Source organism: Carassius carassius, chromosome 27 (genome assembly GCF_963082965.1).
Source record: "Carassius carassius chromosome 27, fCarCar2.1, whole genome shotgun sequence".
Lineage (NCBI taxonomy): Eukaryota > Metazoa > Chordata > Actinopteri > Cypriniformes > Cyprinidae > Carassius > Carassius carassius.
The window spans coordinates 22,807,350-22,879,438 of NC_081781.1; the positions used below are offsets into that span (position 1 = coordinate 22,807,350).

A 72,089-nucleotide genomic window follows, 5' to 3' on the forward strand; every position below is an offset into this window, starting at 1 on the left:
AAGCAAGTCATCTGCTCCGGGCAGGAATTCTTTCTCATCATGTAGATCAATGCTGCAGATTGCAGCTGGTTGCCATGGATATCTCTGCCGAATAGAGCTGAGTTTGAAAAGCAGCTCCGCTTTGCTCCACATTCATGATAATGTGTTAAAAGTGCTGCCAGTGTTTACGAAATCTGGTTGTTTCTGCTCTGTACCTTTTGGACTTCTTAAGGACTTTCATTATGATTCTTTACATTATGGCTTAACCACATTAAATAAAAAAAAAAATCTGTCAGGTACAGTTACAATAATTATTGAGAGTGGCTGAACATAAAAAGCTGAATGATAGCAACAGTTCTGAAGGTGAAATAAAAGTCACACAGACAGGATTACAGAGGCATCTGATGAATACAACTCCTAGTCCTGACCTAAACTCTCTCTCACACACACACACACACACACACACACACACACACACATACACACATCCTCCATCTTGCTGACTTGCTGCTAGCTGATACCTCCGTCCGTTTTTGTCAAGTGATCAACAATGCAAAGTTGTCTCTTCCTCACTGTCAGATCGATGACATACACAAGCATGCATCTATATGGGTGTCACAGACATTGTTAGATTTTAAACAAAATTAATAACTTTTTAGAACTGAACTTTTACTGAACTTTTAAGTGACTTACACACTACTGTTCAAACGCTTTGAGTTGGTAGGAATAGGCTCTTATACTCATCGGGGCTGTGTTTATTTAATCAAAATAATGTAAAAGCAGTAATATTGTCATACTTTTAAAATTTAAAATACATTTTTTTTTAAATATACAGTATATTTAACATATAATTTATCACTGTGCTAGTAAAGCTAAGTTAACTCTTTAGTTGATTTGTTGCTCTAGAACAACTTATTATTATTATTATTATTATTATTATTTAAACAGTTATGCTACTTATTTTTGTGGAAACAATAATATAAAGTTAATGATTTTTTTAACAACAAAAATAATACTCTTTATAATAATAATAATCATCATTATAATGACCATCAGTAAAGTGTATTTATTATTATTACTGTTATTGTTGCTGTTGTTGTTGTTAAAAACTGTCATTTCAATCGTATAATGCCATTACAATGCTAAAAACTGTAAATGCTAGAAATGACATTTGTTAGCTGAGAAAATGATATATGTATATCTAGTAAACTAATGAGAGCATGAAATGGCACAATAGCCATATATGCAAACGTCTATGTACTAATGCACTCCAGGAATGAATATTTAAGCCACTATAGACCATTTTAACAGATTAGGGTGGTATCCACATCCACATCCTTTACTGGAATTTCACTGGAATTTCACCTGCATTCAGGATTGAACAGATGTATAGCCCAGGCCACAGTTAAAGCAGATTTAATGATTAAAAATCCGATACAAAGGGTCAATGAAAACACAAATCAGACTGTGGTGCGTCCTTGTGCAGCACAGAGCGTAGCATGAGATTTAGACTAATGTGTACTGGATTACTGGCTTCTAAAAATAGACTCGGAGGAAGTACAATACACCCTGACATATGATGGAGTTCAGTGTGAGTGTGTACGTGCGTGTTTTATGCACTGCACTGGTTTTTTGTTAGCCAGATGTTTGCTTTCTGCACAAGGCAGATATCCAAGAGTTGCTTTAATGACAGTGATGACTGCAAGATTGACATTCCCTTTATAACCGAACCATTACATTTGGTTACACATGCTGTAATCCAAGCATCAGCCTCGCTTCCCATTAATAAATACTGGCTGGTTAAATACACAGAGGAGTGTATAGAGAAACAGAGAACATACTTTCCATAGGAGGAGTAATCCTGATTGACTGCAACAGTATCATGTATTAACTCTAAATTTAGTAACAAAGGTCCATGTATGAATGGAGGCTATAGTCACAGGACTGAATGTTTATATTTGACCTTAAAAATTAAATATGTGGATTTGATGGTCTGTTTGGTTCGTACAGAATTGACAGAAAACAATGCAGAAAAGATGGGAAAATGTTGCGTGCCTGATTCGAACTTGCATTGCCAACATGAGCACCATGTTGTTGTTTTTTTTTGTTTGTTTGTTTGTTTTTCTGCATATTTAGTCTTTAATGTATTTATTGTTTTAACATTTAAAACCTGAGAAAACTGAATGCAACCGTGCCACAAATACAGGGGGAAAAAATGCAGAGAAAGTGGCAAGATGTTGCAATCCAGATTTGAACTTGCACTACCCATGTGAGCATTTTTTGTCCTCAATGAATTGATTGCTTTCTTTTGACATATGAAAAACTTTAATGCAACACTGGAAACAATGAAGAGAAAACTGAAAATCACCACCTTGAATGATAAGGTTCTATTGTCAGTGATGACTCCCTGACATCTACATTCTGAGCAGTTTTGAGATATTGAGCTTCAAAGTTTGTTGCGTAGACTTCTGTAGATAGAACCCTTTTTGTTTTTTAAAAAAGGCCCAAAATGTACAAAATAGACATCACATAATGTAAAAAAGAATATGTGACTAACTCCATTTTGACAAAAAAATGATATCATATAACCTCATAATTCCAAGTTGACAAAATGTTGCAAGCCAGATTCAAAGTTGCACTGACCACATGGGTACCATGTTTTTGTTTTGTTTTCCGTTGGGTCTTCAGATTTTTGTCTTCAAGGTTTTTGTTTTATCAGTTGAAACCCAAGATACAACCTTACCACAAACACAGGAAACATTTCAGAGAAAATGTGAAAGTGTTGCAAGCAAGAATCAAACTTGCACTGCCCACTTGAGCACAATGTTTTTGTCTGTCTGTTTGTTTGTTTGAACACATTTTTGATCTTCAGTGTAGTAATTGTTTCATTATTTGAAACCAGGGAATAATATAACCTTGTTAAAAACACATGGAACAGTTCAGAGAAGTAGAAGATGGGACGAAAACTGTAAAATGTACAAGAATTATTTCATCCACAATCATCTGAACAGAACATTTTAACAAACTACACTGAACCTGATAACCTCAATACTGAGCAATCAAACATTGTACACCTTCTCACCTCAGACTGGAAGTCACAACTATAAGCTTGAGCAGCAGTGTGTAACTGATCTGACATCAGTGCACCTTTATGTCACCTTGTGTAGATGTCAGCACTGTTCTGAGGTCAGTGGATGGGTGTTGATGTTAATGCAGCTGAGCTTCGTCATCCACTATGCCATTGCTCGTGTTGAACACCATCATCAGTTTTCATGGAGGCTGAAGCCTTCAATAGATGACTTAGATAATAAAGAGGAAAATAAATTGCTCATCTAAAGATATATTGAATAAAAGTAACAGCCGAGAGTTTTCAGACCCTTATGATTTTTCTTTCAAGTCCATTTCAACCACCTTGGAATTTCAAGGTTCTATCTGCATTCTGAGATATTGAGCTTCAAAGTTATTGCGTTCCATAAATTTCTGTAGATAGAACCCTTTTTGTTTTTTAAAAAAGGCCCAAAATGTTCACATATTACGAAATAGACATCACATAATTTACTGTAAAGTTGTCACAGAACAGGAATATGTGAATAACTCAATTTTGACAAAAATATCAGATAGAAACTTATAATGCCAAGGTGACGAAATACTCCTATGTCTCCTATAGATATACAATGTGATATTTTTCCACAAACTGGTTATGCGCAACCAAAAAAATAAATAAAAATGAACTGCCAAATTGCATATAAAGTGCTTATAAATAGTGTCATGTAAAAGCTTCCTTAGAACTACACTATTAAATGACATAGAGTGCAAAATACTAATAAGTTTCAATACAAGTTGAGGCGACCAGCTTTTATGATCTTTGCATTTTTATGTTCTTCTCTCTCACTCTTCCTCTGTCCTCTCTGAGGGCATCATAGCCTGATCTGGTGTGTGGGCACGCAGGGGAAAGTTATGCTGAAACAGTGGCTGAATGCTGATGCCAACCATCTGCCCAGAGCGATGGATCCATGCCCAGACAAACACAGGACACCAGGAACCCCAGTGCGTCTGTGGTGCTATCAGCCCTCAGCACTGATTTTACAGCAGATCCTATCATAATGTTTTAGCTCAGTGGATGGCTGTGGGCACAACTATGCTCTCATGATTAATAAATGACAAACGCTCTGCAGTGCACTCACTTTTAGACTCTTTTTGGGAATTACAGAATGATGTCTATTCTGATACAGCATGTCTACATTTCTATACTAAGGCCACAAAAGGATAGGATTTTTAGGATAGGAGAAGCAAGGAACAATAAGACACGGGAATTTACAAAAACACATACTTTAAAAGTTTTTTTTTTTTTTTTTAACATGGAACCAGGAAAACATTTCTCTGACTCAACTAAGAAAGAACTCACAGCCTACACTTTAAATACAAGACATAAAGAGGGAGTAAATTAAACGCACCTGAATCAAATCAAACACAGGTGGAAACTTATGAACTCAATGTAATAATCAGGACAGGAAATTAACCCCAAAAAGGGCTAAACCCTGGGACACAGGGAGCACATGGGGAACCAAACAACACAAGCATGACAATAGCACACTATTAAACATGTCTTGAGTCATAACTTCACTGTATTCACCTCACTTTTGTCATATTTCAAATATCTTATAATTATTAAAGACTGATGGATGTTAAACAGAGTTTGGTGTATAATTTAAGTAATTGTTATAGTTATACAGTACATAAATAAAATAATGCTAGTTTAATTACAATAAATACAATATATAAATAAATAATAATTTAAATTCCTGGGTCATGTTTCCTTCTTGAGCAACAGTGAACAATTTTTGTTTTTTGTTTTTGTTTTTGTGATCGAGTCCCTCAGTTGCCCTTGGTATGAAAGATGGATCTGAAAATCATAAAGTCACTGTTGGATAGGGTTCAAATATGCTAAATATGCTGGAAAACCAAATAATTTAGGAGCTATGTATCTGATCAGAATACACAAGACTCATGAACAACTATCAGAATATTTTTATTTTATTTTTTTATATATTTATTATATCCATGTACATGTGTCAGACGGGCAACTTGAACACAGTTGTCCAAAATTTGACAGTTTAGATTGCTAAACAAGTTCTTGTATCATTTTTATTTGTTGGGATGCTAGTTCATGTAGTCATTCATAACTGTATTGGTAAGCAGCAAACACGATTTCACAACAGTAACACTGAGGAAACTATAATAATCGCATACAAACAAAGGTGAGGTATTTGCCCTGTTAAAGCAACATCTTTCTAAATGCATTAAATGGATGTGTCACCTTTTATATCAAGTTCATAAATCTAATCAATTAATTTAACTAGAACAATAAGACACCACAGGGCTGTTACCAGTCAAATCAATCAGTATCAACAAAATCCAGCTTTGCACAGGCGTAGATGCAGCACAGGAACTTCATCTGAAATCACATTTAGATGTGTTTAAACTTTCCATAGATGTGGAATAGAAAATGAGAAATGTAGGAAATAATGAGAGTAATAAGGAAGTGAAATGGTTTTTCAAAAAATATTAAATTAAAGCCACCAGTAGGTGGCCACTCTTAAGGTAAATAATAATTTAATTAAAGTAATTAAATTATTAATTGATTCTATAAATTCAAAACTGCTGATTCAGTTAGGAACAAAGCAAATTACTGACTTCATGAATGCGTCATTAAATCAATGGCTCATCCAATTTGATAAAAAATGCATTCATTTCTACTGCTGCTGCATTAATTGTCTAACTTGTTTTGCATAAAATATCTGCTGAATTAATGAATGTAGCTACTATATTTACTAGTAGCCTATCCCAAATCCCAAAATATACCTCTTGCAGTTTGAAAGTGACAAAGTGAAAAAAGTGACGTGACATTCAGCCAAGTATGGTGACCCATACTCAGAATTCGTGCTCTGCATTTAACCCATCCGAAGTGCACACACACAGAGCAGTGAACACACACACACACACCGTGAACACACACCCGGAGCAGTGGGCAGCCATTTATGCTGGGGGTTCAATGCCTTGCTCAAGGGCACCTAATTCGTGATATTGAGGGTGGAGAGAGCACTGTACATGCACTCCCCCTACCCACAATTCCTGCCGGCCCTGAGACTCAAACTCACAACCTTTCGATTGCAAGTCCAACTCGTTAACCATTAAGTCGTGTTTGATGTACTGATGTGAAGCATGTTTAACTTGAAAATAAATCAACCACCCTGTCACATTCAACTGAAAGAATCCTCGAGGTTCAGCATTGCTCTTGATGAAAACAGCCCCACTGACCTCGCGGCGAAGTGTCTACCTCTCAGTATCTGCACAGCGTCCTGACCATGAACCCATATCCGCGCACACACTTACCTCTCCTTTCATAAATCAGTAGGTGAGGGATTAAGGATGTGATCTTCAAAGGAGCTTAGAACTGCCTGTTATTTACCTAAACTGTCCTCTGCATGACTCCGGTCCCGTACAGCCATGCGCTCACTCCAGTGTTTTAACCCTCACAGGAAATACACAGACGCTAACATCAGAACAGGTACAGGACAGGTACACCAGGGTATTCCTCAGTCCCGAAGAGAGAGAGAGACGTGACAGGTTAGAGACAGTGACCCAGACAGCGTTCTCTCAGAGGACAAACGGGTTGGCAGCACTTGAATTCTGAAGGTTAGCAGAGGTTTGGCTGGGACGGAAGAAGAGAGAACCATATGGTCTTACTGTGAGAGATAACGCACTGGCGAAAGGCCTGTGAGAAATCAACGGATAGAGCATCACACAATCTGCTCTGTCAGCTGTATAGCACTCTTTCCATGACTTTAAAGGGTCCTAAGTGGCACTTCACATTTGAAACAATGACATTAGTTTCATTGATGCTTTCATTGACGAAGTTTTGTAATGAAACTCTAGATGGCGCAGTCCAATAGGTCAAAGTCAATCTCACATAATGACTTCATTATTCACATAGCACAGCTGTATCAGCAACCAATGAACTTCTGCTCAACATTCAAATAGTTGGCTAGTGCGCGCTGTGGCAGTGATAGCAGCAGCGCGCTTCAGAAACCCTCCACCTTCCCCAGCTCCACCTGTATAGATCTGCTACAGGGTTACTCATGTATGAGGGTTATTTCATATTTGTTATACGTGCAGCAGCAGCATGTTGTGGATGTTTTGGCAGAAGCAAGTCGGTACTTGCTCTGCAGCAGCAGCGTTTATAAAAGTTTACATTTAAACTTTTATTTTGAAATTAATGTCTGTTTACACATGTGAAATACATCATTTTTGAGTGATTCAGTTGACATTTTCTTGAAAACTACAGTGTATTAAAACAATATGAATACAAAGAGACTTCTAATATGCACTTTCATCTGCATGTTTTAAAATATATATATATATATATTTGAATAATTATCTTTTAATCATTACAAACATTCTTATATGTCAAACAAATTAACTTATATACTAGCATTTTTAACCCATCCTGTCTGTCTAAGATCATGGCTACATCAGTTAACTGAAGTGAATCAGCTCACGTCTAATGACTGCTTTGCTGGCGCCATCAGTTCATTAAGACTTTAAATCACTCTAAATCAATTATAGAACTTACACAAGTATTTCTTAATACTAATATAATATTTCTTTCTAGTACATCCGTTGCAGATTATTTGCTGCAAGTTCCAACCTGTTAGATCTGTTAGGACTGATTCCATGTAGATACAAACTGGAGATTATTAGGATCAAGATGCATACGTGCATGTCCGACTCTACTGCACAAGTCCATTCAAATCTCACTGCTGTACGTCTCTCCTGAATGAGATTGCAGGTGGGTCGGACATCCCCTCAGAGAGGTTGAGAACTCATCTAGTGTTGCCAGGACCTGATGGGCTTCTGACACAGATAGAGAGAGAAACAAACAAACAAACACTCTCCTGTCCCACTTCTTCCGTTAACTAGCATCTGGCCTAAATCTCTCAATATCTCTGTCTCCTGCTTTTCTACTCTCTGTTTTCTTATGAGGAACAAATTGAATTTGATCAGCCCCCCCCTCCGTACACAGCATTTGTCTGGAACAGAGAGAACGCTGGGTAAGAATGATGATGTTTGTGTGCCGGGTGTATGATCTCTCTATTCACTAATCGCTTTTTCTAGGTCTTCATTTTCACCAGTGATGAATAGGCTATAGTTTTCATCAGCAGGTGGAATTATGGGTACATGGGCTGTTTATTGTGTTTAAACCGTACTTAAATAATTGTTTTGAAGGGTATTTATGATGACAATGAACAGTGCTATTTTGTTCTCCATCTAAGACCCTTCACTTTCATTCCTATAATACTCAAAGGCATTATTTAAATCCTGAATTCACATTAAAATTCCTTATTCTTGAAGACCATTTAAAGGGATAGATTTTTTTATTACCATTCTGTGTTTATATCTAAATTCAGGTTTTAAATTGCAATTCTGACTTTTTATCTCACAATTAAAATGTTTTATTGCAATTCTGAGTTTTTATCTCACAATTCATACTTTTTATTACAATTCTGAGTTTATACCTCAATTCAGACTTTTTATATCAAAATTAAACTTTTTTATTGCAATTCTGACTTTTTTATCACAATTGTGTTTAAAATAAAGTATCAGAATTGTGAGATAACAATTAAGTCACAAATACCTTTTAATAAATAAATAAATTAATTAATTCATTCATTCATTCCTTAATATAAGCAAACAAACAAACAAAGCAAATTAATAAATAAATATTTAGTGTTCCACAAAAACAAAGTAGTAATACAGTTTTGAAGCAACTTGAGGCCAAGTAAATAATGGCAGACTTTACCAGTCCAGTACCATAATATCTATGGGGTCAGCCGTCACTTTAAGGAAAATCAGAAAAACAGTCTGTGTATTACGAGCTCTCTGCTGTAGGCCTACACAATTACAGAGCGCTATGCACTTTTCCAAGGTCTTTCGAAGGTCAGTTCTCATTCAAAATCCCTTAAAGGTCATTCGGTGGTGATTTGAAGATCCGGTACAACGTTAAAACTCAAGGAAAGATCCTTTTCGTGTCAATACACAATGTCAGAAAGACACGAGCCGCACCTCTGGTTTTTACAGCTCCTCGCCCTCCTGGAAACATGACTCCCGGGTCAGTGTCACACCCGCGAGGCAGATCGACGATGCTAAATCATAGCGATTGATGACTGTAATGCTTTTCAGAGGGGCAGATTATGGTATCATCTATAGCACATCAGATTATGAAATTAGAGAGAATGAATCCGCGCAGTGTCATGCAGTCAGTGAGTCTTGACCTTCATTCGGTCTCAGTACAGGAGGCTGCATGCAACAAGCTGACCCTCTAGTGCTGTACACTGCCTCAACACCTTCACCTAAATGCTACATCAGTTAACAAGAAATATGTGTATGAGCACATATGGGTTTTCTAGAAATATGACTAAAACAACAAATCAGGATGCATCCGACTTGCAAATATACACACTTCAGAATTATTTTTTTTTTTTTTTACATTTGTTATGTCCCCCTTTTACTTTGCTGCACTGAAAACCTTAAATTATTTCTTTATTTGGTTATTGATAGAGGATTTTCTGCAGGATGTTGAACTGTTTGTATTCGAGCGCCATCTAGTGGACAGAAGGTTCAAAGACAGCCCCCACGGATATATCATGCAACAATACACATTTCACTACAAGTAGGTCCCCTGTCATTTATTGCTCAAATGATGGGGGTTTACACATTTAACGTGTACAGGAGCACAGACAAAGACAGATACAATTCTCTGTTACACATATATATAATGAAATCTAAACTGGACATAAAAGCAATAGGCTATAAAACGCAGGCCAAGGAGACAACATAAGGACATGAGCAGAAATCAGGATGCATCACACATGCCAACACCAAACAGGGAGTCCGACTCCATGCGGAAAACACCCTCTGGCCTCTTAATGGCACGCAGCTCCTGCTACTGCTGATCACAATCACACAAACAAAGCTGACTGTTATCACATTACACAGAATCAGCAGACGAAGACTGCACTGACAGCGTTATTCACACACAGATCACATTCAAATAAACACTGTGTTCACAATGAAATAAAACAGCTTGTAGCATCTTTAAGGAACTTAATCTAAAAAGCAGATAAAAGCAGCTTCCAGAACTAAAGATCAGAGGACCATACAGACGAGTATCTCTGTGTGTTATATCAAATGAAGTAATATACCACTGTTAACTTAACCATTATCATGTGGGCAATTATAATCTATATGATCCTATTATTTTAAGAGTTCAAAATAAATAATTACTATATTGTTAATGGAAAAGAAATGGTGCTTCCAATAAGCTGAAGTGCTAAACCTACAGAAAGGAGCAGCCACCTGCTGCTATATTAAACTGTGCTCACTGTAGAAAGGGCAGAATAAACAGATCTGCAAATCAGTCACTGCTTAAAATGCTCAATGGCTTGCAAATGCATTAAGAAAAACAAAATACATAAATATGAGTCCAGTCTGCAGGTGAAGAGGAAGCTGAACAAAGTGCCTCGGACTCAAAAACAGCATTTGAATTGGATGAGAAGTTACATTTGAAGATTTTCCAGCGACCAGACGATTAGGAGCTTCTTTTTAATTAAACTGTGTTTACAGGGCTTCAGGACCACCTCTAAATCTGCTTCAGAGCCAGCTGTGGGAATAAAGAAAATGTGATGCTTTAGTTTCATTAAATATAATTAAGTGAAATGGTCACTAGTTATACACAATGCTGTTGTTTCCCCTCCAGAACCCAGCCATAACTTCTCCTGACTACACATTTTAAATAGTATATTATTTATTACACTGATTGACAGTGACAGTAAGACTTTTGCATTGTTAGAAAAAAGAAGAGGTTTTATTTCAAATGAATTCTGCTCTTTTAAACCTAAAAAAAAATAATTAATAATAATAACTGTATCAGGTTTTCCACAAAAATATTAAGCAGCACAGCTGTTTTCAACATTGATAATATGAAGAAATGTTTCCTGAGCAGCAGTTAAGCATATTCCAATGATTAGACTGGAGTAATGGCTTCTGAATATTCAAGCTTTGCCATCACAGGGATAAGTTACATTTTAAAATACATTAAAATAGAAAAAAAAAAAGTTTTTACTGTTTTTACTGCATATTGATCAAATAAATGCAGCCTTGGGTAGCATAACATTTAAAACATAAACAACAGTGATTATATTATATTATATTATATTACTGTTCTGATAACATTTTAATAATTTAAATAATTAATATTTGAATGCGTTTTACTAAATTTTCTAATTCTATATTTAAAAGATAAATGTGTGTGCGTGTATATAATGCTGTCAAACGATTACTTGCGATTAATCACATCCAAAATATACGTTTTTGTTTACATAATATATGTGATTTCTGTGTATATTTATTATGTTTATATAAATACACACAATGCATGTATATATTTTGAAAATTTTGAAATCCATTTACATGTCTATATTAAAATTCATATTTTATATTAGAAATATATATATTTAATATATAAACAACATATTTTTCTGAAATATATACATGCATGTGTATGTATTTATATATACATAATCAGTGTTGGGAAGGTTACTTTGGAAATGTAATAGGTTACAGATTACAAGTTACCCTGTTTAAAATGTAATAGTAGTGTAACTTTTTCAATTACTTTATTAAAGTAATGTAACTAATTACTTTTGAGTACTTTTTGATTACTTTTCTAAATTTGTGAAAATTAAAGAATAATAAATAAAAGCATATACATCAACTTAAATACAGTTATCTAATAAGCATGTGACGTATTCTGTGTAATAAAATCCTGAAACATTGGTGTTTTTTTGAAACTGCTGTCTCTGTATATGATGATAGTTTTCTCAAAATAAGTAAAATGCACATGAAGTGACACAGAGCAGTTCTAGAAATTATGTTTATGTGCTTGTGTACTCCTATATTGAGGCAGCAGAGGTTGAAAACACTGCGAGCTTCAGTAGGCCTATGTGTAGTAAATGAAACCATGTCTTTGCCATTAATTTACAGGAGGGGCGGACTGGGAAAAAAATTCAGACTGGAAAATTCAAACTCATACAAACAAATTCATGGACAAAACTATTTTTTGTATGGACCTGACATAAAAAAGGTTTGAATCTTTAATTTGGGGACATGCAAAATAATTAAAAGTTCTCTCCTGAACTGCACCTTCACTTCCATTTTTCTCTTCAAGTCTCTTTATTATGTCCTGTTATCCATTTCTCTCATGACCTTAATACTCAAGATTGAACAAAACTATACTTTACAATACAATACTCTACAATACTACAATATCTTTATAGAAAAATCCTAATACTGTACATGAGTCATGTTTTTCCCTTACAAAAAATTACCATGCTTTTATTAGCCTATATAAAAGTAAAATAACCTTGTTTTTTTTTTTTTTTTTTTTGCAAATTGATTTGTATTTATTTTTAAATAAATACATTTGTAAAATAATTTAGCATTTTTGGTTATCACAGTTAAACAATAGTAACCATTTTCCCTGGGTTTATAGTTAAATATTAAAATGTTAATTTTCGTAAGGGTTGTGTTGTTGTCTGTCGTAGCTCCCCCTAAACCTATTAAAAAAAATCGGATTTTTTTTTCAGCTAAATTCCTACTGTAACATTACAACTGATAATAATGATGTCCTTTATATAGTATTTTGAGTGATGACTGATGAGCAACGTGCTGCTGCTTGATTAAATAAATAAATAAATAAACTAAGACAAAAAAGCATCTTTACAGATGAAACTGACCTGAAACCCTGAACAGTATAGTTCTGGCTCTCTGCTCCAGCAGTCCGTCCTCTCTCTCCCCCTCTCTCTCTCTCTCTCTGAGTCTGATCCAAACCGTTTTGCGGAGGCGCGGAGAGCGCGCGAGTCATGACTTATTAGAGATTTAATTATCAAATGGCGGATTCGCAAATGATCGCTTTAGTACATTCGGCAGGCAATTATACAATAATGATATTAAAATAGCGGGCAAAATCGGCTGCCAGGCCCCGGGAATTGTCCCGGTTCTCCCGGTGTCCAGTCCGCGCCTGATTTCCACAGACACGCAGAATGTGCAAGTCATATATTGCATTTTTGGGGCCTTATATTCACAGACACTAGTCGATGTCATGTTTTGATTCAAGTGTACTGACCTACTTTTGATTTAGTCATCCAAAATGTGGCATAGCCTATTCCGTCCGCGTTAGGCATTTCGTTTTTATGACTGGATTCTACGAAGCAGACTGTATTTCCGCATCCCGGAAATTATTAGGGCGGTATGTCTCAGAATAGTCAGTGCAATTTGGGAAAGAAATCAGTTAAATCTGTATGTGGATGTGTGTAAATATTCAAATGTAATCCCCTTTGTAATCGTTAAAAATTTCATAAGTAACTGTAATTTAATTACTCATTTTTCCTTAGTAACTGTAACTAATTACAGTTACAATAATTTTGTAATTAAATTACGTAACGCCGTTACATGTAATTAGTTACTCCCCAACACTGTACATAATAAATATACACAGAAAACACATATATTATGTAAACAAAAACGTATATTTTGGATGTAATTAATCGCAATTAATCGTTTGACAGCACTAGTACATTATTTATATATATATATATATATATATATATATATATATATATAACACACACACACACACACACACACACACTGGTGGACAAAATGATTAGAACACTAGTATTTTCACCAACTAAAAAATGGTCAGTTATTTCTATCTTTAGTTGTATTGTGTCAGTAGGAAATATCAGTTTCCATGTCCAAACATTCATTTTGCTATTTAATGTAATAATCCAGTGAGGTTTTTGTTTGCACAAGGAGTCAGTGCTCCACACAGAGATCTGATCTCATCATCATCAGTCTGTCTGGAATAACATGAAGAAACAGAGCAAACTGAGACGGACTCAGTCCAGAAGAACTGTTCCAACGTCTCCGAGACACTTCAAGAAACCGTTGAAGCTACACTGCTGTTAAAAGTTTTAGGTACTTGTGTAAAAATGATGTAAAATGATGTAAAATGGATACTGTCAAAAATAATATCATAAATAGATTTTCTTTATCCTTTAACTTCTATTAACTAAATTAGATCAACATTGGTGTGGGCATCTTTTGTGTTTAAAGCAGCTTTTGGTGCACATATTTTTTCCGTTAGTTCTGCAGGTTGGTTTCTGGAAGCATCTTGGAGATGCTGGAACAGTTCTTCTGGACTGAGTCCGTCTCAGTTTGCTCTGTTTCTTCATGTCTTTCCAGAGAGACTGATGATGATCAGGTCAGATCTCTGTGTGGAGCACTGCTGCTGTCAGACAAAAACCTCAATGGATTATTACAATTAATGGCAAAATATATGTCTGGAAATGGAAACTGACATTTTACACACACACACACACACACTCACTCACATATACAGTATAGAAACATGTATCTTTACATCTGTTTCATTGCCTGGTTGTTCATGACAGTTCAATTTGGAGTAAATCAGAGTAGCTCACCTTCTGCAGAGTTTCTGCAAACTCTCTGGCCCCGTGCAGCGAGCGGCTGGTTTCATCGCCGGCCCTCATCAGACGCTCCCCGCGTTCACTCAGAACCTGACTGGCCCTCCGCATCACGTTCCCCATCTTCCTCACCGTCGGAGGAGACGGGCTGCTCCTGCTCCTGGATGCTTCAACAGCTGCTGCTGTGGAAATATCCCGAAACACACATGAGCATCATGTCCAGTTCCAAACATTCATTTATTTAACACATTTACTGTGTAGGTCACTAAATAGATTTGATTTTAAATAGACTCATGTTTAATGCAGTATATAGCGGAAGAGAAACTTCCACTGCTGTCTGCTGCTGCTCTGGAATAAAGCTGCTGGTCCCATTTCAGTTGAATGCTTTCCTATTAGTGCGATGGAAAACAAATAGTCCTGATCAGCGACTGAAAGCATGGCTTTAGGATGTGTTTTTGTGTCTCTGTTTCTGATCTTTTGATCTTATGTGAAATAGGCTTACTTTATGTACTAATGAACATGAAAGGGGACAACAGAAAATGACAACTGCAGCTATCATACACTCATTAATTGTGTGAAACAGACATGGCAGTCTGTGAGTAGGGCTGAGGTGTGTGGACTGGTGGCTCCAGGGCAGCTTGGCACCTCTCCCATTTATTACACACCATTCATCCATGATCCGCTGGGAAGGCTGGTGCCACTTCACTCATCTCCGCTCCTCTCCCCCTCCTCAACGCCTGTCTTTGTGTTCCCGCGCATGCCTTCATCAGAACAAAGTGGCCTCTGAACTAATCGGGTGCTCTTTGCAATGGAACCATTCTCTGGCGCTGCTGGGGGATCTGTCAGAGGAGCACTATAAACAACCTCCCGCCGACAAAGAGCCCTCTCTTCCTGCCTGGACCCTGACTGATCCGACCCACACAACCACACAGACAGAGCAGGATGGAAATGAACCGAAAAGATGCATTTCTAATAGACTGTCCAGGGGTCAATGACATTATGGTTCTTTCTTTTTATAGTAATTTATTAAAAAAAAATGACTATTAATATTTTGGATACACCTCTTCAATGAGGAGCATGTTGTTGTTGTTGTTTTTTATTCTTAATTTGTTTTATATATATTAGTGCTGTCAAACGATTAATCGCATACAAAATAAACGTTTTTGTTTGCATAATATATGTGTGTGTGTACTGTGTATATTTATTATATTTATATAAAGATACACACATGCATGTATATATTTCAGAAAAATATTTTGTTTATATATTAAGTATATTTATTTATAATTTCAATTATATGTATATAAATACAGACATGTAAACATTAATTTTTTTTCAAAATATATACTGTATGTATGTGTATTTATCTATACATTAAAATGTACACAGAATACACATAACTTATGCGTTTTTAATCATTAATCGCAATAAAAAAAATTGACAGCATTAATATATATATATATATATATATATATATATATATATATATATATATTAATAATTACATTAAGTACGAATAATAATTATTATTGTTATTATTACTATTATTATTATTAGGAAAACAATATAAAAACATTATTGAAAACAAAAGATGATAATTAGAAGTAAACATTGTTGAAAATAAATATTAAAAAGTATAAATAATAAAGGTGATATTATTATTATTATTATTAAAATGCAGTGATATAAAAATGTTATTATTCCTGAAAACAAATCCTTAGTTAATATTATTAAAATAAATAATAATAATAATAATAATAATAACGTTTTATCTACCAAGTTGCACCAACATGCACAAAATTGTGTGATATTTATATATACTTAATAAATATACAATACACACATATATTATGTAAACAAAAACTTTTATTTTGGATGCAAGTAATAATTTGACAACACTAGTTAAAATGTTTTATAAAATTATTATTTTTATTACTTTATTTAAAAAAAACTGAATTATTGGTTAAAAGGCATACTTTTTATTTGTATTTATTTATTTATTACATGTTTTCAAGGTATACAAAAAAAATCTGTTTTCTTAATGGTTAAACCATCATTCAATTTAAACATTTGTTTAAAAATGGTATAAATGTTTTTCAAAACCATATGTGACCCTGGACCAAAAAAAACAGTCTTAAGTCACTGGGGTATATTTGTAGCAATACCCAAAAATACATTGTATGGGTCAGAATTATAGATTATTCTTTTATGCAAAAAATCATTAGAATATTAAGTAAATATCATGTTCCATGAAGATATTTAGTAAATTTCCAAATATTGTCCTATACCAATAAACCATACATAAATGGAAAGCTTATTTATTCAATTTCGAATAAAATTAACACTTAAGACTGCTTTTGTGGTCCAGGGTCACATATGACACCAATTTGATCACAACGGAAAACAAACACACACACACATTCCTACTTACCTTCACGCTGAGGACGGCCCTGGTTTGCTGTCATACTGTTCTTCATTCTGTTCAAAAAAATCTTGCAGCGGTAGATAACCATATAAACAGAACAAGCATCTGAAATATGGATAAGAAAGAAAGAAGGAAAGAAAGAAAGACAGGGCTTTGTTTTGTTCTAGTTCTCAGGTTCAGGTTCAGAGGTCAATACAGTGACTGTCTTTCTCAGCCTGCTCACCTCCCATTAGCTTCTGCTGACAGTTGACAAAGCTAGTTTGGCTTGGAGCTCCAGGGCTCTTCTTGTTCTCCGTTGCTCCCGGGGTCTTCTGGTCTGCAGGGGATGCTGGGCTGGCTTGGGCAAGCTTGGCCTCCCAGTAGTTTTGACAAGAGTGGTACAGAACCTGCACAAACATGCATTTCTCTGCAGCTGAGCTGGCCGTCCATTGATCAGTGGTGCGGTCGAACACTAGGTCGAACTCAGGAGTGTCCTGAAAATATGCACTCAGTCAAAGTAACACACTATCCTGAAAAATAAAATCTGCAGTAAGAAGGATGGTCACCTTATCGGGGTTGATGCCATTGACCTGCCGCAGCTGCTCCACGGACCATTGAGACCTTTTAGCAAGCTGTCTTGTGCCTCGAGACCTCTTAACTTTAGTAATGAGGACTTGAGCTGGTCTGCTGTTAGTAACTACATGGAAACAAGGACGTCTCTATCAAACATCAAGAACATCTGACTGTTTGACAATGATTAAACTAGTAACTAGATACTTTGAGTTTCTGAAGACGTTACCTGACAGGCAGAGGTAGGTTAAGTAGTCCCGCTTGCGACCTGCATTGAGGAAGGACAGTCCTTTCCTCTTCATCCTCCTCCTCACCTCGATGGCTACCAGTAACTTTTCATCTCTTGGGACAAAGATCTCACGGCTGATGGCTGACTGAATGCTCATCTTCAATATGCCTTTCAGAAATGTTTCCAAAAACATGAACAAAACATATTTTGTGCTCAATGGCAAACACATAGTTTGAACCAAATACCATTACAAAACATAAATTAATTAAACAGATTAATATTTCTCTGTCAGTTCAACAGTTTACTATTTACATTTCTGCTGTTTCATATTATATATATAGCTGAAATTTTGAACTTTGAGAAAGCAAAAAGATTAATGAAAATTTCACCATTTCCACAAAAAATTAAGCAGCACAACACTTTCAGCACTGATAATAATAACAAATGTTAGCATGCAGAATTTGAGTCGATTGCCATTATAAAACATAATAAATAATTTTAACTGATTAAGATTTATTGGTCATTTAATATTTACATTTCTGCGGTTTCATTAACTGTTTTTTGACTTATTACACAAATTATTGCAATAATATGTAGGCCTATATATATATATATATATATATATATATATATATATATATATATATAATAAACTTTTAAATTCTTGTTTTGCATTAAATACTTTTAGAACAAAACTACTGCTGTAATTTTACTTTATTTTTTATTTATTTTTAAGTATCATGAAAAAAGTATCAGTTTTCACAAAAATATTAAGCAGCACACCGTTTTCATCTCTGATAATAATAATAAATGTTTCTTGAGCAGCAAATCAGCATCAGAATGATTTCTGAAAGATCATGTGGCACTGAAGCTGGAGGAATGATGCTGAAAACTCATCACAGGAATAAATTACATTTTAAAATATATTAAAATTGAAAACTTTTTTCCCCTAACAAAAATAAAATTTTTCTAAGATTTAAAAATAATTAAACAGTATAAATATATTTATATAAAATATATTTTATATATATAGTTTAGTCAAGTTTAAGTTATATATCTATATTGAGATATATTGAGGCTATTCACAAGTGACAACGTGAATCGATATTGAATTAATATTACGTTTTAAAACAACCGACGTTTGAATGTTAAATGTATTTATTAAAAAGTTAACACATTTCAAATCTAAATGACACGTTGGTTCACCTGTTGCACTTTAATTTTCCGAACACATAACAACTTTGTGAATTGCTAAAACCACACAAATCTTTGAATAAACAGATGAATCAACACACCTTCTCCTTCCTGAAGCTTTCTTCTCCCTCGAGCCTTGTCTGTGTCTGCGCCTCAAGCCATCTTTATCCCGCATCTCATCTCACGAGAGGCAAGCCCCGCAGAAAACCCGCAGGCTGTGTGCTATACTTGAGTGAGCTGACTCCTGAGAGAGCACTTTAGGGATCATAGACGCGTCTGAGTCAGTTGAGCTCAAACAAGCTGTCTAGTTTAGCGGCTTGTAGGCACACACACACACACACACACACACACACACACACACACACACACACACACACTGGAAACTAGCGGTGATGATCACGTGCAGCCCGGTTGGTGGTTGGAGGGCAGATTGGGAGACTTGAGACTGATTTTATCAACAGCTGAATAAATTGATATCAAATGTGTCTTCATTTAAGAGCTGAAAACACAGAGGTTTATAAGGGACTACTAATATATATATATATATATATATATATATATATATATATATATATATATATATATATATATATATATATATATATATATATATATATATATATATATATATTTCACTATAAATAATTCCTTAGCATATCATCTTAACTGAAATTCATAAATTGTCAATTAGTGCTGCCAAAAGATGAATCGAGATTAATCACATACAAAATGAAAGTTTTATTTGTTTTGTTTACATTATATATGTTTACTGCATAAATGTATTATATATATATATAAATACACAATACAGTATGTATTAAAAAAACATATTTACAGGTAGTTATATGTTTATATTTATATTCATATAATTTATGTTATAAATACATTTATTTAATATATAAACATAACATATTCTCTCTCTCTCTCTCTCTCTATATATATATATATATATATATATATATATATATATACACAGTGTACACACATATATTATGTAGACAAACACTTTTATTTTGGATGCGATTAATGTATTGACAGCACTAGAATAAATAAATAATTCAATAAATGAACAAACAAACTAATATGAATAAATTGATAAGTATGTTTTTGTGCCATTTGGTATAATGAAATAATAAAATATAATAGAATATGTACACAGTATCTTATTCTCAACAAGGCTGCATTTCTTTGATCAAAAATACAGTAGAACATTAATATTGTAAATAGTGTAAGGTTTTTAATATATTTTAAAATGTGGAGGCAAAACTATGTTCACCAGCCATTACTCCAGTCTTCATTGTGAGGTTATTATATAACTGAAACTAAAACTGAAAAATATAACATGCAAAATATAATAGTAATGGCACAATTCCAGTGAACTGATGCTTAGTACTCGGTCCCCCCACAAATAAAGTAAAATAAAATAAAATAATAACTTAAAATATTTAAAAAGTAGACTACTATCTCATTGATACCAAATATGACTGCTTCAGTGTCGCAGTGCTGATTTGTTGCTCAAGAAAACATTTCTTATTTTCATTGTTGAAAACAGTTTGTGGAAACCATTCTTTCCGGGTTATCTAATTATTGGATAGAAAGTTCAAAATAATAATATTTATATGAAATATAAATCTTTTGTAATATTATAAATATCTTATAAAAATATAATAATAATGAACAAAAAAAGTGTCCCCAAACAAGCAAGTGCAATTTACAGCTTAACACACATAACAAGAACTGCCTCAAATGTTGTATCAGTATACTGGACATATTATCAACCGACAGGTGAATTTACACAAAAATACTGTTTATTTTGAGAATATGCAAATTTGACAATAACAGCAAAATGTATGGAACAATTTTCCCCTTCCATTTTAAAAATGTATAGTATTGCTGATTTGTTTATTGGGTCACACCCCCATTTGAGAACAACAGCTCCAGTGTCTCTTTTTGATGACTCATTATTGATGGTTATTGCTAAATCACCCCTCAGGGATTAATAAAGTTGCATTGTTTTCCATTTATTCTGTTCAAGGCCCACAGCAATCCGCTTGTGGCTGATACCTCCCTATAAAGTCAGAATTTAAAAGCAATTAACAGAATGAGACAGAGCAGGCGGTCAATATCAGTTTTAATGAAAAACACGAGGTTCATAAAAGAGGAACAGCTCTGTGTTCACTGAAGCTAAACATGAACAGACACGCTGGAGTCCAGTTCTGATATATATATATATATATATATATATATATATATATATATATATGCACACAATTCAGACGTTTCCCTCTGACACCTGATGCAGATCGCACTCTTCAGTGTATTGGCACATTCAAGGGTGAGGTAAGGAGCCAATGTTAAGTGCTTTTCGCTTGTCATCGTAAAGGCATGGGGGTGTCATTTTTCAGGGTTACTGTAAACGAATCATACAAAATTAATACAGAAAACATGGACGTTACAAAAACAATGGTTTGAATTTAAAAATGAAATGTCTTTGTTACTGTACGGTTCATTGGTGCTATAAACAACATGACAAGTAACAAGTTTGATATGACGTCTCCAGAGAATGCCACGTATGAAAAATGTCAAGTGTGTCATCTTGGACAGAACCAAGAGGAGATCCAGTTGTAAGGGGTTCAGTGGAAAACATCCAGACTTTGTCTTTCATGCATGTTAAAGGATAAACTCTAATTCAGTGGTGATCATAGCAAAGAGTGCATTCAAATTCGCATATTTCAGTGCCTATCATGCGAGTGCAGAGGAGAAACTAATGCCTCAAATGTATTGGAAATAGAAGAAGGAAAAGGAATGGAAATGTCTGGAATAGTTCACAAATTCTGTGACCCTCCACCATATTGTTCCAAACCAGTATGACCTCCGTGGAAGACAAAAGGAGAAATTCTGAAGGATGTTCGGGGCTTCGTTTCCCCAAAAGCATCACAAGCCTGATCACAAGTTGATCCATTGTCATCAATGGAGCTACGATCAACATTGGCTTACGTCGCCCTCCTCGATCTTTCCAGTTACAACAAATGGGAACTGAGGCTTTCAAGATGTAAAAGGAATCCATACAACTATGTTCCAAGTCTTCTGAAGCTAGAAAATAATTTCGGGAACAAACTGAAAGGTCGGTGGTTATTCACTGGTAACCGAATCAAAGATTCAGTTAGTTGAGCTCGGTTGATTGAATCATTCAGACAGTTTTTTTGTCAACTACATCACTTAAGATCTAAATAAAATAAAGATTCATTCATGATTCAGGCACTGCTACTCCACTCATGACTGTGGAAAGGAGAGCTAGGTCAGATATTACCATTTTTAGAGAATGAGAGAGTTCTTCACATTAAATTCAGAGGAATTGAAATATTTTCACTTTTCTGAAACTTTTTTTAAGCTCACAAACTTCAATTCGCACCCCTAAAAAAGTGGGGGGAATAAATAAATAAAAACTCAAAATATGAATAAAATCTGTAATAGAATATCAAAGATACTAAAATAACACTGATCTCCATTCAATGCAACTGCATGTAAAAAAAAAAGCAACTAGTACAATTCTTCAGAATATCTCTTTTTGTTCCACTTAAGAAAATTACACAAATTTGGAACAACATTAGGGTGAGCAAATAATGACAGAATTGATATTTTGAATTGAACCATACGTTTACTAATGGTTATTCTCTTTGAATTAATCTATGTGCACTGCTTCCGTCAACTATCAACTCAACATTTGGCCACTTTTAGGAGTGATGCAGATTGTGTTTCATCATCTAAATAACAAACACATCTTATGTACTTCTAATAAAAACACTTCTGATTGTGAACCTTCAATTCAGCAGATTTTTCTCAGTCCTACTATACAACCACGACTTCAATACACAATCAGTCAATATGAAGATTCTGCTGCTTTGGGAATTATCAAGATGTGAATAGTCTGAATCTCCAAGCATTAACCTCCATCATCTCACGGAGGTTAAGAACAATCCTAGTCTGGGGATGTAGTGGAGAGAGCAAGTCTCCATGGGTGTGCTTCTGAATTAAGGGAAAACAAGGCAAGGACAGGATCTCTGATGCACAGTGAACAAGGTCTGCTAAACTAAATTAAGGGAGTGATCGAGGGTGGTGCTGTGTCAGAGTTCATATGTGTGTTTGTTATGACTCAGGGTTGTCCTCTGGCATGTCATTCGCTTCATTTGGCCTGTACATGAATGTTAGCAGAAACAGAGCCACATCGTGGGAGCACCAATAGGCTGTGTGTGACGTCACCGCCGACCAATAGCGGCTCTCCACCAGGCCCTCCCTCAGCTCAAAGTCGATGCGGTTCTCAAGCTCAACTGCAAAACAAGAAGAATATCATTGTCACGCGTTTTGAAGGTCTGGAGGTTCGACGTTCTACTTAAACTTTGACTTTGTTTTTCATAACTGCAACATCATATCTCTCACTGTGACTTCATATCTAGTGATGCGACTATAGCCTTTAATTATCGTTCTGTATTAATGAGCTGCTTACTAACACACACACATATCGGAAATCGTGCAGCTCACACATCCAGGAGAAAATAAACTTGTCAACGCTGCCCCACGACTTTTATTAAGTACAGTTTAAATACTGAATCGCTACATTATATTTTCCAGCGACGAGAGGATACAATCGCTGTTTTAAGTAAACTCACTCTAAAAGATAAACGCATAGATGCTAATATACACAATTTCCCTTTCTCTCTCTCTCTCTCTCTTTCTCTCTCGAATAGGCAATATTTGAGAAAATGGTTTAGTGATTTCTAATTATTGGGGGGATTAGTCTACGGCAGTTATCGCCCTGATCAGACATATGCTGTGGCACTATCGTGCAGTCTGTAATGATATGACGTTAGCAAATATTAGCGATTTTTTGCAAACATTTCTTTGAGTAACCGTTAATATGAACTCACAATTGAATGTAACATAAAACAAATAATTACTTTTTGTTAAAATCTTTATTTATGCCAGAAAAGCTTACATTAATGTGTCTTTTTGTTCGCTGTAGCTACCATGTTGCCGAGATAATTCATACCCCTTCGTTTGAAGTTTGGTCCCGAAAAATCTTAATTTGAAGGGCTATCTGGCCCTTCCCCTTACCCCTACCCCTCCAACCAAAAGAGAATCGAGACACCCCTACCCCTTCAAGTTAACGCGTGAAACTGAGGGGTAGGGGAAAGGGGAAGGGCTAAGGGGTGGAATTGGGATTGGGCCTATATCTCACAATTGTGACTTTGTTTCTTACAGTTGCGATTTTATTTTTGACTTTATATCTTCAAATTGTTAGTTTATAACTTAGGACATTTCTATATGTCTAAAATGTGACGTTATATCTTGCAACTGTGATTTTGCATCTCACTATTTTTTTTAATATCTTGCAATTCGACTTTTATGTTTGGTGATTGCAACTTTATATCTCACAATGTGACATAATTTCTTACTTTAAAGCTTATCTTACAACCTTAAAATTTGTTACTCAGATGTGGAAACATGTTTCCATTATAATAAAGGATAAAGTTATCAGTAAAAACAACTGTTTTCAGAAATACTAGCGGCACCAAAACGAAACTGCAAATATATAGTTTGTTACCAAACAGGTTTTCTAAACCAAAAATACTGAAATCATGAAATTATGAGTACTGAGATAATTATCAAACTACACAATGACTTCTTTGTGTAGATGGTGCTTACAGGATGAGTTATCCATAATGGCAGAGGCTGATTGTGACATGCTGGTGTCTCCTGTCTTCTCCTCGATCTTCTCCTCTGTCTTTTCCTCAACTATATCGTCTAACTCCACAAGCCGTCCATCTTCCCCTTTCTCACAAGCCCCTCCTTCAGAGTCTGATGGCTCCTCCTCCACACTACCCACCTGTCCACTAGAGCGGGAAAATCTGGAGAACAGGATACCACCAATGCCTTTACCTATACTTGCCGCTCCTGCAGAAAAAAATCAAGTATGCACAGATAACGTTACATTTTAACAGTCGTGAAACCTTTTAATTTCAGAAATCAGGATTGCTTTGGCACATGCAATATTTGTATAAAAAAGGTATATATATATATATATATATATATATATATATATATAAATTAAGGCTGTCAGTTTAATGACTTAATTCATTACTGAGATTTAAATATTTTAATGCAGTTAACGCACTGGCCACGCCCTCAGATCTGTAAGTCATCTTACATTTCATACAGTTGACTGTTGACAAATATGATGCAGGGCAACAACTCCATAAATGCAGTTATGCCCTAATATTCAAGAAATTGGGGCAAAAATGCTCCATGAGTTTTTGTCTCATATTTATATCGAATGCTAAGTGATATCACACAAGCAGCGAGAGCAATATCACATGAGTGCTGTTTGTCCCGAATATAATGAGAGCTAATGTGATTTTATATAACAGTTCAGTAAATAAGAAGTTAATATTTTCTTATATTTTAAACACAATATTGTCTGTTTTTGCTCAGTTTTGGCAACAAAAATATTACCTATAAAGCCACAGCAGGACTGTTGTGCATCTCCGAGCAACACGAAGTTGGTGCATCAATGACTCAAAGGCCCATTCATAAAGAGAGCTGTTTAAATTCTTGAATGAATCAGCCGTTTGAACTAATCGAATGAATAAATGACTCAAAGACATTTATGCCACTGGCAGTTTTAGTTACATAAAACATAAAATAAGGTATTTTGAATGGTTACCAATGACTCCCTTTGCATGATAAAAAAACAAAAATCTTCTTTAATGTTGCATAATCTATGTAAGGCCGTTATAGCACTTACACTTATGTGTAATAAATGCTATGTTGAATCAAATCAAATATTTATTTCTAAAGCTACTATTTGTAAAGTCTACTTAATGCATTCTCATTAAACACAAAAATAGCTTTAAATAATCTTTTGGGGGTATTTTCACAGCCAAATCTAATTTGCAATTATTTAAAACAAATCATGCAGTTAATTAGATTTAAAAAATGTAATCGACTGACAGCTCTAATATATCCACATCGACACTTCCTAATTGCTTCCTATTGATCTAATGCTTTGCTGAGCTGTTTCTATTTATCGCTTTGCACACTAAAATCAAGCGCTATAAACTGCAGATATGCAGTAATTGAAGGCAGACTGCCATTATCCCAGTATTTGGGAAGCATAATCCTACTCCTACACTGCACACTATACATTCTGCTCACCCCTGCAAGTGTTTTACTATTCCAGATGCCTTTAATGACCTCTCTCTTTCCATCTCACCCATGATGCTGGCCTTGCCCAGGCTGGTGATAGACTCGCCGTAGTGTCTGCGGGGCTGTGGAGGGGAGGTGCAGGGGCTCGGAAGGCTCTCTGTATCAGACACGGAAGCACTTTCCTTTGACGGATTCAGTAGAGTGGGACGGATCTGGTCATACGGTGTGGGGCTGGTGGTGTTGTACCTAAAAAGAAAATCAATGGTTACATCAATGTACAAAAATATATGCAGTCACAGAGTGCATTGAACATTATAGAAACAGTACTTTATTTGATTGCAATATTTATTTTTTCCAATTTAACACTTTAATTTAATTTTTACATTTATTTAGCAAAGGCATTATTTTACTCACCAGTGAATTTGGACCGGTGCTATATTACTATAATGTTTCAGGATGAGAGGTTCCAACCTGTATGCCTAAAAGGAAACCATTTGTTTTTATTTGATTGTTATTTATATTTCCTGACTGATATACAGATATTCTATATCTTCAATTACAATAACAGGAACTATATTGAAAAAAAGAAAATATTTTTACTCAGAAATTGCTAGTAAATTTTACATTTAATTACAAATAAATGGTAAACCTATTTAAAAAAATGCATTTGAATGAATTAGAATTTAGGGACAATTTCAACAGATTAGAGCTAACTATTAACATGAATACAGTATTTTAAAGGGATACTCCACCCCAAAATTAAGATTTTGCCATTAATCACTTAGCCCCATTTCATTCCAAACCCGTAAAACCTGTACTTTTTGTATGTGAATAAAACAAAAATATAAACTTTATTCAAAAATTTGTCTCCACAGAAAAGCGTATGCTGCCTACGTTCTGCACATAATCTCCAAAATGGCGCTACAGTGATGTGGAGAGACACAGAGGAGACAAATTGTTGAATAAAGTCGTTATTTTTGTTTTATTAATGTAAGAGAAAAGTATTGTCGTCGTTTCATAACGTTATGGTTGAACCACTGATGGCAGATGAACTATTCTGATGATGCTTTTCATATTTTCCTGGACCTTGACAGTGTTATTTACTTGGCAGTCTATGGGACAGTCACAAGCCTCCCGTTATTCGTCCAAAATATCTTAAATTGTGTTCTGAAGATGAACAAAGCTTTTGTGGGTTTGGAATGACATGGGGGTAAGTGATTAATGACCAAATTTTCAGTTTGGGGTTGAGTATCCTTTTAATGCTATAATTCAATATTTTATTTCCAGACTAGTTTTTGTTTCCCAACTGGCTCATAATATGGACCAGTAAAAAAAGAAATCTGACCCTGAGCTATATTTACTCTGCAATCTAATCACACTCACTACAGGATCAGTGGGATGGAAGATGTTGAAAAGCCTCTGGCAGATGGATTTGGGTAAGATGTTGTCTTGTGTTCCGTTGGTTCCAGGACGGACACCTCGCAAAGCCAAGAACACAGCCAGAGGAGATCCCATACAGAAGAAGTTCTCCACCTACAACCCCAAATCACAAGGTGTATTGATTAAGACAAACACAAACCGGAGGTGAGAAGGAGAGAGGAAGGGTACGGTTATACTAACGTACCTTGAATTTCAGGGCTGGAGAGGGTCTTGAGGATGAGGTTTGGCAACGCCAGAGCTTATCCTCCAAATCCCTCATTCTGCAAATGAAATATAAAATACATTTTTGGAGAGGAACATCCCATAAACAAGATTAACAGAGGGATTGTCCTTGTGAAGTAGAGTGCAGACCAAACTAAAACCTTTTAATGATTCATGATTGTTATATGCATCAGAAACAATGGAAGAGCACTAAAATCAGTTTATAGTGACAAATAAACAAATGGATAATAAGAACTAGTAGAAATAATAAAAAAGGAAGATTTTTCTAAATCTTAATGCAACAGAAATCACAGTTAAAATAACAACTATATTTTTACATAATCTTATGAAAACGAGTGGTTCTAGCCATGTAAAGCTGACAGCCAGGACGTTAGTGGCTAAGATGTTGTGAATGTTTACTAGCAACGTTTCTGTTTGGTTGTTAAAGTGCCCCAAGTGGACTTTTGCATGTTGTAGTAGTGACTTCTAGTAGTGGTTGTTAGTGTGTTGCAGGAGTGGTCTGTGTGGTTGTTAGCATGTTGTTACAGTAGTTAAGGTTGTTAGCATGTTGTTACAGTAGTTAAGGTTGTTAGCATGTTGTTACAGTAGTTTAGGTTGTTAGCATGTTGTTACAGTAGTTAAGGTTGTTAGCATGTTGATATGCAGTGTCTTGTGTTCTGAATAGTTGTCAGCATGTTACTAGAGTGTTCTGTGTGGTTAGCATGTTGTTACAATGGTTAAGCTTGCTAACATGCCAAATCTTGCTGCAGTGGTTAAGGTTGTTAGCATATTGCTATGCAGTTTCTAGTGTTCTGAATGGTTGTTAGTGTGTTGCTAGAGTGTTCTGAAAATTGCTAGGGTATTTGATTGTTGTGGCATGTTCAGAGAGGTTATTAGAGCGTTCTGGGTGGATGTTAGCATGTTGCTGTGCTGCTACATTGTTCGTGTCTTTCTATTGTGTTTTAGATGGTTGAGAGTGCTTTGAGAGGTTATTTGTGTATTAATAGAGCATTCTATGTAGTTGTTAGCATGCTGCTATGCTACAGTTTTCTGAAAGGTATTTAGTGTCTTACTTTTGTGTTCAAGGTGGTTGTTAATATGTTGTTAGTGTGTTTTAAATATGTTATGTTAAATATAAATATCTGTTAGCATGTTGCTAGAGTACTTATTGTTAGCATGTTGCTATGTGATTGCTCAACTGTTTTGAGAGGATTATATTGTCTTACTAGTGTGTTCTTGGTGGATGTTAGCATACTGCCATGCAATAACTAGATTAATCTGAGTGGTTGTTAGCATGTTGCTATGCAGTTGCTACAATTAAGGTAGTTTCAGCCTCAGATGTCACGCCCACAGACTGTTGGCTTAACGTCTGATGCATATGGGACTCAAAAGTGGAAACACTTCAGGAGTGTGGAAATTGTCATCTGATTGGTTGAATTCTACAGGATTTCCGCGAGATTTATGTGTCGCATTCTTTAACATTCTGCCTGCAAACAAAGATACCATTGCGCCAAACCTCTTCATGAAAGAAGAAAGCCACCGTGTTTACAACTGTGATGACGAGCGCTTATTGGGATCATTTTCAAAAGTATGTGAAATTTTTGCGGCATAAAATCTTTAAAATACGTCTGAGAGTTTTACACACCGGTATGTTATTGTGCCGACATTTCCACCCCTCGGAAAGTGACGATGAATGAAACAAACTGTGATTGATTGTTTGAAATGTCGGTCAAACTGCCTCATTGGGCCTTGGCCAATTAAAGCTGCCATAAATTCCAGAACTCTGAAGGTCTGGCTATGCAAGACTACAGTTAAGGTGGCCATCCATCTGGTTTCAGGTTGGACACTCTGGTTTTGAAATACTATGTCCATCTGAGCAGACACTCATTTGCCCTCCTTTTAAGATCACTATTTTATACTTTATATAATGGTATATAATAAATAATTAGTTTAACATTAAGTGATATACTTTTAAGACATTATTGTCAGTATTGACTGTTTTGCCGATATTGTATTTCTATTTTTCTTTCTCCGATCAACACGGTAGTGTTTCGTTCCTGAGTGATTCAGCATTTCTGAACGAATCGGGTGAGTGATTCAATAAGACATTCATTAAGACAGTTGTTATATATCTGCAACTACATACTAGTATACTACTTTTAATATTTTTGCATATCATTTCAGGTACAAATTGCAAGAGTAGTACACTAGTATGCGGAAATGAAATCAGTAAGTATCTTTCTTTATTCCTGACTGTATCAGCCATTTTGAAGTAAACTGTTATTTTCTTTTATATTCAACACATAATTTGTTAACTGTATAAACGCATTCATTGTATAAATGCATTCTGGCATCTTTGAGCTGCATTAAACAGTCTGCAGAAATACATTTAAATGGACCTTGAGATTAAGCTTTTCAAGATTTTTTAATATAGATTTAATTTGATTTGGTAATTGCATCTATTGAATAAATATACACATTTAAATGAATGAAGATGCATACATTAAATAAGGTTAGAAGGTTAAATATTAGTGCTGTTAAACTATTAATCATGATTAACTGCGATTAATCGCATTTAAAATAAAAGTTTTTGTTTAGATAATATGTGTGTGTACGTGTACAGTATATTTATTATGTATATAAATGACACTCACATACCGTTTATATTTTGAAAATGTTTACATGTATTTACATTATGTATAACAATATCATTTAAATGATATATAAATATATTTAATATATAAACAGGGCTTGCAAAATTGCTACCTTGACGTCGCGGGGCTATAATGTTTTCCATTCGGGCTACCAAAATGTATCACCATGATTCCCGACAGGCTATCTTGAACAGTGATATAAAATTCCTTCCTTGATTTGCGTCGTTCACTAGCTTGTAGGGGCAAAACAGATCATAGTTTCTAAGACCTGCCATTTCTAAGACATTCAGTTTTAAACCATTTAAACCATGTGCACTCATTCAGAGAGCTGCATTTCAGACAATGCACGAACAAAAAAATTATTTTTCTTTCACATATCCTTGCATCTGAATGAACAAATACACACAAAATCATCTCAAAATAACTTTCTCTATAAGTATTTTTGTAAACACAGTCGGTTATGTCTTAAGAGAAGTAAACAGTGTCGAAAGAAATCTCAAGTTCATCATAATATTGCATCTGTGCATTTGGTCTTAAAGGGACAGCAGCCTATAAATACTTGCTGTTCCTTAAGTGCCACCTGCTGTCAGAGAGTGACATTTGCGTCTCATTCACCAAGCTAAAATCAGACCATTCTGTTTTTGCTTCAGATTTCGAAATTATACAATCAATCATGTATTTAGCATCTTTGTTTGGACCAGGATTAGAATGCAGTGGTTGCCCCTGTTTTTAAATGAAAAAAGCACATTCAAAGCCTTAGTTTGTTTATATGAAGATATTTATTTTATTTTATTATTTAATTATTTGATTTGGGATTTGTTTAAAAATTTTAAGATTTTTATTTTGCAGAAAAAAAATTGCAGTTTTTTTTTGACAACTTTTTCATTTACAATTTCTCTTAAATCTTATTTTGTAAAAAAAAATTATAATAAATAAATTTAAGAAAATTGTGTTTTGAAATTGTGAATTGTATCGCATCGCATCTCATTGTGAGTTGAGTGAATTGTTTCATCCCTATATGCTAAGTTTTTTCTGTGGTATCAAAAAAGTATTCTGTTATTTAAGTAATAAAGCACCATATTTTTTTCCTCATCTGCAAAATGATTCGATTTGTTACTTAAAATCTGATATGATAATGCAATATGATTTTGTGATCCGTTGCTCCCCAACTCTCTCTTCACTTGTTATTTGAAGAAATAAAGCAATCATTTAAGTTTTTTATTCATGCCGATTTGTCCGCAGTTAAGTTCAGACGATGTTTTGTTATTTATTTATTTTATTCATGCTACTTAAATTCATTTTGGTCTATCAAAATCTGAAGAATGTCTGCCCGAAGGGCTACCAGTGATTTTGAGCAACTGCTACATTGATACCAGTTGCCAGAAGGCAGGCGTCCCAGGGTTCCCCGGTTGCGTGGAACATTCAACTATGATCTGGGAGCAGATTCAGACAGCCAAGCGGGAAAAACAAGATCTGCACGTAGTTTGGTTGGATCTGGAGAATGCCTATGGTTCCATTCCCCATCAGTTAATCACTTTTGCCCTGGAATTCTTTCACATACCACCCAGCATTCGGAACCTCATCTCCAATTACTTCGGCAGCTTCACATTTTGTTATGCAACACAGGAGGCAACGGCAGGATGGCACCACCTAGAGAAAGGCATCGCAATGGGTTGCTCAGTCTCTCCCATCCTCTTCACAGCAGCCTTGGAAATCATTCTCATCGGTGGGAGACAGATGGTTCAAGGGGTGAAAGGACCGTCAGGCCAACGGCTGCCAGCCCTGTGGAGTTACTTGGATGATGTAACCATCCTCCTTCAAACAGCAGCCTGTACCAACCGGGTAATGAAGAGGTTTGAAGAACTCCTTAGTTGGGCCAGGATGAGGATAAAACCTGCTAAGTCCCGGAGTCTCTCCATACGTAAAGGAGTCAGAAATGATCACATCTCTTTCACAGTGAACAGTGAGAAGTTTCCAATACTAGCAGAACAACCTGTCCAGAGTCTTGGGAAACTTTATACAGCTGAGTTGTCAGATAAGCATATGGCTAATACAGTAATGTTACAACTCACCGAAGGTCTGACGCGGATCGACAAGAGCCATCTTCCGGGCAAATTTAAGATCTGGTGCTACCAATTCACCTTATATAGGCGGCTAATGTGGCCTCTCAAGATGTGCGAGATAACTACAAGGAAGGAGAGGAAAGAGCTAGCGATTTCTGAGGTGGTCAGGACAGAGGAGGAGAGCTATCAGATCAAAGCTCTAAGCCAACACCAGCAAGGACGCTGGATGACCTGGGAAGGAGTAATAAGTAGGACCGTAGGTTGGGCCGACATGTGGAAGATCCCCCAAGCCAGGCTGAGTTTCCTCATAAGGTCCACCTACGACACCCTCCCAAGCCCCAGCAACCTCTGTCTGTGGTATGGTTTAGAGGAGAGCTGCCAACTTTGCAATGCCCCAAATCCGAGCCTTTGATGCTAGCACATCCTGTCAAGCTGTAAAACAGCATTGACCCAGGGTCGGTATAGGTGGCGCCATGACCGAGTCCTGCGGAAGCTGGCGGAGAACCTGGAGGTACGCAGGGTGGAATTAGCCAGGGAGCGCCTACCACCGACATCAAGGCGGATGATCCACTTCGTCAGAGAGGGAGGAGGGGCCCCTAACATCATGCAGCCGCAGAGATCAGTCCTGGCAGGCAGTTGCGAGTGGAATCTGAGAGTGGACCTCGACCGGCAGCTCAGGTTTCCAACTGAGATCACCACAACCAACCTTCGTCCGGACATCCTTCTCTGGTCTGGCACAGCCCGGGCAGTAATTTTGGCAGAGCTCACAGTCCCGTGGGAAGGAGGAATGGAGGCAGCGTTTGATAGGACAAAAGATCGGTACCTCGACCTCATACCCGAATGCAGAGAGGTGGGGTGGTCAGCTGTCAGCTATCCGGTGGAAGTCGGCTGCAGGGGTTTCGTGGGAGCAGCTACCCAGCGCTTCCTTAAAAGCATGGGAGTTACCGGCCCCAAACTAAGAAAGGCTCTGAAAGACCTGACTGAGGAGGCAGAGCAGGGAAGCCTTTGGCTTTGGTTAAGAAGGAAGGACCAGGCGTGGGGAAAGCATGGTTCCTAGGGCTAGCTGCAGGGGGCCGCAGGGAGACGTCCCTGTCGTTGCTCCACCACCGTGAGATGTTCCGGGATTAATGGAGCGAAACATCAATGAAGGGTGGCTCCCGGTTAATGACCCTGCAGCTACCCGCAATGGCACCGTCGGAGGTGCAACAAGCAAAAATGCTTACCAGGCAGTCACTTGCCTGTGCTACTATCTGAAATTTTGCATTCCCTGAAACATTTTTCTTAAATATATACATGCATGTGTATTTATATATACATAATAAATATACACAGTACACACATTACATATATTATGTAAACAAAAACCTTTATTCTGTATGCGATTAATCGCGATTAATCATTTGTCAAGCGCTAGTAAATATATAAAGAGAAAAAATAAAGGGTATAAGGCTTATAAAGGGTAAAAAAAATCCATGGAAAGCAATTTATTTAAAATTTGTTTTTTGTCACTTGTTTAAGAATATTTTTCAGTTTTTATTCTTTATTCTGGAATCATGCCTTGGAGTGTCTTACTTTTTGTATTCACAGAAATGGCCACCATAAAGCAGCATTTTAGGTTTTAAACTCTGTTAAAACTCAAAAATAAAAAAAAAGTTCTAGAATGTTCATTGTAATGTTCATTGTCATTGTGCTGCTTATTATTATTAGATTTACTAATATAATGGGGGTGTTGTTATAATTAGTTATAAACCTTAAGCATGTGTTACGAAGATCCTCCTGTAGCTGACGTTCTTGTCTGCTAACATCAGCCTCCATGGCATCTGGCACCTCTTCATGAACAAAGCGCACAGGGTCCCACCCTGTCATGATGTCAAAGGTGATGACGCACCCAAGTGAGTGGGAGACGATGGACACCTTTCCTTTCTCTGCAAATTCTGGGTTGCGCTCACAAAAGAGCGTGTAGAGTCGGTTCAACTCTTTGGTCAGACCCCGGGTGATCTAAGGATGCAAGTGCAGTGAGCATGAAATGAACAATTGTGACACTTTATTAGTGTACTACGAAATAGTAGGACAGAATGTGCTTCAGTGTGGGACATTTAGTCAAACTTTACATGAAAGAGACTGAGAATAGCTATGTTACAAAACCTAGTCAGCTGCCATGCTGTATGCTGCCTACATAGACTGCCTTCCAAATTAGCATGCATTCAAAATTTAACCTAATAAGTGAAAGCCTTGTAACACTGAACATAGGTCCTAAATAAAAAATAACATGTGAAGTGCATGGGAAATTCTGTAACTGATTTCAACTGAATGTTGCTAAGCTAAAATACTCTAATAATACTCTAATAAATACATAGTACACACACATATTGGTTAAACAATATATTTTAAATAATATTGACCTTTATTTATTTATACTTTTTGAATACTCAACATTTCTGGTCCACAAATTACACTTAGAGACACTTAGAAAATATTAATTAAATAAAAGGCCAATTAAGCATAATCAAACAGAGAAAACCTTCAAGATTATATTTCTTAACACACTTAAGCACACTATTAAAAATTGCAATTCGTAATAATGTCAAATTAACAGTTTTACTTTAAAGTACATTTTACTCTTTTGTTGTGCTTTAAATAGGTACAATTATTTTGATGTATCAACTAAAATATATGTTGTATGTGATTATAATTTTACTCTGTTATTCAGTATTACATAGAAAATTAAAATATTTAACATACACTAAATTGCAAATTCATGAAAATGTGAAAAATTCATAAAAATAATGAATGAAAGAATGGAGGATTGTGGCTGTATGTCACCTCATCCCTGTACAAAGGGCTTGTGTAGTACATAATGTCCATGGCACTGCTGTTCAGCATGTCTCTTAGACCTCGCACTTTGTCTGGAGTAATGGAGTCCACAGTGTCTGAAAAAGTACACTTCATCTTAAATAGACTATCTATCATTGACAATAGTTTTTAAACATAATGCACTTTGTTTTTTATTATTGTCCATAGTCAATACCTCCATCAAGGGTGAGTTTAGATCGCCATTCCACAGGAAGGAACTCAACGTGTTCATTTATTCGGTCAGAAAAGTGCTTCTCCTCCATCTTGCGGGCAGCATCACGCATCCTGCCCATCAGTGAAGTGCATCAGTTAGTTTCAGGTTTAGATGACTGGCTTTGTGCAGATTCAGCTGTGTGATCAGAGGACTCACATGCTTGTATTTCTAATGATACGCCCCTGGTCCATCTTCTGGCCAATCCCATGTACCACAAAGACTATGTGTGTTGTTTCAGGGGGCGTGTCCTCTAGAGCTGCCTCCTCTACATAACCTCGATGGAGACGGGTCCCACTGCTGGACGCTAACCAGAAATGAAGGAAGAACCTCTGCTACTTTGTAACATTGATAATCACTTCATATTATCTTTAGTTTTAATAATGGCTCTGCTTGTGGAAAGAGCTGAAAAGGTATTAAATGTACACTTGTACTTGAAATTTTAGAAGAATGGTTAAATTGTACTTGCAGATAATATAATATGAATGAAATAAAAGACATATAAGAGTACTTAAAGGTATAGTTCACCCTAAATGAGCTTCTTTCTTCTATTGAACATAAAAGATTAAAAAAGTGCACTTTGTGATGTCAAATAAAGGTTTTTACTTTTAAGTTCATTATGTTTTAATAAAATTTTGTCAACTAAACTAAACTAACTATACTAAAGCATATGTAAATTACTTGTATAATTCATAATTTTAACTCTAGTGTATCACTTAATGTTACATTTAAATATATTGTGAATGTGGACTCACATGCTTGTGTATTATAAATGTGTAACTGCAAGTATAATTAAATATATGATATACAGGTTTCAATAGAAATGACATTAAAGCATAATTTAGTATAACATCAATGCTTGTCAGCATATCTGGCAGTGCACTTTAACCATATTTTTAAAAAAAATATGAAGTAATAATGAAATTACATATAAAGCTGTACTTAGATATACTTCTTGGGTCAAAAGATCAGATCAGCTAATTGCATTTAATAAATTTAAAATAAAATATATTTTCAATTCATTTAAATTAGCATGCAATTAATAAGTGTCCGAAAACATTAAATATAGTTTGATCTTAAGTATATTCTTTCAAAGTATATTTCTCAATAATAGTTAACTTTTTTTCCACAACGATGACAATATTCAACAATCTTCTCCACGTCACACTGGCAGAACCGTACGTGGATACATTGTTTACATTGTGTATGCTTTGATCTGAACATAAACAACGCATCTGCATACATACGTTGCATACTAGTGATACTCTCCAAAATTGCACCAGGGTGATGTGGAGGAGACGAATAGTTGAATAAAGTTGTTATTTTTGTTTTCTTTGCACACAAAAATTCTCGTAGCTTCGTAAAATTGCGGTTGACCCACTGATGTCACATGGACTATTTTACGGATGTCCTTACTATGTTTCTGAGCCTTGTTCATCATAGTATCCTTGCTGTCTATGAGAGGTTCAGAGAGCTCTCGGATTTCATCAAATATAACTTCATTTGTGTTCCGTAGATGAGTGAAGGTCTTACAGGTTTGAAACGACATGAGGCTGAGTAATTAATCACAGAATGTTTTTGTTGGGGTGAACTATCCCTTTAAGACAGAATACTGCACTCATCAAGTGTTTTTTGAATGAGCAACACCATTGAGAAGGTACTTACTAATCAAGATTGTTACAGACCTTTGGAGAATCCCAGTTTCTGAGTAACAGTCCGTGCGATCTTTGAAGTAGTAGCATCGCTGTAAAGGTACACTTCATCCACACTGTGCCAGTCCACGTGGCTCCGGCTCAGTTTCAGACTGTGAATGGCTGAGTGAATTAAGGGCAGGAGTCAAACACGTCTGTTTCAAATTACCTGACTGTTAACTAATGCCTAACCAGCTCAGTTAATTTCAATTAAAGGTCTTTTTTGACTATTTGCAAACACAAGTGACAGTCAATAGCCCTTCTGTAGTATACATGTCAACATTGATTGAGTTACTTCAAATGTGTGTCACACGCGACAAACAGGATGTCTGGGTTGGTTTGTGGTTCATTCATGAGCGTGTCTCTAGATCAGCTGAACTAAGCATCAATGTTAAGTCAGCCTTTTTTGTGTGCTTGACCTTTATAACAAAGCTTCCCTAACCCTGAGTCCTATTCCTAACATGGTTTATTACCATCTTTGCTGTCCACCGTTGTGGCCACCGCTTCCATGTCAAAAGTGTCTTTCATCTGCCGGCCTCGGAAACGGTCCAGGTGCTCCAGTTCAATGAGGTCACTGTCCTCCTCCTCCAGGGGCAGCCAGGTCCCGTCCGTGAACCACTGGCCTCTCATGACTGGGATGTGGTCCTGTTCTGTAAATACAAGCAGTAGAAATTGTTATCCGTTTCTGGAGAAACACTTCACCTGACTACGATTTTGGCCCTTTCTGAGATCCCAAAGGATTTCTGTTATCGTAGAGTAAAATCGCAAGACTTCGAATGCCTAGTGTGACAAATGAATGGTCTTTTTCAATGAATTAAATGACATTATATTTGTTATTAATGTACAAAATGACTCTTATGCAGTCCTGTCAAACCATTTATAGCATCCAAAATAAAAGCTTTTGTTTACATGATACATGTGTGTGTACTGTGTATATTTATGCATAAATAAATAAACACACATATAGCATATATTTAGAAAATATGCACATGCACATTTACATTTAGACATTTACCAGATGCTTTTATCCAAAGCAACTTACAATTGAGGACAACGGAGGCAGTCAAAATCAACAAAAGAGCAATGAAACGCAAGTGCTATAACAAGTCTCAGCTAGCTTAACTCAGTACATGTAGCAATAGTTTAGTTATATATTAAATGTTTAGTTATATAATATGTAAAAGAAAACAGAATAAACAAGAAAAGAGAAGCTAGTGTTAGTGATTATTTTCTATTCTTTTTTAAGAAATCAAGCAGTTAGTAAATGAATAGAGTGCAAGTCTTAAAGGGGCAAGTTATTTTAAGATTTTTTTTTTAATATAGACTTGGACAGATATATATTATAAATATATATTTACACGTATATATATATATATATATATATATATATATATATATATATATATATATATATATATATATATATATATATATTCGAAACATATATATTATAAATATATTTAGTCTTAAATATTTTTCCTAAATATACACATGCATGTGCATGGATTTATATATACATAATAAACAGACATAGTACACGCACATATATATCATGTAAACGAAAACTTTTATTTTGGATGCGATTAATCATTTGACAGCACAATTGACCTTGTTTTGTAGCTTAAATAAAGGCTATGTTTAATGCACAGAAAATCAATATATAGATTTCTCTTTTTCGCTAAGTTAGCACTGTTTTCGCTAACATTTATTGATGCCACTTTGTTCATTCTTGAAGTGAACTTTTGTCTGTGTGGTGGTTAGTTTCACTGTTTTGGACTGTGAACACTAAGCTTGAATGCAAGCACAGAACGATGGCACTGGTATGCAACTGATTTCAATGCTGAAGTGTGTCTAGGTGTCTTGGCTACCATTTATCATACAAATGAAAGACTGTAGGTTGTAGTGTATAGACGTCTGAAAGGGATAGTTTACTCAGGAATCAAAATCCTGTCATCATTTACTCACCCACACGTTGTTTCAAACCTGTATGAATTTCGTTCTTCTGTTGAACGCAATGTTTCGTAATCAAACTGTTGCTGGAAGGGATTTTCTCTTACTATGAAAGTCATTGGCTACCAGAAACTGTTTGGTTACCAGCATTCTTCAGGAGATCGTCTTTAGTGTTCGACTAAAGAACAACTTCAGAGTGAGTAAATAATGACAGAACTTTTATTTTTAGAAAAATCTCACCCTAGTTTAGTGTCAATAGCTCACAAAGAACTTAATCACCCTTTACATTTTCACCTCAATATGAAATATCTGATTCCTATTGATTGATTGCACTGAAATCTGTCTGCACCTCAGAATGAAAAGTTTAAAATAGAAGTTCTGCTATTGTTACATATGTTATTACAAACACAAAAGGAGATGATACACTATAATGCTTCATTAGTAAGGACTAGTGCTATCCATTTGAGGAACAGAGCTCCGGGTTTCCTTTTTTTGGCAAATAATGATTTTTATCTAACACAAGATCATTTGAAATATACTCGGACTACTTTTAGGATACTTTCATGGTGCTTGTAGAGCTTGACAGCCTCAAGTAATATCGTTGTGTATAAGAGCTGTATGGACATTCTGCAAAACATCTATTTTTGTTTCCCAAATTCTTGTCGTTTTCTTGAACGTACGCTTGTAAACTACTCACGGTTCCAGTAAACGGGATAACAGTCTTTCTTGTGGATGTCCACCTCGTACAGTCCTCCACGGACACACACCGCGTCCACCTCGATGCTCTCTGAATCCAGCTCGGTCTCTTCCGGGGAGCCTCCAGCCTCCGCGCGCTCGGGGACCGACTGTCTCCGGACCTCCGGTGCTTCGCCTCCTGACGGTGCCTCGAATAAATCCTCCGCTTCTTCGCCCGCATCCCTCCGTCTGACCTCGTTAGGATTAAGTTCGCAGTATTTGCGATAAGCCAACTCGATTTTCAAAGAATCGTGTCCGACAAACGGTTTCCAGGTCCGCTTGTCCTCTTTGTAGAACCAGCGCACCTCCTCGGGTCCGAGCTCCGTGACGACTTCCCCGCGGTGCCGCGAGCTGTTGGAGCGGTTGCGCTTCTTCGTGGCGACGTTCCCGTCACTTTCGCTGTAGTTGAGGTCTCCGGTGATGTCGAGATAATCGGAGTCCGGGTCGGAGCCGAGACGGCCGTGATAGCCGGCGAACCCCTCCTCCACCAGGCCTAGCATCAGCTGGGGTTGGCCTCGGGGCAGCGGCACATGTCCGTCTGTGCCCGGCTGCGCCGCGTCCATCTCGGCGCGTATCGCGTCGCCCGTGGGTTCGTCGAAGCAGGACGCGCACGATTCCTCCATCCTTCCCCATTCATCGCCGCTGACATTTTCTCTGCTTTGCGAACAACTTAAAGACGTTTCGTCCTGACAAGCGCTCATCGCTGTCACCGCTTTCTAGAAAACAGCACACGGAGGATTCCAGCACCGGTCAGCTGATTATAGTAACAACAAATCTAACGATGTCAGAACCTCTCCTTCCCCCGGCGCGACCGGAGCCGCCAGCATCTGTACGGACGCGTCAATCACAAACGCTGGACTTCAGACTCCATTCAATAAAGGCGAGTTCAGTCGCACAGTCCTCCGCTTACATGGCGGACACACCGAGCTGTTCACTTTCATTAATATGCCGACTGTATGTCTCTCTGTGGAGCCCCTCTTTCTCTTAAGCGGCGTCCGTCCGACTCGTGAACGAATCTTTCTGTTGAGTCGGAACTTTTCAATGAATTGGTTCAACCGGTTCACAGAGTCAGTCTGAACCACTGAATCTGTCCGGTTCTCGAGTCCTCAGCTCTTTTCAACATTAATAATAATAATAATAATAATAATAATAATAATAATAATAATAATAATAATAAATGTTTTTTTTGTAGAAAATAAGATTATTAAAAGGATTTCTGAAGGATTGTGTGACTGGAGTAATGATGCAAAAAAATTAGTTTGAAAGTCAGCTTTGATTGTTCCTAATAAACTGTTTAACTGCACTCCCAAGTGGATATTAAATTATGTTGTGGGATAATTAAATATATTCTAAATAAACTACAAACATAAAATTATATAGATTTATTTTGTCCTCACATTCTTTCTTGTAACTCCTCCCCTCTCAGTGACACAGCTGACTGAGTGGCTCGTTATGCATTTCATTATGCAGCTCATTATGCAGGCCTTTGTCTTCTCAGGTGTAAATCACAATGATATTCATGATAGTTGACGCCTACTCGCATATGACTTTTACCAACAAAAAGTGTCTTAGAAAATAAAAATCAATATTTTGTTTTGTGTAAGTGAGTAAACATGATTTTCACATAATTTAAAAAAGAAAAATTCTAGGCTACAAGCTCCAGTTCTCAAAAATCCCGGGAACCATTGTTCTGTATGTGTTTTATGGCCTTATTCAAGTGATTTAACATTTTAAATTTTTCACTAACCACGCATAATATTTTTTTTCTCCAAAACACAATCATGTACATACATGCATTTCACATATTATTACAGCCCAGTTTGTGCTGATTACAGTGAGATTAGACTTTAGCCATTTAGATGTGTATAAGAAACTGAAAAAGCACAAATGTCAGGGCATGTCAAAACTTCTCCAGGCCTCAAAAATACCCTTAGACTCCAGACGGTTAAACTGGGCGAAAACCGTTGCTGTTTTAGAAATATCACATATTATTTCTTCCGTATAGCGGACTGGAATATGCCTTAGGCTGTTAGTCTATCTTTATGCGGCTTAAGTTATAAAAGTTGGAAGCTATATAGCTTTGTTTTAATAAGCTTGGCTAAAAATGCAGTAAACAACCGTATTAATAAACTAAAATGTAATATAAAACGTAATGCACTGTAAAAAATATAAACAGTAATTTCTGTGAAAACTATATGAATCAACTTGGCATTTATTTTAGCATTTTACTCATTGAGAGATTCAGAATAAAGATTTTTTTTCCGGATGAAAATATTTAGGGTTCACTTTTACTGAGGATGAAAACTGTATTTAACTGATTTATTCCACTATATGCTGATGATGCTCAGCTATGTATCTCAACGAGACCAGATGAAACTTCTAAATTATCTAAGCTAACAGAGTGTGTTAAAAATGTAAAAGATTGGATGACCCAAAATTTTCTCCTATTAAATTTGGAAAGAGGGGCTCTCTGTGGAGCCCCTCTTTCTCTGAAGCGGCGTCCGTCCGACTCGTGAACTCGAGTCACAATATTTTGATTGCTAAACTTAGTAGATACGGAGTGGAGGATGTTGCCTTGAGATGGTTTAGAAACTACTTAGCTAACAGAGAGCAATATGTATACCTGGAAGGCTATACCTCCATGAAGTCACAAATTATGATTGGGGTCCCTCAAGGATCAATTTTGGGGCCTCTTCTATTTTTAATTTATATTAATGATATGGCCACGATTTGTACCAAACTCCTCCCAATATTATTTGCAGATGATACAAATCGTGTAGCTTCTCACCAAGACTTTAATATTTTAATCAAAACGGTCAATGAGGAACTATCTTCCATTGTAAAATGGTTTCAATGGAATAAACTTACTCTCAATATAAAAAAATGCAACTTTATGATTTTTTGTAATACTAACAAACATTACCCTATAGAATTATCTAAAATCCTTATTAATAACACTCAAATCGAATTGGTTCAGCATACCAAATTTTTGGGAGTCATTATAGATAGTGGTCTTAAATGGTCTAACCATATCAACTTCGTATCTAAGAGATCAGCTAAAATGTTGGGTATATTGAGGAGGGTTTGTCCTTTAGTTCATTCTTCAGCTTTTTTAACCTTATATTATAGCTTTTTGTTTCCATTCATTAATTATTGCAATATTGTCTGGGCAGCTACCTATCCTACCTATCTGAAGAAATTAATAGTCATACAGAAGAAATATCTTAGATTTATTTCTCATTCAAATAGATATGCACCATCGGCACCCCTTTACAATAAATTCAAAGTTCTCCCTATTGATAAGGTAAATATTTATCAAACATGTCTATTTATGCATACGTTTATATATAGGAAACAAGATCTACCAGACTCCTTTCAGAGTTTGTTTATCCCTAGCTCACATGTACACTCATTTCAAACTAGACATAGCAATAATACTTTTGTCTTACCTTACACACGAACTACAAGACATCAATTTAATATTTCTTTTAGAGGTCCTAAGCTCTGGAGTGATTTAAGCCCATCGTTGCGATCAATGTCCTCTTATTCTGCTTTCAAAAAGCATTTGAAGAGACTACTATTGCTAGCCTGACGCATTTATGTAGTCCTTTCTAGGTATTGCTTGCTCTTTTTGCATTTTCATCTAGATTGATCATCTTTTATGTTATTGAACTGTTGTTTTGTATTGTTTTTTGTTGTTGTTTTTTTTTCTGCTTATGCTCTTGTTTTGTTTCGCCTGTCTTTTGTTTTTTTATTTTGTTTTTTTGAGTGTTTAGTCTGCATGTCTCATGAGTTAATATGAGCAGGAGTGGAACTCTGTACAAGCCTAGAGTGGCTTCGTTCCCTCCTTGCATAGTTTTGTACTTGTACTAAACGTGCTAAACAAATAAACTAAACTAAACTAAACTAAATAAGACAAAGATATTAATTATTGGAAACCATATTTCCCATGTTACAAAGACTGCATTCTTCCATCTTAGAAACATTGCCAAGCTACGAAACATGTTACCTGTTTCTGATGCAGAAAAGCTAGTTCATGCATTCATGACCTCTAGACTGGACTATTGTAACGCACTTCTAGGTGGTTGTCCTCCTTCTTCAATAAACAACCTACAGGTAGTCCAAAATGCAGCAGCTAGAGTCCTTACCAGGTCAAGAAAATATGATCATATTACCCCAATTTTACAGTCTCTGCACTGGCTACCTATTAAGTTCCGTATCAGTTACAAATTATCGTTACTTACCTATAAGGCCCTAAATGGTTTAGCTCCTGTGTACCTAACTAGCCTTCAACCACGCTACACTCCATCACGCACCCTAAGGTCACAAAACGCTGGACTTTTGGTAGTTCCTAGGATAGCAAAGTCCACTAAAGGAGGTAGAGCTTTTTCACATTTGGCTCCCAGACTCTGGAATAGCCTTCCTGATAATGTTCAGGGTTCAGACACACTCTCTCTGTTTAAATCTAGATTAAAAACGCATTTCTTTCGCCAAGCATTCGAATAATGTATCTCTTAAATTGTGACTGCAGTTGTATCTGATCAAATGTGCATTATTATTCTTTAGCTTGGGTTAAACTAATTAATTTTACTTTGTTGGCTCAGCAGCTATGCTAATGATGTCTCTATTTGTTTCTATGTTTTGCCACAGGATTTACATCCCGTGGTAACTTTTACACAAGCTCCAGTCTGGATCCAGAACACCTGAGAAGAGATGATGCTGACCCTCAGAGGACCCCAGATGATGCTAACCCTGAATCAACAAACAGAACTATCAAATATTTCTACAATTAAGTGTGATTGCATTATATAATAATTGCTGTTAATAATGTTCATAGTCTGGTTGACTACGTCTTGTATTAATTTTTCTGAAAATTTCTGTCATATGCACATAAACTGACAGTCATCACTTATAAGCTAGCTACTACTAAATATTGTAGAAACGTAATTTTTTAGTAAAGTTGCTTTGTAATAATTTGTATTGTAAAAAGCACTATAGAAATAAACTTGAATTGAATTGAATTTACTCGTATGTGACCCTGGAGCACAAAACCTGTCAGAAGTAGCACAGGTATGTCTGTAGCAATAGCCAACATTACATTATGGCTCGCAATTATAGATTTTTCTTTTATGCCAAAAATCATAAGGACATTAAAGAAAGATCAAGTTCCATGAATATATTTTGTACCATAAATATATCAACACATTTTGATTAGTAATATGCATTGCTAAGGACTTCATTTGCACAACTTTTTCCTCAATATTTAGATTTTTTGTATCCTCAGATTTCATATTTTCAAATAGGCCTAGTTGTATGTCGACCAATTATTGTCCAATCATAACAAACCATACATCAATGGAAAGTTTATTTATTCAGCTTGTGGATGCTGTAGGCCTATATCTAAAAAAAAAAAAAAAGGCCTTTATGACTGGTTCTCCATGGTCACATATTTGTGAGTAAATGTATTATTCATAGAAGCAAGTTTACAAATTTAAAACATATATTTATGGTTTTATTAATCGTGAGTTATTGTTATTATTTGTATGTATTTGATATATGTAATAAATTATTGCTCTGCTTTAGTTCTGCAAGCATTATTGTATAATTTTCGATATTTGCGATTGAACCACAGACTTTAAAAAAAAAAGTAAAAGAGGAAGAAGGTTTGAACGACGGTGCAATTTTACATCAAACAACGCTGCGTTACGTGATGACGTATCCAAAACTGATTCATTTTTGAAACGGTTCATTGAAGTGATTTGTTTGAAAGAGCCGATTCGCGGACTGCATCGGACTTCCCTCCACTATCTTGCTGCTCCTCCCTAAGCGTGATGGTATTAGAGTCATGTGCGGATTTGGACCTCTGGTCCACCGTAGCGGCTGTCACAACCGGAAGTTTACGTTGGTCTCACAGAGTCTCGCAGGGTGACAGCCCACAGCCCTGCACAGGATACAAGACTAGACAAGTATTTATTTTATCGGAGACTACCGCACTTTAAAGTATTTATTTTATCGGACATACCGACATTTATGCGCATCGTATTAATGTAACATTTTAATAATGGCCGCAGAATTTTTAGTGATGTTGTATGAGTACTCTCCTCTCTTTAACATTATAGTCATTTCATTGTGTTTCATGATCACTGTAGCTGTTGTGTTGGGCTGGTAAGTTCATATTTATCTGGATAAACTACATTTCAGTCCAGTGTTAGATGGTTTGGGTTATGTAAGGACTTCTTTAATGTGTGTGAAGTTGGGTTTAATATAGCATCTCTGGTTATCTGGTTTCTTTTTAAAAGCAGAAGTTGGTGGTCACATCCTTAATCTGTGTCTAACTGACTTTGGTTTCGTCTGTCAAGGTTTAGATTTGATGTCCCGGACATTTTGCGCCGTTCAGATGAGGCTGAATCTCTGACAGCTGTCCCCGAGAGGAAGATGGTGCAGGTGACCAACCCCTTCGCTCTGGAGATGGACTCGACTGCTGGGACAGTCACTGGTGAGAAACTAGCAATAACCATGTTGAATCAATATGAAACGAGTCAAACGTGCTCAGTAGGTGTATGTTTTCTCCTTGTGTCAGAGGGTGTGAGTTTGCAGCTGTATTGTCTTGAAGACTGCGTCCTCAGCTGTTTCTGGGGGTGTGGTGTCCGGGCTCTCCAGACGGCCCTTCAGAGTCACCAGCATGGGCCCGGGCCCCGGCTCCTCACACCTGAGCTGTGTCAAGAGGCTCTGGAGTTCAGCTACCTTCACCACCAAAGCTTCAAGTATCCTCTTCATGTGTCTGAAAAATAGACAACTCGCTCTCCATTCAAGGTAAACTATAGCATGTCATCATGATGAGTAAAAAAAAAAAAGCTATAAATAAACCATTCACCATGTCGACATGATGATTGCATCACAAATAAAATTGTACATAAATGTATACCATATACTGTACATAAATGGAAAAACAATAACTACTATAATTAATGAATCTGTAATTTTTTCTTATAATAGCAAAGCTAGATTGATGAATAGAACGTTCAGTTAGAAATAGAAATATTGCATTACGTTTTATTAGAATATTAGATTATATAGATTATCATATATATATAATTTAATAATAATTTATGCATTTAGCAGACGCTTTTATCCAAAGCGACTTAGTGCATTAAGGCTAACATTTTTTACCTAACGTGTTTCCTGGGAATCGAACCCACAACCTTGTGCTGCTGAGCCACATATATATATATATCCAAATCTAAACTGTTTTGTAAACATATACAAGCACATTCACATTTTTATTAACCAACCAGAAAAAAAAGTGTAATATTCATTTCTCAATTTTTGTATTAGTTTTTATATAACCTACGTTTAAATCTGTACTGCATCTGACTTCCTAAATATACAGTGTTTACGCCTTTACATGTCTCCCCTATGTGACGAATAAAACATTTTTAAATTAATATGATAGAACACGATTTCATGCTTTGTCCTTAACATAGCGTTAGTATACATAAAGAAGAAAAAGGAGAATACTTCACTCAGATGCCTCCAGATCTCGGAGTAACCGATTTTGGGTTGCTCCCCCGGGATCGATACCCGTTGGTTGCTGTGCTGACTCTGGCCACTCCGGAAACCAGAGACAACTACAATATTGTGAGCAGCAGTCTTTTCTTCATCTTGGGACAATGATCGGATGAGATGAAGTCCATTGTTCTGTTGTCTCTCTAGGTGGCCAGTGTGACAGTCCTCCACGTTCCTGATGACAAATACAGACTCTCTGCTAGGATCCTGTTTCAGTATCTCCTCACAGCGCAAGGGAATCTGTACGATCTAAAGGTATGAAAACACGTCCACAACATTGGCTTTTTTTTTTTTTTTTTACTGTTCTGGTATCAGTTTTTGTATGTTCATTTTGATCACACTTAATCTTCATCACCCAGTGTCCCTAAAGCAAAATGGGGCAGGTTTTAATTATATACTGTTAATTAAGTGCCTTGTCTAGAGCGGGATCTTTTCGTTTCCACAGCCTCTCTTCATGTCAGCAGACAACAGCAACTTGTCTGGAACCACAGAGCCTTCGATTAACACGCAAGGGGCGGAGCCACAGCCAGGTGAGCAGGGGGAGGAGTCTGATTCAGAAGGGGAGTGGCCTGACACCCGAGGCAGGGACTGTGTGGTGTGTCAGAATGCACCGATTAACAGAGTGCTGTTGCCGTGCAGACATGCATGCGTATGCGACGGCTGCGTGTGCCACTTCCAGCACTGTCCGATCTGCCGGGCGTTCGTCCTCCAGTCTTTTGCTCTGGCTAACCAACCAGCTCGTGATGAGGAGGACTTAACAGAAGACTAAACCTGTGTAAACCCAGGATGAAAAGCAAGGCTTTGCTGGAAAGGCAAAGTTCGTAAAGGAAACGTGAAGAGATGCAGGCAGCTGACCTTTAACCCCAAGAATGAACTCTTCCAGAATGATGTCAGTTTTAGGCTTTTGAAGTTCAATGTGCTTGTAAAGAGGCTTAATATAGAGATTAATTTAAATAGAATATTTATTTTTATTTTCAATATATTGGTTAAACTAACAAATACACACTTCAGAAGGAATCGTCAAGTTTTTGTTTTTTTCTCTCCACCAAAGGATATTGAGAGATACGGTGCAAACAACATGGGAGTTTATTTTATTTCATTAATCGTTGACTTCAATAATGTGGAAAAGCAGGCCAGGCACACAGTTTATATAACTGATCACACAGATTTATAAAGAGTCTATACTTGGCCAACAGGTAAATATTACTTTGATCAAATTGGGGTAAACAATGCATTAACTGAACAGCTGAAGTCACTTGATGGTAATAACTGAAATGGAACATCAGAATGCTTTCAAATGTTGAAAAAAAAAACAAAAAAACGAAGTGTCCATTGAGAGTATACTGTTTACTGACTGAAAAACCCCTCACATTTATACTTTGCACAAACAAATGTGGTTTTATACAGGCTTGTAGTCCAGTTTGGACTCCAGCTTCTTAGAGTCTGCCACCTTCCTCACAGCTTTCATGAAATCCTCCTGAGTCACGTACTCATGGTCGGCACGAATGGCAAACATACCTGTTGGATAACAAGTAGAAGAGGTCATACAGTGGGAATTCTAGAGGCTCAAAGGTTCAAGGTTTGGCTTGTTAGCGTCATGCTATTAGACCCAAACCATTTCCACTAACAACTATTTTTTTAAAAGTTGTAAATGCTGACAAAATTTGTTTTTCAAAAATGTTTCATCATATTTAGGGCTGCAACAACTAACTGATAAAGTAAATAAATCAATGAACATGATTACTGAATTTGGATGAATCGCAGTCACTTCACATGGCAGAAAAAGGGCACGACCCAAGTTGAACATAGGCTTCATATTCAGTGCTTCAGACTAATAAGAATCTAAGAAGGCTTGCACTGTCTGGGTGCATGTCTAACATTTGACAGTTTGTGTGTAAATGTTAGAAAGTCGCATGAGTGAATCTCCATTAAACTAAGAATGAGCACCAAACATACAGATCGCAATAGAAAGTGAACACTACAACTCAAATGTAACAATTGCTAGATGTTAAATGTACATTTAAAACTCTACATGAAGAAAGTAATTCTATTTTAATGAGAGCAGTAACTGTAAGGAGACTATTGTAATGGAGTATAAATGTAATTATGTTCGATGAGTGACTGTGTGTTTAGTCACTGCTTTTGTTGTTCTTGATTTTCTTAGTTATTTTGCACATGAAGTTTATTCTACATAAATACTGTATTTGTCAATTTTCATGTTGTATGGGGGGCAACATTGGACAGGATGCAGAATAACTTCTTAAAATAAAATACTGAAAATAAATTTATCTGATTAATCCAAGGCAATCTACAGATTATTCGAATAGCAAGAGTTGCAGCCCTAATTATATTAGCATTGTGCACAATTTATAGTTTTTACTAGACTATTCTGACAGTGATTTTCATACTTTTATGGCCCTTGACAGTAACTTTGTTCACAGTTTTCCTGTGGCTCAGTAGTAGAGCATTAAGTTAGCAAATGGTTTTGGGTTCGATTCCCAGGGAACACACATACTTGTAAAAAAAAAAAAAAAAAAAAAACCTATAGCCTGAATGCACTGCAAGTCTATTTATCTTTGGATAAAAGTGTCTGCTAAATGTACATTTACTTGGACAGCCTCAAGCCTCCTGGTTTTCATCCAAAATATCTTAAATTGTGCTCTGAAGATCAACAAAGCTTTTACGGGTTTGGAATGACATGTATCCCTTTAAATCAACCTATGAACTATCCCTTTAATGCCTTTTTAGGACTCCTTGATTTGCACATTGCAATGCATATGGATCTTTCTTACCAGCTTCAGTGCACACATTCCTCAAATCAGCTCCATTGAAACCGTCTGAGAGCTTGACGATGGCTTCATAATCTGGAGATGAAAGGAAATGTGAGGAGAGAGGAAAAAGAAGTACTTGAAGTAGCAGCTGTAAAAACCAAAGCAGAAAACCTGAAGCGCACCTATCTCTCCATGCTTGGTGATGGGTCCGGAGTGGATCTTCAGGATGTCCAGACGAGCCTGTTCATTGGGCAACTCAATGTCTGGACATTAGAAAAATAAAAATTAGCTCAAGTTTCCTTACCACAGTCTCTGAACGATAGTGAAAGAGTCAGACTCACGGATCTTTCTGTCCAGTCGGCCAGGACGCAGCAGGGCGGGGTCTAAAGTGTCCGGCCGGTTGGTGGCCATGATCATCTTGACTCGATGCAGAGTGTCAAATCCATCCATCTGATTCAACAGCTGACAGACAGAAATATTTGCTCTAATTGTTTTGCTTGTACATTAATATAAAGGAATATTTACATTCAAATAATTAAGCATTAATTGACAAGAAAAAGAGTTTATTCATTTTTGTTAGACTTAATTTAATAAGCTTCATTCACAAGTGAATTTACAAACCACCTCCATACCTCCATCAGTGTCCTCTGGATCTCTCGATCCGCTGAAGTTCCTTCGGAAAACCGACGTCCACCTTCAAAGAGAAAGTGTGGGTTAAATCAGTCAAGAACAACTGAAGTTTCATTACACATTATAAGAATGGCTTGGACTGCAGTGAGCTGAAGAGCAATACCAATAGCATCAATCTCATCCATGAAGATAATGCAGGGCTGATGGTCTCTGGCGTAGTTGAACATCTCTCTGATGAGTCTGGCACTCTCACCAATGTACTTGTCAACAATAGAGCTGGACACCACCTGACAAACAACACTGTTTATTTAACACTGTGACCTTGCAGCATAACCACTGCCCTGTCTCAGGTGTGCCAGTGCGACCCGAGCCAAACCGTTTATAGCATCAATATCAACATACCTTAAGAAAATTGCAGTCCAGCTGACTGGCCACAGCTCTGGCAAGAAGGGTCTTTCCAGTGCCTTAAATGAAGCACTTTGTGTGAAAATGTACCATTTCACATAAATATCAGTAATTGCCCAACAGAGTATAACAGAATGACTGACCTGGCGGTCCGTACAGCAGGCAGCCCTTGGGAGGAATAATGCCCACCCTCTGGAATAGCTCAGGATTGGTCAGAGGCAGCTCAATTACCTACAAAAGACAATCGTTCATTCGTAATCGCGATATTTCAATGAGTTCAGTAAAGTTCAAGCTGCATTCACACTGCAAGGTGTAATGCACAGATCCAGACTTTAAACACATTCTGTCGGTTTACATTCAGACACGCTTTAAACGTTTAAAATATTGACATGATCAGCTCTATCATGCAACATGTCCGTGGACACTGCATACTAGCGGTTTGCATGTGTACTGCATGTCGATGTGGACAACGACACAGAAGTACAAGTATAAATCAGGCTTTAATAAGAGAGTCATTTGAACCAAACCATTTAAACGGATGATTTATTCAGGAACGAAACAGCATTGTGGTTGTGTTTGGAATTATTTAGACTTTTAGACTGAATCATGCAGTGAAAGAACACACTCTAAATGTGTTCCCGCACTCTGTAGGAGTGTTTTGAATGTTTTTTGCAAAATACTCAATGTCAAATCACATATTGTTAAAACAAAAATTAAGATATTATCACAGACCACATATACATATGTAGTTAGAGTGAATATTAAATGACATGATACTACAAAAGAAGTTGGACATATATCATGTGACTGAGTATCTGAATTAGTGTTGTCACGGTACCAAAGTTTCAGTATTCGGTACCGATACCAGTGAAAATCCTCGGAAAATTTCGGTACCAAAGCAAAACACAAAAATATGCTAATTAAAATGAAAACTTTTTATCACTAAAAATAAAGTAATATAATTATGAAAAACCGTAAACAAATTTCACCCAAATTTAATTTGTCAATGAAATTTAAACATTAATTTTTTTGGTAAATAAAGGGGATTTGTTATTAAAATTAAAACATGGAAGAAATATTGTGATTTATTTATTTAAAAAAATAAAAGTTTTATTAATTTTTTCAACAGTAGTAGCAGTATCACATACATTCTACTAAATAATAGTAATACTTCTAGCACAATGCCTTTATTTAAAAATGAACTTATTTTGACAGGCTTCTTTTAATTTGACACTGGTTTTACTCCGGTGAAATGGTAAAATGCTTGTGAAGTGAAGAGTTCTGGTGATGTTATGTATTTATGTCCTCATTGAGATGGCAGATGCTGAAATTACTGCAAGCGTCATACACTTCAGTCTATGTAGTAAACAAACCCACACGTCTCTGCCATTCATTCATTCATTCATTCACAAAGAGACGCGCAGAACATGCAGGATTCATATTTCAACCAACATTTACAGATACTGGTCCATATGGAGATTTGATTTGATTAATTTATGCTAACTTGGACAAATTCTGTGACTGTCCGTATTAAAATGTAAGTTTCATTTTCTTGACTGGATTTTGAGATTCTGTCCGCGTTTACTGCTTCGTGGAAATCATAGCGCTGTATGCGTCAAGAACCAGGTTGACCGTGTACCACCAGTACTTAAAGAAACCTGGTACCGTCACATTTTCATTTTTTTAATACCGACTTGGTACCAAAGTACCGGGTCTTTTGACAACACTAATCTGATATGTATCATATGAAAATAATTGGGGGGAAAAAAAGTGATTTGACGTGTTCTTCCAGTTGAAACAGAAGTTACATGAGATCATTTGCACACAATATAAGCAAAAAAACATCAACAATTGATTGGCAATATAAAGGTTTGGGATGAGTAAGATTTTTTTCATCAGCTGATAATGATATTATGCTATTGTCTTTCTGACCTCTCTCAGCTCACGGATCTGCTCAGACAATCCACCGATCTCCGAGTAAGAAACGCTGCCAGGATCTTCATGAGACATGTTGTACACTAGAGGATCCACTTCACGAGGCAAATACCTTTAATAAAAAAAGGGGTTCTCATAAAACAACTGAATATTAAAAGGCCCTTTCAGAGACGCAATCATACCTAGACTGTCAGGCAAGAGCACAAGCAGAACTAAACATGCTTGTTGAGACTGAACCTCTTCGCACTTACCTCATGATCGTGAGAGTTGTCATGTCCAGAGCCACACGAGTGCCTGGTTTAAGCTTGGTTTTATCCAGCTGAAACAACAACACAAGGCCAGGTAAGACAAACTGACTTGGCAGTCACACAATCATATGATTTATAATGTACAATCAACATGCTCACCTGTCTGCGACATCCAACCACATAACGTGGGCCATTAGTTGCTTTGACAATAACTATAACAGAAATAGAACTTCAGGAACAGAGCAGCATTAGACTAGACCATCAAATACAGCTGATTGGGACTTACATTTCTCCTCGGTTAGTTGTTTCAGCACCTCACCGACAATCTGAAATGATCCGATCATAAGAAATACCGATATCTAGCTCATCTGTCGCGGTAGTAATCAAATACTCGAGTGTATTTGGCTGAGATCTTACCTGTCCCACACTCTGTAGAGCTTTCAGATCATTCTCAGACTTCTCGTACTGTTTCGTGAGCTCCTTCAGCTGCTCTCTCACTGCAACAGAGGTTTCAGCACATTATGAAGCGATAAAGTGTTTATTCACAGGTAAGTTACAAACGTGGTAAAGGTTTCATCTGCTTCATGTATCAGAGATGCTAAAAGGTTCATTGTGAGCGTTTCCTCGTAGAGAATAAATGAGAATGGCTGTTTTTAATGCTATATGTTGTAATTAAGTACAACTACAACACAAAGAAGCATGTTGTGTTCCTTTATTTAATCATTTAATAGGGGTCCCCTGTTAATATTTGCTGTTACCATTAGCGGCTAATTGATTTCAGCTCTGCATGACAAAGCGACTTACAGCACAGACGGCCGAAATAAAGCAAATAACAGCCAGAGAAGCTACTAAACTGCTGGATATCAGTCTGACGTGAACAGAAATGTGTCACTCTTACACTCTTTGAGGCGTCCGTCAATCTCTTTATGCTCCAGTAATTTCTTTCTATAGTCTTGTAAACCTTTCTCCCTGGTGTCCGCCATGTTCACGGCCGCTTCGCTCTCTCTTCTTCTTCGTGTTGTTAATGATAGAGGCTGACAAAACCATCAGACGGCGCATTAGTGCCACCCACTGGACGAGCGAGGATGTACGACCAAGCGCTTTTGGTTGGTTAGAAATTGTGTGTGTGTGTGTGCAAAGCAATTTTATTTTTTATACTGATTTTCACAGTGCACACGGTTTAAAAACAGCTTCACAGGAATTTGTACTAATAATGTTTATAAAAACATGCTCCACATTAGGTCTGGACAATAATTCAATATCAATATGTATCGTGATATAATTTTTTCAATAACGGTGATATGATTTTTAAACACATTTCCGATATTTCGATATGCACTGTTTTCCATACATTGATTCATTTGTGGCGTTTGTCTTCGTTGAATAAACATGAGCACTGCACGTTTCAAAATCAAAACGCTGCACGAAATAAAACGCTTATGGAACATTATACATTATTCCATTCCAAAGCTTGCAGTCACTATGATTTCTTTCTCTCTTTTGGAAAGAAATTATAAAAATGAATACTTTTATTTAGCAAGGATTCTTTCAATTGATCAAAAGCGATGACAAAGACATCTATTAATTTAAATAAAAGTCTCAAAAACAATCTCAAGTGATACAAAGTTGGCACATTAGCTTAATTCTGAGTTCTAATAATGGAGTGTCCATGGAAAATTGATTTAAAAAAAAGTTGTCAATCAAATAGAGGAGTATTTATAATTTCAGTTGTTAACAGTGAGTATAGTTTTTAAAAAAGGTTAACATCACAGGTGGAAACACTGAAAATACAGAAATCTGTAAGTGAAACAAAAACATACATGTTAAACTTACTTTGTGTGATGACCACTGCCCACAGACTTCCTCTTGAAAATAGTCCATAGATTCTCTCTGGGGTTCAGGCCTGGTGAGTTTGCTGGCCAGTCAAGCACACCAACACCATGGTCATTCAACCAACTTTTGGGGCTTTTGGCAGTGTGGGGAGGTGCCAAATCCTGCTGGAAAATGAAATCAGTATCTACAAAGAGCTGATCAGCAGAAGGAAGCATGAAATGCTCAAATTTATTGGTAAATGGATGCAGTGACTTTGGTTTTCAAAAAAAAACTAAATGGACCAACACCAGCAGATGACATTGCACCCCAAATCATCACAGATTGTGGAAACTTAACACTGGACTTCAAGCAACTTGGGCTATGAGCTTCTCCACCCTTCCTCCAGACTCTACGACCTTGGTTTCCCAAATTAAATCCAAAACCTGCTCTCATCTGAAAAGAGGACTTTGGACCACTGGGCAACAGTCCAGTTCTTCTTCTCTTAGCCTAGGTAATACGCCTCTGACGTTCTCTGTGGTTCAGCAAATTCCTTGACATGTCTCTGTGTGTGTGGTGGCTCTTGATGCCTTGACCCCAGCCTCAGTCCATTCCTTGTAAAGTTCAACCAAATTCTTCAGTCCAGTTTGTTTGACAATTCTCATAAGGCTGTGGTTCTCTTGGTTGGTTGTGCATCTTTTTCTTCCACACTTTTCTTTCTACTCAACTCTCTGTTAACATGCTTGGATACAGCACTCTGTGAACAGCCAGCTTCTTTGGCAATGAATGTTTGTGTCTTACCCTCCTTGTGAAGGGTGTCAATGATTGTCTTCTGGACAACTGTCAGATCAGCAGTCTTCCCCATGATTGTGTAGCCTAGTGAACCAAACTGAGAGACCATTTTGAAGGCTCAGGAAACATTTGCAGGTGTTTTTATTTGATTAGCTGATTGGCATGTCACCATATTCTAATTTGTTGAGAGTGAATTGTTGGGTTTTTGTTAAATGTGAGCCAAATCATCACAATTAAAAGAACCAAAGACTTAAACTACTTCAGTCTGTGTGCATTTAATGTATTTAATACACAAGTATCAAAATTTGAGTTAAATTACTGAAATAAATGAACTTTTCATTGACATAATAATTTATTGAGAAGCTCCTGTATATATCTGTGACCAGAACATGATTTGTGTGTTGTATCTGAAGTTCTTTCAGCATTAAAGCAGCTTATTAAAGAATGATAGAACTTAAAGCACTGGTAGTGATCACTGAAGTGGTACTTGGTGAAAGACCTCATTTCTTTGCACTGCAAAATGTAATTTTTTTTTTGTTTGACACTTGTCTCATGAAATTTGTCAATGCAATAAAATCAAGAATCTGTGATTTGTTCATTCTATTTCTTTTTTATTTAACGGACAAAAGTACAAAGAAAAGATTTTTACTGACCAACGTAAATGTATTTTGTAAATATGAACACATTTTGATGGCTGCAACAAATTCTAAAAAAGGGACCGAGACAAAATAAAAGTGAAAAAGTTATAGGATATCCAGCTTAAACTGTTTTGAAACTGTTCACAGTAAGCAGGTGAATTAGTTATAGGTCAAGGAATCATGTTTGGGTATAAAGAGCATCTCAGTCTTTGCAAGCAATGCTGGATCATGGCTTATTTTTTTTTGTGCCAAATTTTCCCTTAAACGAAGTGTCAAACAAATAAAAAATCACATTTAGCAATGCAAAATTGCAAATAATTTAGGTCTTTCATCAAGTTCCATACCTACTATTGTGAAAAGATTCAGGGACTCCAGAGAAGAAATCACAGTACATGGCCAAAAGTTCTGGCAGTGACCCATTTTGTGTTTTGCAGAGTTTGCTGCTTCAGTATTAGTAGATTATTCTTCCATGTTCCATGTTTCTTGTCTTATTAGTTCTCTGAGTTGATCACAATTTGTGGGCCTCTGCTTGTCCACTCGCTTTTTGAGGAATGACCACAGCTTCTCTATAGGATTGAGATCCAGGGTGCTGCCTGGCCACAGATCCAAAATTTCAATGTAATGATCTTCGAGCCAGTTCTTTATTACTCTGGCTTTGTGACATGGTGCTCCATCATGCTGGAAAATGCACGGATCATCACCAAATTGCTCATGTATTGTTGAAAGAAGCTGCTCTTGCAGGACGTTTTGAGAACATTTTTTATTCATGGCAGTGTTTTGGGCAGAATTATGAGAGTGCCCACTTCTTTGGTTGTAAAGCAACCCCACACATGGATGGTCTCAAGATGCTTCACTGTTGGCACAACACAACTCATGGTAGCATTCAACTTTTCTTCTCCGAACATCATTTTTCCAGATGTCCAAAACAATCTAAAGAGAGAGCTTCATCAGAGAAAATCCAATCCTTGTACTTCCTGCAGAACTTCAGTCTGTCCTTGATGTTTTCCTTGGAGAGAAGTGGCTTCTTTGTTGCCCTTCTTTACACCAGGCCGCTGTCCAATAGTTTTGGCCTCACTGTGCATGCAGATGCTCTCACACCAACCTGCTGTCATTCCTGTGCAAGCTCTGCACTGTTGGTAATACATTTCCATAGCTGACTTCTCAGGAGGAGACTTCCTAGCGCTTGCTGGACACTCTGGGATGTCCTGAAGACTTCTTCACTGCAGTCGAACATCTCTCCTTGAAGTTCTTGATGATCAGGTAAATGGTTCTTTCAGGTGCAATATTCTTTGTAGCAATTTCCTTGCATGTGAGGCCATTTTGATGCAAAGCGATCATGGCTGCACGTGTTTCTAGGTAATCATTGCTAACAAGAACACAATGATTGGAAGCGCTTATTCCCTCCTTTCATAGCAATCAGTCTGCTCTTACAGTATAATTAGGATGAGAGTGATTAACCTTATAGCACTCATTATCACATTTTGAAATGTGCTGCTTATATGATTAATTAATTAATGTTAGCTGGTCATTTTGTGTCAGGTTCAAAAAACAGTGAAATTATTTTTATTTATTTTTTATGAAAAGTTACTTTTTTTTCGACAGTGAAGATTTTAGAAATTATTTCAAATGCATCTTATCACTCTTATTACACAATAATCTAGAAACAAAGAGAATGAACACCACAACAGCTTAAGCAGCAATCTTTGCAAAACACAATATTTATATCAATTCTAAAACTTTTGGCCATGACTGTACATGTAGGGCAAGGCAGGAAACCTCAGTTGAATGTGCTTGATCTTTCAGTCCTCAGATGGCATTGCATAAGAAACCACCGTGCTGCGGTGTTAAACATAGCCACATGGGTTCAGAAGTACTTCAGAAAACTCTCATTCTGCATGTGTTACAACAGCATGATTTCGTAGAGACAAAGTGAATGTGTTATACTGGCCTGCCTGCAGTTCAGATCTGACTCCAGTTGATCGTGCCTCATTCCCCACTTTTCATAACCAGTCATGAAAAGGAGAATCAGACAATGACAATCACAGACTGCTGAGCTTCTGAAGTCTTGTATCAAGTGAGACTGGACAAAAAACTAGACAAACATTTTAGTAGCCTATCCTCAGTTCCCAAACAATGACACATTGTAATTAAAAGGAAGGTTGATGTGACAGTGTTAATTGTGCCTCTGTCCCAACTTTTTTGTAATGTGTTGCAGGCATCAAAATGTGTTCATATTCACAAAATACATTTATGTTGGTCAGTGAAAACTTTGGAAAGCCTTTCTTTGTACTTTTGTCAATTAAATAAAAGTTAAAGAGAATGAACAAATCACAGATTCTTGATTCCATTGCATTTTTTCAAAATGTCCCAACTTCTCTGGAATCGGAGTTGTATAGGGCAACTGACTTTATACATCCACAAAAAAATCCCCTTGAAACAGTTGGTTAAAAATAATTGTTTAAGAATGAGTTCCTAGAAAAGGTCTAACATCATTTATTTGGAGCCTGGTTTGATATTTCCTAAGATTTATGACCACACAGATGAGCATATATATATATATGGATATATATATATATATATATATATATATATATATATATATATATATATATATATATTAAATGACATTTTACCTGACAGTAAGCATTTTTAGAGTTATTGAATACATTTTCTATTTTATTTATTTATTAATTGATTCATTAATTCATTTTGAGAATGGATCAGAATTGATTGATTATTATTTGTATTATTTATCTTGGTTATTAGTTAGATTTTAAGATAGGTGTATGGGTGTAAGGTTAATTATTGAAAACATGTGATGATGTATGTCATACTAAAACCAGAAGAATAATTTGAAGCTGGTAACATACTTGCTCAAATGCACTGGGCGATGCATATCACTCAACAACAACAACCTCCACACTGCTGAAAATGACTCCATCCTCACTATAAGACACTAAAGATGGACTTGTGCCACCGAGGCGTGCAGCTCAACCACACAGTGGCAGTACAACCATTGAACTTCATAAGACATGAAAGAGAAAGAAAGAACTCAAGAGAATTCTCTATGTAAAATTTGAAATGAAGAAAGTTCCCCAAACATGTAAGATTTAAATCTAAATAATGTGGTAAACAATGTAACTAATGACGAAAAGTTGATGTCAAAGACGACGTGGGCTTAAAACCCAGATTCTGCTTTTTTGTCACTTCCTCTTGGTGAACATTTGACCACACATCTTTTTCCACAGACGATAAACTGCTTACAGAAAGACAAATTTTCATCTTATTTGTTGATCCTCAGTCATTAAGATTCTATTTTTCTATTAAATACTATATTTAAATATTTTATATTATTTATATTAAAACAGCTGATACTATAACCAAGGTCCAATTACGATGGTTAAGAAACATTAGAGGACCAATGACATGAAAATTTTCAGAATTTTAATTTTTGTAATTATACCTCTAAAAAGTAGCAAACACACACACACTTCAATACCCACCCTCCCCCACACCCAACTAATTTACATAAACTGAGACAAAGAAATTTCACCCTTAAAAAAAAAGACATTATATTGCTTGCATCACAGCCCTATCTGTGGTTTTCTCTGAAGCTCTCTGGTTCCAGAGAGGTTTGAAAGCACATTCTGTGGTAAACAATGGATTTAGTGTAAATTCAGTGGACTAACATTAATGAAAAATACAATTAAACAGGCATTATTTTATTTAGAATAAGACCACAGCAAAGAGGGAGACTTGCGATCTATCATTTAATCCTCGGTCTGTTTGAACAGACATTATCAGTAAATCTCCATGACTCACATCTCTGCTCTCTCAGCAGTTTTACTTACTGTGCAATTTTATTTGAATTCAGCGTAGATCAAAAGCACTAAACAAGCTTTTTTTTTTTTTGATGACATTTCTGCATCCTTGTCAGACCCATGAAATGCAGACAGTGGGAAACACTTGAATTCAGTTTGACAGAAAATGTCACTACAGCCAATCTTAAAGGGATAGTTCACCCAAAAATGAACATTATGTCATTAATAACTCACCCTCATGTCGTTCCAAACCTGTAAGATCTCTGTTCAACTTCAGAACACAGTTTAAGATATTTTAGATTTAGTCCGAGAGCTCTCAGTCCCTCCATTGAAGCTGTGTGAACGGTCTACTGTCCATGTCCAGAAAGGTAAGAAAAACATCATCAAAGTAGTCCATGTGACATCAAGAGGGTCAGTTAGAATATTTTGAAGCATTGAAAATACATTTTGGTCCAAAAATAGCAAAAACTACGACTTTATTCAGCATTGTCTTCTCTTCCGTGTCTGTTGTGAGAGAGAGTTCAAAACAAAGCAGTTTGTGATATCCGGTTCGCGAACGAATCATTCGATGTAACCGGATCTTTTTGAACCAGTTCACCAAATCGAACTGAATCGTTTTAAACGGTTATTAATTCACAAATGACTTAAGCTGTTAACTTTTTTAATGTGGCTGACACTCCCCTGAACTCAGTTTCACAACCTTTTCTTTCCATATGTGTAATACGCATTATGTGGGCATAAACTACACTTCCTAGTAGATTTAGTTGGTTTATAAGGGCTTAAAGCTGAGAGAAGTATGACCTCGCTGTCATTGATTGTCTTGCTCATGCAGAGGAGCCTGGGAACATCTTACAATTGACAAAGAGTCAAGACTTCTGGCCTTCTTATAGATAAGTGCTTCCTTAGAGAATGCTGAATGAAGCTTTGCACGTTGTCTCAGCTATTCAGCCAGACCTTATCAGATCTGAAGTCTCTGTCTGGGTTCAAATCTACAGAGAATGGTGTGACGCACATACTTACGTGAAAGTGAAATGCAGGCTTCAGAGATGATTATGATAAATACATGTGAAATATGGGGGGGGGGGTTGTCTGAGGGTTGTCCCCCGTATAATTATGATTAAACACCACGCTGTGTATTGTAAATAACAATGCTTTATACTTTAAATAATTGTGTAAGTAGTAATACAACACAAACGGGGCAAAAATGCATTTTAAGTTTATAACGATTTTATTTTTAGTCTTACCCTCTCTTGCCTCAGTGCTTTGGTCCAAATGCCTGCTTTGCTCTTTTATATCACCTACACACACACACACACACACACACACACACACACACACACACACACACACACACACACAAACTAACCGCGTTTCAATGGGGCCCCCTGGTAAAAATCACATTTCAGGGGCTAAAATACACATTATTGGGATCACTTTGACCCGTGGCACGGACATGAAAAAACAGCCTGCGGCAACAGTGAAACAGAAGCCCAATTCCATGGTAAAAATGCAGACTTGGCAACAGTGTGATCAATAGTAATGTCTACAGTGGACAGAGTGCTGACACGGCGCAACCACAACAGCTTGACATTGTCTAATTTGGCACGGTCTGCCTGTTGCACTAATAGTAGTACAGCTTTCCTCTGTGTATACATATCCTTACAAGTACAATTTTATCCTGATTATTTGTGTCCCCTTCAAAAATTGTTCTTGAGAAATTGTATGTTTATTGTCCCCCCAACTATTAGATGAAATTTACGCCCCTGCATGACCTGTGTCGGGAATCCACGTTTAAGAGCTGTCACATGTATCTGAATGTTCATAAATATGTTTTAAATCAAAAACAGCACTTTGTTGTTTTTTATTAATAAGAATACACATTGAGATTAAAATATTTATTCTTGGAATTCTTGATTATGGTTAATATGAGTTACATTAGGACAAAATTACATTATTTATGTTCAACTTGCGATTCAAATACATACCAAACCATTTATTTTTTATATTTATTAGACGAGAATATGAGTGGTTGTGGGCAAGGAGATAGAATTTAGAAATGCTGTGAATCTGGTTTTGAACCTCCAATGCTAATATGGGCACAAGATCTAAGCAGGGGAAGTTGTGGCCTAATGGTTAGAGATTCAAACTCATAATTCAAAGGCTGCAAGTTTAAATGAAAGAAATTAGCATAAGACAATGGAAACAAGCCACAGAACAATGGAGACAAATCTCAACACAAAGAAATTAGCACAACATAATGGAAACAAGCCACAACACAATGGAGACAATGAGTAACACAATGGAGACAAGCCACAACAAAATGGACACAAGCCACAACACAATGGAAACAAGCTGCAACACAATGGAGACTAACCACCACACAACAGAGACAAGCTGCAACACAATGGAGACTAACCACCACACAACAGAGACAAGCTGCAACACAATGGAGACTAACCACCACACAACGGAGACAAGCTGCAACACAATGGAAATGTTGAACATTGGTGACCTTGAATGTGCTCTTATTATTACTGTTGTCTAAGGGGTGTGGTTCATTCATTATGCTGTTCAGGTGTTGCAATTTAATAAATGACTGCATGGCCCTGTGAGTGTGCACGCCAGTCAAACGAAACCCGATGGCTACGTGAGTTTATTCCTCCGTCATGTTTTAGTCGGCTTTCTACCCTTTATGTTACGATGGCAGCTTCAACAGGTTATGGGCCCAGGAAGGAGTTTGGAAGCCGGTGGAACCGTTTATGTTTTGAAGGGGATGAGAAAAATTATGAACTGTGGGAAACTAAGTTTCTGGCGCACCTGCGTCTGCTCAGTTTGAAGAACACCATACGGAGCGAACCACCTGATGATGACGGTGCAGAAGAAGACGCAAAGAAAAATGAGGACGCGTATGCAGAACTGATTCAGCTGTTGGATGATAAAAGCCTTTCCCTTGTGATGAGAGATGCAGCGGATGATGGAAGAAACGCGCTGAAGATTCTGAGAGAACACTATGCTGGTAAAGGGAAACCACGAGTGATCAGCTTATACACAGAGCTTACGTCTCTCCAGAAAGCTGTCAATGAGAGCGTCACAGATTATGTCATTCGCGCAGAGACCGCTATTACAGCTTTGAGAAATGCGGAAGAGACTTTATGTGATGGCTTGTTGATCGCAATGGTTCTGAAGGGCCTACCGGACTCTTTTAAGCCATTTTCCAGTCACGTAACCCAAAGTGATGAAACGATAACTTTCACAGAGTTTAAAACAAAGCTGAGGAGCTATGAGAGCACAGAAAAGTTTAGTGCTGCTTGCTCAGAGGATGACAGCGTGATGAAGGTGAAAGCAAGAGATGGGTGGAACATGAAACTGACCTGTTTTAACTGCGGACAGAAGGGACATAAGGCTGTGGAGTGCACTTCTGCTATGAGCGAGCATAGAGAACAGCGACAGTGGTGTCATCTTTGCAAGAGTTCCACGCATAAGGATGTGAATTGCAGACGGAGAAAGCGGGACAACGTGAAGCGGGTGGTGGATGAGGAGGACCACACCTTTGCTTTTAAGGTGGGCCAAGTGGATGCCGTTCTGGTCAGCGGAGTGAAGGAAAAAGGCCTCATGGTTGATACAGGAGCCACGTCGCATATTATCCGGGACATCACACAGTTCAAGGACTTTGACAAAAGTTTTGAGGCACACAAGCACATCCTAGAGCTGGCAGATGGAGAGAAGACCAGCGGTATCGCCTTGAGGAAAGGTACAGCCAAAGTTCGCCTGAGAGACAACAAAGGTCGAGTGGTGGAAACGATGCTGATGGGGGCGCTGTACGTCCCATCTTTTCCACAGGACATCTTCTCAGTCAAGGCAGCGACGTCCCAGGGAGCGACAGTCATTTTCAAAGAAGGTCAGAACAGACTTGTTCATAAGAACGGTGTAACATTTAACATCCAGGTGTATGATAGACTGTTCTATTTAAGCACTGTTACAGATGATGTTAATCAATGTCATGGATGTTATGATATCCACACATGGCATGAAATTCTCGGTCACTGTAATTATGAGGATGTGTTGAAGCTGGAAAATGTTACAAAAGGGATGAAAATCAAAGGTAGAACTGAAATGTCTAATCTAAAATGTGAAGTGTGCACACAGGGTAAATTTGTTCAGAGCAGGAACAGGGAGGCAGATGAAAAAGCAAAAATTCCCCTTGGACTTGTGCACACAGATTTAGCTGGACCTATGGAGCCGATAGCAAAAGATGGTTTCAGATATATCTTGGCATTTACTGATGACTATTCAGGTGCAATATTTACATATTTTTTGAGAGCAAAGAGTGATACAGTCAAAGGAACAGAGAAGTTCATTGCTGATGTTTCACCTTATGGCAGAATTAAATGTATGAGATCTGATAATGGCACCGAGTTTACATCCAGGGAATTTCAGTCCCTGCTCAGTAAAAATGCAATTAGACACGAAACCTCAGCTCCCTATTCACCCCATCAGAATGGGACAGCTGAGAGGAGCTGGAGAACTTTGCTTGACATGGCAAGGTGTATGTTAATCGAGAGTAGCTTACCAAAAATGTTATGGACGTATGCAATCCAGACTGCAGCTGCTATTCGCAACAGATGTTATAACAGATGTGTAGGACAGACCCCATATTATATGCTGACTGGAAAGAAGCCTGATCTTTCAAGAATGAAAATATTTGGGTCAAAGTGTTATGCATACAAACAGAACAAGAAAAAGTTAGACTCTCGATGTGAAAAAGGGATTTTCATTGGTTATGACAAAAATAGCCCTGCATAGTTTTCTATCCAGACTCAGGAAAAGTGAACAAAAGCAGGTTGGTGGAGTTTCTCACAAAGAGTGGGACAGAATGCCACACTCAGACAGATCAGTCAATGTGTGAAGATGATGTGCGTAGGGAGAGCGCTGAAACTCACCTACCAAAACCTGAGATAATAGAATTAATAAATTCCCAGGACATAAAATCTGAAACGTGTGACCCAAGCCCCAATACAGGCGGAAGGGAAAGTGTTGAGAGCAGGCGTTATCCACAGAGAGAGAAGAGGCCTCCACAGTTTTTGAGGGATTATGAGTATGGAATAAAATGTGATGATGACCATGCACTAACCAGTATTGATTATTGTTATAGAGTTGCATATGATGTACCCCACACTCTAAAGGAGGCTATAAGCTCACCAGAGTCAGAATTGTGGAGTAAGGCCATGCAGGAGGAGATGAACTCTCTTAAGGAGAATGATACGTTTACCCTTACAACATTACCTGAAGGTAAAAATATAGTGGGGGGCAGATGGGTCTACACAGTGAAGGAAAACCCAGTTGGAACAACATACAAAGCTCGGTATGTGGTGAAAGGGTATAGTCAAGTTGCAGGCATTGATTATAATGAAACTTTTTCTCCAACTGCTGATATGACATCAATACGTAGCTTAATGCAAATTGCAGCTCAATATGGATTAGAACTGCATCAAATGGATTTAAAGACTGCATATTTGCATGCCCCTATTGATACTGAATTATACATGGAACAGCCAGAAGGATTTGAGGTCAAGTCAGAAACAAGTGAGAGGCTTGTCTGTAGACTTAACAAATCACTTTATGGTTTGAAACAGTCAGGGCGGAATTGGAATAAAATGCTAGATGATTTTCTGATTCAAAATGATTTTATTCAAAATCCTGCTGACCATTGTGTTTACAGTAAACAAACTGGAGGTGAGAAAATCATACTGATAGTTTGGGTTGATGATCTTCTTATTGCAGCAAGCGATAGTCAGACACTCAGAAATGTGAAAAGAATGTTGGAGGAAAGATTTAAAATGAAAGATCTTGGTAAACTTACACATTTTCTGGGTATTGATTTTGCACAAGGAGATGATGAAATAAAAATGAACCAGAAAAGGTTCATTATTAAGATTTTGGAGAGGTTTGATATGGATAATTGTAAACCAAGGTCAACTCCATGCGAAAACAAAATGCAATTTGATAATGAAGGTGAACGTGTTGATCCAAAACTGTATCGAGAAGTGGTTGGTAGCTTGATCTATCTAATGACCTGTACTAGACCAGATATAGGTTTCACTGTCAGTAAGCTGTCACAACACTTTTCTGAACCAAAGAACCAACACTGGGTAGCTGCTAAGCATGTATTGCCATATTTAAAGGGAACTGTGAACAAGGAATTGTGTTATAGGAGAAATGATGTAAATCTTAATCTCTTTGCATTTAGTGATGCTGATTGGGCAACAGACCACAATGGACAATGAATGTATTTACACACCAGTGACAATTTATGAGGACAATCAAGGGGCAATTGCTTTGTCCAAGAACCCTATATGCCGCCAAAGGTGTAAACATGTTGATATTAAGTATCATTTTGTTCGATCTGCACTTGAAGATGGAAAGATAACTATTGAATATTGTCCTACAGCAGCCATGGTTGCAGATATTCTGACCAAACCTGTAACCAAAGCCATGCTTGATAGATTTGTGTGTTTTATTTTTAGTGTGATGTAAATGAACATGATAACTGTATGTTATTCAGCCAAGAGCAAGTGGGGGTGTTGAACATTGGTGACCTTGAATGTGCTCTTATTATGACTGTTGTCTAAGGGGTGTGGTTCATTCATTATGCTGTTCAGGTGTTGCAATTTAATAAATGACTGCATGGCCCTGTGAGTGTGCACGCCAGTCAAACGAAACCCGATGGCTACGTGAGTTCATTCCTCCGTCATGTTTTAGTCGGCTTTCTACCCTTTATGTTACGATGGCAGCTTCAACAGGAAACAAGCTGCAGCTCAATGGAAATGAGTAACACAATGGAGACAAGCCACAAATACAATGGACAAAAGTTGCAACAGAATGGAAACTAGGAGTAACACAATGGAGAAAAGCTACCACATAATGGAGACAAGCCGCAGCACGATGGAAACAAGCCACAGCTCAATGAAAACAATGAGTTACACAATGGAGAAAAGCCGCAACACAATGGACACAAGTCACAACACAATGGAAGCAAGCAGTAACACAATGGAGCCAAGCCCCAACACAATAGAGACAAGCCGCAGCTCAATGGAAACAAGGAGTTACACAATATAGAGAAGCCGCAACACAATGGAGACAAGTCGCAATACAATGTAAACAAGCCACAACACAACAGACACAAGCTGCAACACAATCGAGACAGGCCCCAACACAATGGAGACAAGCTGCTACACAATGTAGAAAAGTCACAACACAATGGAAACAAGCAAAATAAGTTGCAACACAATAGAAAAAAGTCCCAACACAAAGAAATCAACACATCACAATGGAAACAAGCCGCAACACAATGGAGACAAGCACAACACAATGAAGACAAGACACAACACAACTGAAACAAGCCACAGCACAATGGAAACAAGCCACCACACAATAGAGACGAGCCGCAACACAATAGAGACAAGTCCCAACACAACTGAAACAAGCCACAACACAATGGAAACAAGCCACAACACAATGAAGAAAAGCCACAACACAATGAAGACAAGCCACAACACAATGGAAACAAGTCCCAACACAATGGAGACAAGCTGCAACACAATAGAGACAAGTCCCAACACAATGGAGACAAGCTACAACACAATAGAGACAAGGAGTTACATAATATGTAAGGGAAACAGGTCAATTTAGCTCAAAGGGAATCATTTAAGATTTTAAAGGGAATTTCACTGTTTTACGGCTGATCACTGAGACGGCCAGAGATTCACTGAACGAGCCGTTTAACATCAACTCTGCACTGGATATTAATATCCAAAGTATAGTGGAAACACTATTAATTAGCACAGTAACAAGATCGGCAGTTTAAAACATTAACTTGTAAGCACAAAACACAAGATACTTATGTCAATATGAATGAGGCTTTATTAGATAAATAGACATATACACTAATCTAACACATAAGCACCTGCACTCACATTCACACATGTTGCAGGAAGATAGAAAGTTAGGAAATAATGAGTTTAAGAGAATGAAAATGTGAAATCCCAAGCTTACAGCAATACGTGAAATTGCATAGACATGAACAACCATCAATCACTTAATTAACCCTCACATTGAGTTCCTCAATGAAGTTAAAATTATATAAGATAGCTACACCAGTTTAGATCAGAGTCTGGAGGTAAGTTACCTGCGTTGCCTGTGGAAAGGGGGTTCCCTTTGATGTCTTTGAAAAGGGGGTTTCCCGAAGTTGCTGATAAGTTCAGTAATGTTAATCGCTGAAGTGACGTTTTGGGAAGCCCGTGGTTGGGCGTTGGCTGACGATGTGGAGTTGTGTGGGCTGGTTAGTTTTAGGCAGGCGCTCAAGGTCAGACTCATAGAAACAGCGTTACAAAACTTAAATCAGAACACGAAACTGTCAAACGGAAAAGAAAAGAAACTAAAGTAAAAGAAAAGAAGTAAAGTTTGACGAGACTAGGTGGTGTTTCTTCTCATCGTGGCTAAGTAGCAGCAGGCGTGCAGGCCGAAGCATGCTGGAACAGCGCTCAAAGAACACTAAACCTAATGACAAAAGGTATGGCTAAGACTAAAAGCTAAGAGCAGAAGCTAAAAGCCAAAATTGATGGTGTCCTGAGTATTTAAACTGGCCTTTCGGCCACACCTCCAATGCTGTCTTGACCAATTAGATATTGTCTTTGCTTGGGGTGTTGCGATGTTTCTCCACCCCCATAGATAAATCATATGTTATCTTATCAATCACGTGGTCCGAATTTTCCCGCTCTTGCAGGGTATAATTTTGCACATGATTCCTATAACAAAAATATGATACATTTGACAAATAACTGATGGTCAGAAACGTTTCAAGCTAGAAGATTCTAACACATACATACTAAACATGAATATGAATCCTTAAGCTTTTCAATAGTTATTAAAAAGACATGCACTATAAGTGATAAGAAACATGATAGTTAAATGTGTGGGTTACATATATGATATGGAGTCAAGCAATGGACTGGTATTCGTTTAGAAGTCTTTTTGAGTTCATATTGGTGCATACATCTGTAAAAGACAGATGTATCTGTGCCATTCCTTGACATAAGGACGTTCTGTGGAGACAAGAGTTTAAAAGGTCCCCTTAAAGGAATTTCAGTCTGGTTCTTGTCTTCTATCATGGGTTTACATGTGATGGTCAGGCTGTGCATCTCTTTGTGCATCAATCTGGATTACTTGCCCCAAAATTTGATAATCTCTTCTCTGAATTGAAATTGTCAATAATTGTTCTAATGGTGTTTATGTTTAAAGCTGTTCTGTGAAAGAGTTGGTTGGTTATCTTCCTTCAGACTGTGGTGCTAGAAGTTGATTTACAACATCATGTTGCCTTTCTGTGGAATTAATCTCATGTTTCAACCATGCTCCCAATCAAATCTTTAATTTGTCTGGTTCGGGTCTGATACACTACACAATATAGACAAGCCACAACACAATGGAAACAAGCAAAACAAGTCACAAAACAATGGAAACAAGCCGCAACACAATGGAAACAAGCCACAACACAACAGAGACAAGCAACAACACAATGGAAACAATGAGTAACAAAATGGAGACAAGCCACAACAAAATGAACACAAGTTGCAACATAATGGAAATGGAAAAATAGAGAATAGACAAACAAATTCCACATAATAAGACAAAAAAAATTTGTGACGTGACGTTGTTCATGTTATAATGCCCTGCAGTTCCAGCGATGGAAAGCTCAGAGAACACATGGCTCTGTTTTGTTTTGACAGCCTGCAATTCCTAAGCTAATCACAGTTTGTGGCTTTGCTGATGAAGCCATAAAGGAAATTGAATTGGGCATCATTCTGAGCACAAACTGGCCTCCTGCCCATTGACATATTCCAGATTTCACACAAGTTCTCATATTATTTGGGTTATCTTATCTAATAAGTATTGCTAAATAACTGGCTTACTTGTGTTTTATTTATCTATTGAATATATTGAATGAAATGAGAGACTTGATTGTTATGTGGCAAGCTTTTTCTATGGATGCTGTGTACTGTTTATATTAGGTTTAATGAGAGTAAAAGAGCATGTTTACAGTGGTGAGCCAGCAAACACAGACCATAATTTGTATCCTGATTGAAAGAAGCTTTAGAGATTTGTTTCTCACTCACAATGAAGGGATTAAATTTCCCAGTGGTCAAATCATGTCTAAATGTATCTCCTTTACAAAGAAATTACAACATCTGTTTCAAAGAAAGGAGAAACAAAGAAGTTATGTTTCAAATTAAATGTATGAATACAATGTGCATCCAGTAATACTGAGGTTGTTTGGAACATCAAAGCATTGAGCTCTGAGAAATTTTGTGCACACAAAATGTATTCTCGTAGCTTTGTTAAACAATTACGGTTGAACCATTAATGTCACGTGGACTATCTAAAAGTTGTCCTCCCTACGTTTCTAAACATTGATCGTGTAAGGATCCTTGCTGTCTATGGAGGGTCAGAGAGCTCTCTGAATACATTAAAAAATATCCTAAGTTGTGTCTTTCAAATATAGTGAAGTTAAAGTCATAAGTTTCCAGAAAAAATGTTACTCAATTAAAGTACAGATTTACAAAAAGTGTACTTAAGGACAGTGATCAAGTAAATGTACTTCATAAATGTCCACCCCTGAGCATTTGTGTGTTCAGAAGGAAGGACAGACAGCCACTTTAGAGACAGTGAAGATTTTTTATGCTTAAGGCTGCTCAGAGGACAGCATAGTTCCAGAGTAAACACAGCTGTTTTCACTTAGACATGCTAAACACTTGGTCTCTGTGGGAACCAAGACATTTCAGTTTGGTCTTCTAGTAGATAGAGGGTGCAATTCATAATGAAAGTTATAACAACTAAGAATGTGTAAAACTCTAGCAGGCCTAGATGGATTTTTTTGCTCTGATTTTAGGGGAAATCTGGGGCTGGTTGCGTTAGCTGTCCGTAAGTTACAACGTAACCTAGTTTTAAGGGTTTTAACTTATCCACTCAACATATAAAAAAAAAAATTAACGGAAGCTTTCGGCTATGAGTAATGGTTAGATGAAAACAACAGATTACAGCTTGACTGAATTGCATTATTTTTTTATTTTTTATTTTTTTAATCCCACCGCCTTTAACCCGTTAGAAATGCACTACTGGTCAAAAGTTTGGGTATCATTCTAAAACACCGATTTGCTCCACAAATATTAATAATGTTTGATCACATTTTGTGAGATATTTTTTCAGTATTCTAATTAAAGGTAGGCCTATTTTAATAGAAATATTGGTAACACTTTAGTATAGGTACCAATTCTCACAATTAACTAGCTGGTTATTAGCATGCCTGTTATTAACATATTGGCTGTTGATTAGTGCTTATATTTTGCATGACCATATTCTACAAACCTTCATCTGCTATAGTTATAAAGTATGTGTTGAGACTAGTCCTGGAATTTCATCAAAATCTATCTCTGCCGTA

At 36.9% G+C, this 72,089-nt stretch overlaps 4 protein-coding genes across 4 annotated transcripts; 1 reads left to right on the forward strand and 3 right to left on the reverse strand.

Annotated features, from left to right (window-relative positions):
• Positions 1 to 9,710: 9,710 nt before the first annotated feature.
• Positions 9,711 to 19,298, reverse strand: stxbp6l (syntaxin binding protein 6 (amisyn), like). Its single transcript, XM_059513151.1, has 7 exons — positions 19,084 to 19,298; positions 17,789 to 17,956; positions 17,556 to 17,686; positions 17,234 to 17,483; positions 17,017 to 17,115; positions 14,583 to 14,767; positions 9,711 to 10,699 (listed from the first exon to the last, which is right to left on the reverse strand). The coding sequence occupies exons 2-7, from the start codon at positions 17,943 to 17,945 to the stop codon at positions 10,679 to 10,681; spliced, it is 843 nt and encodes a 280-aa protein (XP_059369134.1). The 5' UTR covers positions 17,946 to 17,956; positions 19,084 to 19,298; the 3' UTR covers positions 9,711 to 10,678.
• Positions 19,299 to 23,122: 3,824 nt separating this feature from the next.
• On the reverse strand, positions 23,123 to 41,004 carry ddhd1b (DDHD domain containing 1b). The gene is made up of 13 exons (XM_059513150.1): positions 39,946 to 41,004; positions 37,772 to 37,948; positions 37,293 to 37,421; positions 35,767 to 35,914; positions 35,572 to 35,681; positions 35,367 to 35,473; positions 34,294 to 34,541; positions 27,810 to 27,885; positions 27,569 to 27,718; positions 26,600 to 26,664; positions 26,253 to 26,431; positions 24,686 to 24,934; positions 23,123 to 23,310 (listed from the first exon to the last, which is right to left on the reverse strand). Exons 1-13 carry the CDS (start codon positions 40,682 to 40,684, stop codon positions 23,129 to 23,131), a joined length of 2,559 nt encoding a protein of 852 aa, XP_059369133.1. The 5' UTR covers positions 40,685 to 41,004; the 3' UTR covers positions 23,123 to 23,128.
• Positions 41,005 to 45,971: 4,967 nt separating this feature from the next.
• Positions 45,972 to 48,566, forward strand: cgrrf1 (cell growth regulator with ring finger domain 1). Its single transcript, XM_059513153.1, has 6 exons — positions 45,972 to 46,148; positions 46,343 to 46,479; positions 46,564 to 46,747; positions 47,474 to 47,621; positions 47,697 to 47,804; positions 47,995 to 48,566. The coding sequence occupies exons 1-6, from the start codon at positions 46,045 to 46,047 to the stop codon at positions 48,316 to 48,318; spliced, it is 1,005 nt and encodes a 334-aa protein (XP_059369136.1). The 5' UTR covers positions 45,972 to 46,044; the 3' UTR covers positions 48,319 to 48,566.
• A 46-nt stretch (positions 48,567 to 48,612) lies between these two features.
• psmc6 (proteasome 26S subunit, ATPase 6) lies at positions 48,613 to 54,588 on the reverse strand. Its single transcript, XM_059513152.1, has 14 exons — positions 54,437 to 54,588; positions 53,956 to 54,035; positions 53,825 to 53,864; positions 53,698 to 53,750; positions 53,542 to 53,609; positions 53,288 to 53,402; positions 51,499 to 51,586; positions 51,353 to 51,414; positions 51,114 to 51,237; positions 50,953 to 51,014; positions 50,662 to 50,782; positions 50,503 to 50,583; positions 50,342 to 50,413; positions 48,613 to 49,067 (listed from the first exon to the last, which is right to left on the reverse strand). The coding sequence occupies exons 1-14, from the start codon at positions 54,519 to 54,521 to the stop codon at positions 48,949 to 48,951; spliced, it is 1,170 nt and encodes a 389-aa protein (XP_059369135.1). The 5' UTR covers positions 54,522 to 54,588; the 3' UTR covers positions 48,613 to 48,948.
• Between the last annotated feature and the right edge of the window lie 17,501 nt (positions 54,589 to 72,089).

Bases quoted from the DNA above. Each gene is read 5' to 3' on its own strand.
- stxbp6l (XM_059513151.1), bottom strand. From the start codon at position 17,945: ATGAGCATTCAGTCAGCCATCAGCCGTGAGATCTTTGTCCCAAGAGAT. The intron at 17,687-17,788 runs GTAACGTCTTCA...GTTTCCATGTAG, and splicing joins AACCTACCTCTGCCTGTCAG to TTACTAACAGCAGACCAGCT. The intron at 14,768-17,016 runs GTAAGTAGGAAT...ATATTTCCACAG, and splicing joins GGGCCGTCCTCAGCGTGAAG to CAGCAGCTGTTGAAGCATCC.
- ddhd1b (XM_059513150.1), bottom strand. From the start codon at position 40,684: ATGAGCGCTTGTCAGGACGAAACGTCTTTAAGTTGTTCGCAAAGCAGA. The intron at 35,915-37,292 runs GTCTGTAACAAT...ATTTCTGGTTAG, and splicing joins GAAACTGGGATTCTCCAAAG to CGTCCAGCAGTGGGACCCGT. The intron at 23,311-24,685 runs GTAAGCACCATC...CTTGTTTTGCAG, and splicing joins CATTATGGATAACTCATCCT to TTGAGCTTGAGAACCGCATC.
- cgrrf1 (XM_059513153.1), top strand. From the start codon at position 46,045: ATGGCCGCAGAATTTTTAGTGATGTTGTATGAGTACTCTCCTCTCTTT. The intron at 46,480-46,563 runs GTGAGAAACTAG...TCCTTGTGTCAG, and splicing joins GACTGCTGGGACAGTCACTG to AGGGTGTGAGTTTGCAGCTG. The intron at 46,748-47,473 runs GTATCCTCTTCA...ACATAGCGTTAG, and splicing joins CTTCACCACCAAAGCTTCAA to TATACATAAAGAAGAAAAAG.
- psmc6 (XM_059513152.1), bottom strand. From the start codon at position 54,521: ATGGCGGACACCAGGGAGAAAGGTTTACAAGACTATAGAAAGAAATTA. The intron at 51,415-51,498 runs GTCAGTCATTCT...GCTTCATTTAAG, and splicing joins CCTGCTGTACGGACCGCCAG to GCACTGGAAAGACCCTTCTT. The intron at 50,783-50,952 runs GTATGGAGGTGG...TCTGTCTGTCAG, and splicing joins TCCAGAGGACACTGATGGAG to CTGTTGAATCAGATGGATGG.